This window comes from Lycium barbarum, chromosome 8 (genome assembly GCF_019175385.1).
Source record: "Lycium barbarum isolate Lr01 chromosome 8, ASM1917538v2, whole genome shotgun sequence".
NCBI classification, from domain to species: Eukaryota; Viridiplantae; Streptophyta; class Magnoliopsida; order Solanales; family Solanaceae; genus Lycium; species Lycium barbarum.
This window is the reverse complement of record NC_083344.1, coordinates 5,447,850-5,519,938: the sequence shown is the minus strand read 5'-3', so window position 1 is coordinate 5,519,938 and position 72,089 is coordinate 5,447,850. Positions and strand designations below refer to the sequence as shown.

General features: G+C 38.2%; 1 protein-coding gene, 2 non-coding genes and 1 pseudogene across 3 annotated transcripts; all 4 read right to left on the bottom strand.

Moving 5' to 3' along the window:
- Window positions 1-32,387: 32,387 nt before the first annotated feature.
- LOC132608599 (U5 spliceosomal RNA) lies at window positions 32,388-32,504 on the bottom strand. The gene has a single exon (XR_009570479.1). It is a non-coding gene; the product is annotated as a U5 spliceosomal RNA (small nuclear RNA).
- Window positions 32,505-35,938: 3,434 nt separating this feature from the next.
- On the bottom strand, window positions 35,939-36,067 carry LOC132608395 (U5 spliceosomal RNA; annotated as a pseudogene).
- A 5,110-nt stretch (window positions 36,068-41,177) lies between these two features.
- Window positions 41,178-41,294, bottom strand: LOC132608597 (U5 spliceosomal RNA). The gene has a single exon (XR_009570477.1). It is a non-coding gene; the product is annotated as a U5 spliceosomal RNA (small nuclear RNA).
- A 1,285-nt stretch (window positions 41,295-42,579) lies between these two features.
- On the bottom strand, window positions 42,580-55,403 carry LOC132605800 (internal alternative NAD(P)H-ubiquinone oxidoreductase A1, mitochondrial). The gene is made up of 8 exons (XM_060319041.1): window positions 54,735-55,403; window positions 53,456-53,669; window positions 52,510-52,670; window positions 52,339-52,404; window positions 46,052-46,212; window positions 44,671-44,785; window positions 43,727-43,906; window positions 42,580-42,993 (listed from the first exon to the last, which is right to left on the bottom strand). The coding sequence occupies exons 1-8, from the start codon at window positions 55,191-55,193 to the stop codon at window positions 42,841-42,843; spliced, it is 1,509 nt and encodes a 502-aa protein (XP_060175024.1). The 5' UTR covers window positions 55,194-55,403; the 3' UTR covers window positions 42,580-42,840.
- Between the last annotated feature and the right edge of the window lie 16,686 nt (window positions 55,404-72,089).

Sequence of the window (72,089 nt, the reverse complement as noted above, 5' to 3'; positions counted from 1 at the left end):
TGTTATCATGATTTGTCTGTGCCTAATAATGTCAAGATTTATTAATAATTAATTTATTTTCATTTAAATAGATTTTATTGTTCATAATGGTCAGACCTTGAATGATATTTATATGGTCTTAATGTGGTCAAACTGTTGGAATTAAGACAATTCAACGACAATTATGATGATGAAAGCGGACTATCAAATTGAATGTGTTATGTGGATATTAAATCAACCTGCAATCAGTTAGATGACTTATATGTGTTATAGATCTTTGCAAGTCCTTAACTTGGGTGAAGAGAGATCAAGAAAAACATTTCTATCACTTATAAAGTCTATCTTATTTCACTGGAACAGTAGAAAAGTTCTTGTTCTCCATTTTATGTTTGATATATTTTGATGTAGAAATTTGTATGTAATATACAAAATAGGATACCTTTTCAGATTGTCACCAGTAGAAAAACAAAATTGGTTGAACTAGTGCATTTAGATTTGGCTGATTTAAAGAATACAGTTAGTAGAGGTGAAAAGATATATTACATCCCTTTTGTGGATGTCACGGTGATGAAGAGTTGAAAAATTAGTGGATATCAAGATAGAAATTCTCTACAAGCTCTGTTGTGAATTGAAAATATAAAACAATTGTCTACCTGTCAAACTCAAGAGATGAAAAGGTAAAATTATTTTTTACCTAAAACGTCTTTTTAATGTGTGATACATTTTCATGCGTATAATATTTTACTAAATTCTCAAAATTATATTTTATTAAATTCTCAAAATTATATTTTATTAAATTCTCAAAATAATGGGGAATAATGAAATGGGGAAAAATGTTACACCTCGGAAAAAAGTTTTTTTTTTTTTTTTTTTGGCGTCGTTTGCATTGTAGTAAACTAACGTAAGCTCGGAGAGGTCATGGAACCCTTATAAGGCTAAGGAGTACTCATAACAAGTGTTAAGCAAGTATCTAAAGGTTCCGGGATCAAGCAAATCGAAGAAAATAAGTTTGTCGAAAATTTGAAAAAAGTTGACAGAATTTTGGGTCAACTTTGGAGGGACATATCTCCAGGTATATGAGGAGTTTTAAGGTGTTTCAAAAGCCTAAAATGAATTTCGTCGAGTCTGGTTTCCAACGCAATAAACCGATCGTCGATATGACATCGAAGTAGAGAATTATGGAGGTTACAAGTTAGGCTGACGGAGCAGAAACGCAATGCTACAGTACCTGTGCTACAGTTCCGATCCGAACCACACCTATAAATTCCCCTCTAACCCATTAATTTTCATCATTTTTCACCATTTTCTCATCCCTCACACTTCTTGAGAGTTCCATAATTTTTCATAACTTTCCATAATTTTCTATAACTTTCCATAATCCTTCCTAGCCTTCCATAATCTTCCAAAACCTTTCCATATCATCAAGAGACATCAACACCTCAAGGAAAATTTATGGAAGATAATTATTCTTGTTTCTCTTCAAGGTGGTGATGAACTTGATCTTAGAAAGGGGTGAATAGAGTGAAGTTCTTCTACTATAAGGTATGTTTTTCCTATTATTATTTACATGATTGAGATGATGTAAATGTTTAGCAATTCTTAGAAAAAGGAAAGAATCATAGGAGAAAAATCATAAAGAGTTGAATTGAAGTTGATGGCCATGAGGTGAGTTTGAAAGAGAATTTTGGATTAAATTGAATATAATTCTTTGATTTTGGTATTATGGGTGTTGCTATGGTTGGTTGAGAAATTGGGAAAACATCGTGTGGAATATTTTATGGAATATATTGGTATGGATAATGATGTTGTTGATGTTGGTATTATTGTTGTGTTGTTGGTTGCTAGATTATGATTTCGGGCTAGGCATATGAACAAGGGAGATGCTGCCTGATTTTCGGCAGAATATAGAATAATTTAATTGGAACATTTAACACTAGTATACGATAATAAGTCTAACGATAGTGCGAATCCTCTTGAATGTAGATTTACGAGTTCGGACAAATAAGCGTAGATAATAGGAGGCCGCACAGGTATGTTAAGGCTCGTCCCTTTCTTTCAAAGGCATGATTCCTATGTTATGATTTCATAAATGTTTCCATCACCTCCTTGTTTCCAAAATCTAGAAGTTCATGATTCTTAACGCTTCTCATGATGTTAAAGATGAGAATATTTTTATGATGATTATAATGAAAATGATGATTTTATGTTTAAAGGTTCCAAGTTTATGATTTCAATGTTATTGTGAGAATGTTGAGTTAGTTCATGATTTTCTCGATTTTATTCATTGTTGTTGATCTCGCCTTATGTTACTTGTTCCTTCAAGGTGAGACATCGCGATAATGATTGTTCCATAATATGAATCGGAGGTTACTGACCTTACGTCACTCCGATAGAGAAGTAACATTTAATTGGGCTCTCGTGCATGTTATATGTATTTATATATGAGTAATTTAGATACTTACCGCGCCTTAATGGCCGAACAAGTCCGAGACTTAATGGCCGGACAAGATACTATATATTTATGTATATAACACCGCGCCTTAATGGCCGGACAAGATGCTATATATATTACCGCGCCTTAACGGCCGGACAAGATATTACATATGTATATATGGAAAAGTCCTTTTTTAAAAATAAAAAAAAACTAAGCACGCACAACATTCGCCTTAAAAAGGCATTCAGAGGCACAAATTCATCTCTTTTATATTACTTTATCTTCATACTTTCATTATGTTATTTTCCATGTTCGGTATCTCTTACTATGTTACTATTCATACCTTACATACTCAGTACACTCCTCATACTGACGTCCCTTCTTGTGGATGCTACTGTAGACACTGAAATTTGTAACGACTAATCTTTCGTTCCTGAAAATAATAATCAAGACAAGAAAAATAGCGACAAAGAATAATATTTGATTTCAAGAATTTGTGCGGGGGTTACAATCTTTATGAAATCTTAAATAAAAAGATGTAATCCTCTGATTCTTCTCCTCACGATACGACTGTCAATCAAGGGCTTTGCTTGTTCTTGAATGGACAGATCACTTGTTGTTGATATTTCACTACGAATGCGGAGCCGAGCTTTAATCACAAACGTAGAGGTATGGAAACTTGCGGCTCACCACTTGGAGCGAAGACTTAGTATGCGGAAGACTTGTGGCTGAGAGCTTCTCTATGTATTTTTTTTTCCTCCCTTTTTGGCTTTGTGAAGACCCCTATTTATAGTTGCAGAGGAAAGCTAGGGTTTGTATATGATTGGTTGAACCATGTCATTTGAACACTTGGCGACATTTGATTGGTTCTTCTATTGACTTGACATGCTACATCACTTATGCACGTGGCATGATTTTATTGGTCCTTCACTTGACTTAGCGCGCCACATCATTTGACACGTGGCGTGGACCTTGGGCTAATAGAGCGGGCTCATCATGTGAAGGCCGACAAGATAGACTAGCCCAATTGAATTGGTCTTTCAATTAAATCCATACATGTTGGATTTAAGCAATAAATCCGATTATGTTAGCTCATAATATTTGTTTGGACCAACACATCTCAAATTTAGAATATGGTCCAAATTAATTTGTGGATTTAAGTCCGACTAAATTTCAGTGTCTACAAATGCCCCTGCTTCAAGGCTTGTTGAGGTGCATGACTTGTCAGGCCTTTTAGAGATGAGACTTGGAGCATTCATGAAGCAAACGTTTTTTTTTATTTACCTCCATATAGTTGATTTCCCGCAAAATATTTGAAATCTGACAGGAAATAATTGTGCTCAAGCTCTTCAATTGTGTCGCAAGCGGATTTTTACCACCGCCATAAGTAAGCCTAATCTTACTAGGAGAGAAACAGTGACTTTCCATACATAAGCACTCTGCATATTAGTAAAAAAATAGTGGCTTTCCATACATAAGTATTTTCCATATGCAAACACTTTCATATTAGGAGAAATCAGTAGCTTTCCATACGTAAGTATTTTCCATGTACTAACACTTTCCAGACGTACAAACTATGTACTTAGGAAATATATAGCCCTTTGAGAATGATACTATTAAATTTTGTAAGGAGGTGCTAGTACTGCACAGGTTACCCTCACATTCACGTGGAAAGTAGTCACTTCCATTTATAGAATTTAACCGCCACATATACTCTTAAACTTTCCATAATTTGATTCCAACTAGAACAAGGATTTCTTTGTGTAGTCCATGTAGGAACCAAATTTTTTTTTCGACCAGCTTTTGACATCTATAAATACCCACATTCTCACGGTAGTCGAACGTCAATTTGTGGCATCCTCGAGCTAGTTTGAAGTCATCTCCGTCAGGTAATTTCTTTCAATATGAATTTTCGTCACTTTCTTCACAGCCCTACATGTCTGTGGTAGAAAATTCATATCTCGATGTAGGAACGTCGAAATCACGTCCGCTTGATGTTTCGGCAACTAGACTAGTAGAGCTACATTGTACGTGGAAACTGTGACCAAATATTTCCATATTTGCTCAGATATTGATCGAGAATCAGACCTTGAATTCTGATTTGCTGGTTTATTAGTCTTGTGCGTCCTGACGAAAAATCTTATATCTTGACTTAGGAATATCACAATCACGAACGGTTTACGGCGTCGGAAAGAAGACTCATAGAGCTACGTCATATACGAAAACCACAATCAAATTGCATCTATATTGGCTCAGGTATATTTTTTTTAATCAGCCACAGAATCTGATTTTGCTTTCTTGGCTTTGGACATGTTCTACGAAACTTACCTGTCCTTTTTTTTAAATTTCTTTTGTAGGACTTTGGGCGAATCTGTACGGCTTTAACTTTAAACAAAGATGACGCACTTTCGTGGCCGCGATACGCCACATCCTCATCTAGAGATAGTGAGCGACAAACGAAATTCGAACGCCAAAGTCCTTGCCTTGGAGGTTCATCCTCCAGTGATCGGTGCCTTCTTACTTGACGGAGAGCTTTCTACGCTTCATCTTGCGGAATGGTCTAAAAAGGAGACCAAAGACGTCATGAGCCACTTCTCAGGCAAGGCCACTGTTATGGACGTCCCTCTGTTGAAGTCCGCAATTCATCGAGAAGTCACGCCCACCGAATCTTCTCATCCCAATGGATGTTTCAACAACTGGAGTGTCCCGCCTTCTGGTTTCGGCAAAGTTTGCTACACACCCGGCTACTGGGAATGGGTGGAAGATGTGCTTCCTCGCTATAAGGAAGTCTTGGAGCGTGTCAAAGTTTACGATGCCATCTACGCTTCTTTGTTTACATATGATTATGATGACAACGTACTGCATGCTTTTTGTGAGCTTTGGCGTCCGTCCACCAATACGCTTTCCACTTTCGTCGGGGAGATGTCTATCTCACTTTGGGACTTACGAACAATTGCAAGACTTCCCATTCACGGATCTTTTATGATGAAGTTGTTCCTTCGGCGAAAGAATTGACGCAAATGGGCAATCAGGGGAAACCATGGCTCCCCAAGAGCTGTTTATACTTGTTTTCAGCCTTTTACAAACTTGCCGAAGGTGGCCGTCATGAGGTGTCCATCCATGATTGGGTGAAATTTTGGTTTAGAGGACCAAGGAGGTACACGGAGCCTCCGTAAAGGCATCAAAGGGTTGTGCAACGAAGCCAAGATTGAATCACAATCCTTCCGGGCATATTGACATGAATTACTTACCACGAACCGATGAGGAGCATGCCCCCTTCGTCGAGCTAGGAGTGGAAGATTCACTTAGAGATGAGACAAATTTGTCGGCTTTCCTAACATGTTGGCTCTGCAAGTTTGTTCTCCCCTATAAAAAAAATTGACTACGTGCGTGCTAGCGTTCTTAAAGTGGCGAGCTTGATGGCTCATGGAGAGAAATTCTCTTTGGAAGTCCCAGTCCTTGCGAGCATATATCGTGGCTTGAGAGAGATCTCTACTTCTCCAGACTTGAAGTAGGGGAATATAATTTTCCCCATACACTATGTATATGGCTGGCTAGGAGAATATTTTAAGACCCATCATCGTGCCAATCACTCACATCGGAGTATACCTTTATGCAAGATTCTTGGCGAGAAGATGGCCAAATACTTCAATTTGTCTGACGCCCGAAAGTTATTTCAACAAGATGATGCCCGCCACCTCCATCATTTGGCGTTTCTACAAGGTAGGGAATTATACTTCACCGATACTAGCGATCTCTCAGATTCATGGAACGATACTATCATAAGCCTTCGTTCGAGTTATGTTACACTTAGGCATGATGCGGATCTCATCGTGGAGTCCTATAGTCCTTATAGGTTTAGCAGACAATTTGGTTTTTGTCAAGACATCCCTGGAGACCTCATGGAGCGACCATACGATGGCACATTGCTAACACTAGCACAACTTTGGAATTCTTCAATTCGCCTTGGAACCTCTTCAAAAGTCATAATTCGGGTGCGCCCATCAGAAGGTAGTTCGCCTTTAATGACTAGTGAGTACATGGAATGGTGGATAGCCAATCGGACAAATCCATCAGAAATGAGTCCTCGAATTATTTCACAAAAATCAAAGTAAGATCATACACCTATGTTGTCCAAAAGAGGTCCGACTAGAATGAAAGAAAAGTCGCATCCTTCTTCCAAGTACGAGGTGCAACTTAGTGATACTTCGCAAGCCCATGAAACTTCTTGTAAGTCCAAAACCTTGAAGGATGTTGAAATACCTATGGACAAAGGAGTTAAACGCGTCCGACTAGTCTCCATGACAAGTGCTACGACTCCTAAGGTGACCAACAATACTTCCAAAAGAAGGGAGCCTTCGAGTTCATTGGACAAGGGCGCCAAAGAAACGTCAAGTCTCGACTCTTGAGGAATTTAGGAAAATCAATATTATCGATGTTTCTGCTTTGTAGGGTCTTGTCGAGAACTTCTTCAAGGCGTATGTAGAGTATGACTCTTTGAAATCGTCGAAGATGACTAAAGAATTACACCAAGAATCACTTTCAGATGCACAACGATGCCTCGATGATGCTAAACAAGAACATGGAAAGCTAGATTGGTCCATGAAGGAGCTTCAAGCAAATCTTGTGAATGTGGAGAAAGACTTAGCAACCTTGAACTCTAAGAAGGAGAAGATTATAGCATTCCTTGACAAATACCAAGAGGAGTTGTCCAAAAATGAAGAGAAAATCACCATTACAGAGGGCGAGATTCATACTATTGAAGCTAATCATGTGTTGTCTGATGAAGAAGCAGAGAGACTATCCAAACTTGAAGAGGCGGTTGAGAAGAGTCGTCAACAAATCCTATGCTTCAAGCCTTTTCCGTGACTTAGATTCTTGCTTAGGATTTTTACTTTTTAATTGCTTATTATGATGTAGTGACATTTCTTTCTTGAAGCAATAAAAGTAGTCGCCTTTATTTAAATATGAATCATTTCGTCTTGTGATTTGGATCAATTTTCTCTCCCCCGTTTTTGAAGATAATTGAAGAATTTTTTTTTTCATTCTCGAAGAATTTCTCGAATTCTGCCTTGCTCAACCCTTCAGATTTGTGCTTTGGTAGCAGAAAATTCATAACTCAGAGTAGGAGTGTTGGAATCACAAGATTCCAATTTCAATGGAAAGAGGACTCATTGAACTACAATCTTTATAAAAGTCACAGCCAAATTCTTTCTATATTTGTACAGATAATTCTCCAAAGTTAGCTTAGATTCTGCCTTGTTCAACTTTTCAGCTTCGCGCTTCGATGGGAGAAAATTCATAACACGGAGTATGAGTGTTGAAATCACAAGATTCCAATTTATATAGAAAGAGGACTTACTGATCTAAAATATATATAAAAATCATGACCAAATTATTTCTATATTTGTACATACAATTCTTCAAATTTAGCTCAGACGCTGCCTTGTTCTATTTTTCAGCTTTGCGTTTCGGTGGAAGAAAATTCATAACTCGGGGTACGAGTGCCGAAATGATGAGATTCGAATTTTGTTGGAAAGACGACTCATTGAACTACAATATTTATAAAATTGAGCCAAATTCTTTCTACATCTGTACAGATAATTCTCCAAGTTCAGCTTAGAATCTATCTTGTTCGACTCTTCAGCTTTTTGTATGTGTGGTAAAAAAAATCTCAACTCGTCATAGGAGCGACATTCTAGCTTTGGCGAGCGACTAATTGGTGCATCCATCAGATTTTTTAGTGGCATCATTCTTTGAAGCAATAATGCCGACTTGATAGAAGCGTTTAAAACAAACTGCAATCATCTTCGGCTTCAATTGCTGTGAACTGTCTTCTTCTTTCCAGTTATGTTTGTCTCCTCGCTGAAAGAGGTCAAGCGTCGATCCCATATCGCCATGTTATATATGTGTGTGTGTGTATATATATATATATATATATATATATATATATATATATATATATATATATATATATATATATATATATATATATATATATATATATATTTACTCATGCGACTGAACTTAGAATAATACTCTAAGCGCCTACGTACCTCGGTAAAGAGGATCAAGTCATAACGTAGTTCAGAAATAAAAACAAACAAGAAGGATTTTTTTTTATGCGACTGAACTTAGAATGAAACTCTAAGCGCCTACGTACCTCGGTGAAGAGGATCAAGTCATTTCGTAGTTCCGAAAAAAGAAGAGTTTTTTTTTTTTTGGTCCTAACTTTTTCCTAGGCCGCCCCTTTCGAGGTTTTCAACCTAGAGGACTTTTTTGTTTGACCTAAATTTTGCCTAGGCCGCCTCTTTCGAGGTTTTAAACCTAGCGGACTCTTTCTTTTTTGGAGCCGTACACAGTTTAAACTCATGCGGGCCAGGAGTATCATCTTGCTTCAAGGATAGTACATCTTCAAGAATTTTCCGTTGATGGGACCGATCCGCAAGCCATCTGCATCTATAAGCTTGTAAGCACCACTTGTATAGGCTTCTTGTACAACATATGGCCCATTCCACTTTGAAGTGAACTTGCTTCCAGATATATGAGATATGATAATAGGTCTTCTTACCGCCAAGGCTTGATCACCAACTTGGAAGGACCTCAGGCGAACCTTTTTATTGAAAGCACGGGAAAGACGAGCTTGATAACATTCAAGGCTTTGCTGAGCTTCCAGCCTTTTCTCATCAAGGGCCTCTAACTCTTCAAGGCGTAGATGAGCATTTTCTTCTTCAGTGAGCCCTTCTTGGATAGCGAGCCGCAATGAAGGTATTTGGCGTTCAAGTCGAAGGACCGCTTCAGCTCCGTAAACAAGAGAATAAGGAGTTGCTTGAGTCGGTGTGCGATGAGTCGTTCGGTATGCCCAAAGGGCTTCTTCCATTCTATCATGCCAATCTCTTTTAGACTTGGAGACGACCATCTTTAACAAGTTGCACAAAGTCTTGTTAAATGATTCAGCTAGTCCATTTTCAGCAGCATAATACATAGACGAGTTTCGTTGCTTGAAGCCAAAAAGCTCGCAAATCTTAGTCATCAATTTGTTGGAGAACGGCTTGCCATTATCTGTTATGATATAACTAGGAATGCCAAAACGATAAATGATGTTTACTCGAATGAAGTTTTCCACATTCTCCTTTTTTACTTCTTTGAGGGCGACAGCCTCAGCCCATTTTGAGAAGTAATCCGTTGCAGCTAAGATGTACAAGTGGCCACCAGATGATTTCGGTAGCGGTCCAACCATGTCTAGTCCCCAAGCGTCAAATGGACAAGATGCAACAGTTTAATGTAATAGCTCAGGAGGTTGGTGTATAAAATTTGCATGAAATTGGCATGATTTGCAACTTCGCGCATACTCCAAACAATCTTTCACCATTGTTGGCCAATAATACCCCATCCTTTTTATATGAAAGTGCAGTTTTGGCCCAGATTGATGTGATCCACAAACTCCAGAGTGTGCTTCTCGCATAGCTTGAATCGCTTCTTCTTCCCTTAGACAACGCAAGAGAACTCCCTCGAACGATCTACGATACAAAGTATCTTTGTAGTAAAGGAAGCGAGGGGCACGACGGCGAATTTCGGTCTTTCTTTTTGATCTTCTGGAAGAATGCTATAACACAAGTAATCTATCATGGTTTGTCGCCAATCGACTTTCTCAGCTTCAGAAACGGCCACAAGAAGCTCGAGTTTGCTTTCTTTATCCTCATCGTCCTCCGGCGGGACTATCCATTTCTGGCAGATAGTGGTTTGCGCTTGGTCAGGCAAAGTCAATGTTGAAGCCAAAGTAGCTAAAGCATCAGCCTTCTTATTTTCCTTTCTTGGTACGTGCTGGAGGGTTACGTTGCCGAGCCACCCAATTAATTTTTGTGCATAGTGATGATAGGGACGCAATTCTGGCTTTTTGACCTCGTAGGTACCCAACAATTGATTGATTACCAATTCAGAATCTCCAAAGACTTGTAATTGTAACTGCTTCATATCAACAGCCATTTCAAACCCAAGTATGAGTGCTTGATATTCTGCAACATTATAAGAGCAACATTGTGTTAAGGTGAAGGAATACGGTAAGACCTCCTCTTGAGAAGTGACAAATATCACACCAGCGCCAGCTCCTTCGCGATGTGCAGCGCCATCAAAATACATCTTCCAAGACTGTTGAATTTCAATGACCATCGCATCCTCATCGGGTAGTTCATCAGTTAATTCCCAGTCATTGGGTATCGGATGGTCTGCTAAAAAGTCCGCCAATGCTTTCCCTTTCACAACTTTTTGAGGAACATACACAATCTCAAATTGTTGAAATTGGAGATACCACCTTACTAGTCGGTCACTAAGGACAGGTTTCGACATCACAAATTTGATGGGGTTCGCTTTGGAAGTAAGACGAACTACATGAGCTTGAAAGTAGTGTTTCATCTTCTGAATCGAGAAGACTAAGGCCAGACACAAATTTGCATCGGCGAATACTTCAACTCATTTGGCGTCATCATCCTACTCAAGTAGTAAAGGGCATTTTCTTTCCCTTCGCTATTCTCTTGGGCTAAGAGTGCTTCAACTGATCTTACTTGTGCTGATATGTATAGTATCAATGTCTTTCCAAGCACAGGAGCCGCTAGAACTGGAGGTTTCGTCAAGTAAGATTTGATGCTCTCAAAGGCGTTGGCACAAGCTTGATCCCATTCGAAAGGAGCACCTTTCTTCATGAGACGACTGAAGGGCTGACACTTCCCTGCTAGATTTGAGATGAATCTCCTAAGGTACGCCAGCTTCCCTTGCAGACTTTTCAACTCATGGATGTTTCTTGGCTCGGCCATCTTCACGATTGAATCTACTTTGGCTTGATCAATTTCTATCCGCCGATGTCGAACGACAAAGACAAGGAATTTTCCATAGGTAACCCCAAATGCACACTTCAGAGGATTCATTTTGAGTTGGTACCTTCGTAGTAGGTCAAACACCATTCTCAGGTCTTGCAAGTGATCACTCTTTTTTCTTGATTTTACCACCAGATCGTTAACATAACATTCGGCATTTTTGTGAAGGATGTTGTCGAAGATATTTTGCATAGCTCTTGGTATGTTGCTCCAGCATTCTTCAAGCCAAAAGGCATTACTTTGTAGCAATAAATACCTTTAGGAGTGCGGAATGCGGTAAGCTCTTCATCCTTAGGTGACATGCGGATCTGGTTATAGCCGGATGAGCTATCCATGAAGGACATCGCCTCGTATCCAGTAGTGGCATCAATCATAAACTCAGCAATGGGAAGTGGAAATTCGTCCTTAGGGCATGCATTGTTGAGATCCCTAAAGTCAACACATACTCGAATTTGTCCATTCTTTATCACAGGGACAATGCTCGAAATCCATGTGGGGAACTTAACTTCGCGAATGAAACCAGCCTCAATAAGCTTGTTAAATTCATTTTCAATCAAGGGAACCAATTCTGGCCTGAAACGTCGCTGTGCTTGTTTGCTAGGACGTGTGCCGTTCTTGACAGCGAGATGATGGACCGCAACTTTAGGGTCTAAGCCAGGCATCTCTTTGTAACTCTAGGCAAATACATCCTTATACTCTTTAAGTAATTCGACATAAGCACTCTCTTCATCGACTACAAGTAAAGAATTTACATAAGTGGGCCTTGGATTTTCATCAGTGCCAAGGTTGACTTCTTTCAATGCTTCGACTGTCATTTTTACCCCTTCTTCAAATTCAGGCGGAGCATCCTTAGCGTCTTCATCTTCTTGAGGTTCGCCATCGTTGACAGATATATGGTAACACCAATAAAAATCTTTCAACTCTTCATCAACCTTTATTGGATATAAAGTATCCCTTTCATCTTGTACGATAACGTGATATGAAGAGCAAACACTTTCTTCATATTCATCCCGCTCCTTGGTGTAAACCACAATATGCGACTTTGCTTTGAGTACTTCTCCACATGAGACCACAAGATCCGTTTGCCGCCTCATCCTAGAAGGGATCAGACTTCGGAAGTCTTTGGAGATATTTTGAGATTTGGGAAAAACGGATGATTTCATACACTTGTGGTTTCTCTGAATCTTGCTTCCATTCTTCATTGGTCCTAACCTCTCAAATACAGAAACTTTCGCGGTCGACTTTCCAAGTCGATCAAAGACAGACGGCTTTTTGTTAGAAGCGAGAGGTTCCTCTTCCGCAGTGATGTAGTTGTTACTTACCCTTCTTATGGAGATGCGAACTGGTGGGGGTTGTTTATATCCCAAACCTTCATGTTTTTGCCTCGCCGCAGTTTCTATTAGAAGCTTCCCCAATTTTGATGGTTCACTAGGGTTGTATCCAGCCTTTGCAAGTAGTTTGTAAGCATTTGGATCGAAACCTTCATCTGTACGCTTCGTAGGGAGTGCTTCATTTTGTGGCGAGCTGCTAGCCACAAATCTTCCAAGTAATTTCGTGGATGACTTTATTGTGTCAATCTGCTTGATAGGAAGGGTCAGTCCTCCCAACATGTTTCCCTCGTCCTTTTTTTCCTTTGGAACATAACGAAGAACAGAAGTCACTTTCTTACTCGAAGAAGCGCCATTTGTGTTAGGCAACTTACTGACATCGGAGGACCTTTGATCTTCCTTAACTGCTACCTTCTCCTTACAAGCAACCACCTTTGCATTTTTGTTCATAAACTCAGCATTATCGATTATCACAACTTCATCAACTTTTGCGGCACATTTCTTTAAGTAGAACTTGGCATCGGCGAAGTGTGCTTCAGCTTCAGTGAAGGGATTTTCATCGGCCATAATCGTCTTTTCAACTCCGTCTTCATGATACTTCAAACACTGGTGGTAGGTAGAGGGGATCACCTTGTTCTCATGTACTCAAGTCCTACCGAGTAAGATGTTATACGAAGTCCTTGCATCGATCACATGCAACCACGCACTAGATTGCAGCTCGCCGATGGTGAGGTCTACTTTGACAGCTCCTATGGCTCTTTTTCCCCCTTGGTTGAATCCTTGGATCATCAAACGACTTGCGGAAAGATCCTCCATTGCGATTCCAAGCTCCTTCATTGAGTGAATAGGAAGGATGTTAACTCCAGATCCACCATCGATTAGGATTCTGTTCACTTTTTGCGCACGTGCAAACCCAATCATTAATAAAGGGCGATTATGAGGTATGTCGCCGAGTAGAAGGTCATCATCGGTGAATGTGATTTTGGCCATGCACGCATCTATGACTTCAGGAGATGACTTTGCAGAGTCTTCTGATGATGGACATGACGAGGTCACGTTTTTCGCTTCCTTCTCGTCAACGGTAGAACATGAAGCGTTTACATCATCAATGACGAATTTGGTGTGAAACCAACTCGGCAAGTATTCTCCTAATGTTATTGGCCGACGTGGTTCTTGGTAGTAGCGCCCCTCTATTTTCTCCTTCTTTGGGTGCTCAACTGCATTTTTTGTTTCGGGTTTACTCACCTTCTTTCCCTTAGTTTGTCGTTTCACTGCTAGGTCGAAGACAAAAAATGAGCCGACCTAGGAAAAAGTTAGGACATTAAAAAAAAATCCTTCTTGTTTGTTTTTATTTCTGAACTACGTTATCACTTGATCCTCTTTACCGAGGTACGTAGGCGCTTAGAGTATTATTCTAAGTTCAGTCGCATGAGCATATATATATATATATATATATATATACACACACACATATATATAGCATGGCGATATGGGATCGACGGTTGACCTCTTTCAGCGAGGAGACAAACATAACTAGAAAGAAGAAGACAATTCACAGCAATTGAAGCCGAAGATGATTGCAGTTTGTTTTAAACGCTTCTATCAAGTCGGCATTATTTCTTCAAAGAATGATGCCACTAAAAACATCTGATGGATGCTCCAGTTAGTCGCTCGCCAAAGCTAGAATGTCGCTCCTATGACGAGTTGAGATTTTTTTTACCACACATACAAAAAGCTGAAGAGTCGAACAAGATAGATTCTAAGCTGAACTTGGAGAATTATCTGTACAGATGTAGAAAGAATTTGGCCGTAAATTTTATAAAAATTGTATTTCCATGAGTCTTCTTTCCAAAAAAATTGGAATCTCATCATTTCGGCACTCGTACCCCGAGTTATGAATTTTCTCCCACCGAAGCGCAAAGCTGAAAAATAGAACAAGGCAGCGTCTGGCTAAATTTGGAGAATTATCTGTCAAAATATAGAAATAATTTGGCCGTCATTTTTATAAATATTGTATTTAAATTAGTCCCCTTTCCAACAAAATTGGAATCTCATCATTTCGGCACTTGTACCCCGAGTTATGAATTTTCTCCCACCGAAGCGCAAAGCTGAAAAATAGAACAAGGAAGCGTCTGAGCTAAATTTGGAGAATTTTCTATACAAATATAGAAGGAATTTGGCCATGATTTTTATATACATTGTATATCAATTAGTCCTATTTCTATAGAAATTGGAATCTTGTGATTCCAACACTCGCACTCCGAGTGATGAATTTTCTCCCACCGAAGCGCGAAGCTGAAAAGTCGAACAGGGCAGAATCTAAGCTAACTTTGGAGAATTATCTGTAAAAATCTAGAAGGAATTTGGCTGTGATTTTTTATACAGATTGTAGTTCAATGAGTCCTCTTTCCATTGAAATTGGAATCGTGTGATTCTAACACTCCTACTCCGAGTTATGAATTTTCTGCTACCAAAGCACAAATCTAAAGGGTTGAGCAAGGCAGAATTCGAGAAATTCTTCGAGAATGAAAAAACAGATTCTTCAGTTATCTTCAAAAAAGGGGGAGAGAAAATTGATCCAAATCACAAGACGAAATGATTCATATTTAAATAAAGGCGACTACTTTTATTGCTTCGAGAAGGAAATGTCACTACATCATAATAAGCAATTAAAAAGTAAAAATCCTAAGCAAGAATCTAAGTCACGGAAAAGGCTTGAAGCATAGGATTTGTTGACGACTCTTCTCAACCGCCTCTTCAAGTTTGGATAGTCTCTCTACTTCTTCATCAGACAACACATGATTATCTTCAATAGTATGAATCTCGCCCTCTGTAATGGTGATTTTTGGACAACTCCTCTTGGTATTTGTCAAGGAATGCTATAATCTTCTCCTTCTTAGAGTTCAAGGCTGCTAAGTCTTTCTCCACATTCGCAAAATTGCTTGAAGCTCCTTCATGGACCCATCTAGCTTTCCATGTTCTTGTTTAGCATCATCGAGGCGTCGTTGTGAATCTGAAAGTGATTCTTGGTGTAATTCTTTAGTCATCTTCAACGATTTCAATACTCTGCATAAGCCTTGAAGAAGTTCTCGACAAAACCCTCCAAAGCAGAAACATCGATAATATTGATTTTCCTAAGTTCCTCAAGAGTCGAAGCAATACTTGCCTCCAACACCATAAAGCTGTCTAAGGAACCTAAAGAAAATTGTGTAATCCATCTGCACAATGCACCCCATATCTCAGAGACGAAGGTTGATTTGAAGCGGAAAATAGTTCCTTGTGGATCAAAGCTCGACGCGCTAGGTTGCAATGGCTGTGAGGAAGGTCTTCGGATGTGTAATCTGATCAACGACAACTTCAGCCGCATTCATCGCGTCTAGTCTCTGGAAACCCAACTACAAAAAAAAAAGTGTAAATGCAGAAAATATGGAGAGAAGAAATATTACTTGTTCTGCTACTTCTTCCAAGCGCATCATTGAGTTTGAATCCCCATCCAGATGAATATCAGATCCAATGCTAATAGCGTCCAAATCAGCGAATTCGTTATGGTGATCGTCGGACTCCTTCGATTTCCTTTCTAAACGATTCCAATGTCGATCTCCACTTGTATTACTCTCCGTCGAACTAGAGGCTGCGATGGTATTTCCAACATCGAGAGAAAGAGAGGAAGGGCGAGACTGTTTGTTGCAAGGTGATGCGAGACTTGATGTTTCTTTGGCGCCCTTGTCCAATGAACTCGAAGGCTCCGTTCTTTTGGAAGTATTGTTGGTCACCTTAGGAGCCGTAGCACTTGTCTTGGAGACTAGTCGGACGCCTTTAACTCCTTTTTCCATAGTTATTTCAACATCCTTCAAGGTTTTGGACTTAGAAGAAGTTTCATGAGCTTGCGGAGTATCACTAAGTTGCACTTCGTACTTGGAAGAAGGATGCGACTTTTCTTTCATTCTAGTCGGACCTCTTTTGGACAACATAGGTGTATGATCTTGCTTTGATTTTTCTGAAATAATTCGAGGACTCATTTCTGATGGATTTGTCTGATTGGCTATCCACCATTCCATGTACTCACGAATCATTAAAGGTGAACTACCTTCTGATGGGCGCACCGGAATTATGACTTTTGAAGAGGTTCCAAGGCGAATTGAAGAATTCCAAAGTTGTGCTAGTGTTAGCAATGTGCCATCGTATGGTCGCTCCATGAGGTCTCCAGGGATGTCTTGACAAAAACCAAATTGTCTGCTAAACCTATAAGGACTATAGGACTCCACGATGAGATCCGCATCATGCCTAAGTGTAACATAACTCGAACGAAGGCTTATAATAGTATCGTTCCATGAATCTGAGAGATCGCTAGTATCGGTGAAGTATAATTCCCTACCTTGTAGCAATGCCAAATGATGGAGGTGGTGGGCATCATCTTGTTGAAATAACTTTCGGGCGTCAGACAAATTGAAGTATATGGCCATCTTCTCGCCAGAAATCTTGCATAAAGGTATACTCCGATGTGAGTGATTGGCACGATGATGGGTCTTAAAATATTCTCCTAGCCAGCCATATACATAGTGTATGGGGAAATTTATATTCCCCTGCTTCAAGTCTGGAGAAGTAGAGATCTCTCTCAAGCCACGATATATGCTCGCAAGGACTGGGACTGCCAAAGAGAATTTCTCTCCATGAGCCATCAAGCTCGCCACTTTAAGAACGCTAGCACGCACGTAGTCAATTTTCTTATGGGGGAGAACAAACTTGCAGAGCCAACATGTTAGGAAAGCTGACAAATTTGTCTCATATCTAACTGAATCTTCCCTTCCTAACTCGACGAAGGGGGCATGCTCCTCATTGGTTCGTGGTAAGTAATTCATGTCAATATGCCCGGAAAGATTGTGATTCAATCTTGGCTTCGTTACACGACCCTTTGATGCCCTTTGCGGAGGCTCTGCGTACCTGCTTGGTCCTCTAAACCAAAATTTCACCCAATCATGGATGGACACCTCATGACGGCCACCTTCGGCAAGTTTGTAAAAGGCTGAAAACAAGTATAAACATCTCTTAGGGAGCCATGGTTTCCCCTGATTGTCCATTTGCGTCAATTCTTTCGCTGAAGGAACAACTTCATCATAAAAAGATCCGTGAATGGGAAGTCCTGCAATTGTTCGTAAGTCCCAAAGTGAGATAGACATCTCCCAGACGAAAGTGGAAAGCGTATTGGTGGACGGACGCCAAAGCTCACAAAAAGCATGCAGTACGTTGTCATCGTAATCATATGTAAACAAAGAAGCGTAGATGGCATCGTAAACTTTGACACGCTCCAAGACTTCCTTATAGCGAGGAAGCACATCTTCCACCCATTCCCAGTAGCCGGGTGTGTAGCAAACTTTGCCGAAACCAGAAGGCGGGACACTCCAGTTGTTGAAACATCCATTGGGATGAGAAGATTCGGTGGGCGCGACTTCTCGATGAATTGCGGACTTTAACAGAGGGACGTCCATAACAGTGGCCTTGCCTGAGAAGTTGCTCATGACGTCTTTGGTCTCCTTTTTAGACAATTCCGCAAGATGAAGCGTAGAAATCTCTCCGTCAAGTGAGAAGGCACCGATCACTGGAGGATGAACCTCCAAGGCAAGGACTTTGGCGTTCGAATTTCGTTTGTCGCTCACTATCTCTAGATGAGAACGTGGCGTATCGCGATCACGAAAGTGCATCATATTTGTTTAAAGTTAAAGCCGTACATATTCGCCCAAAGTCCTACAAAAGAAATTTAAAAAAAAGGACAGGTAAGTTTCGTAGAACATGTCCAAAGCCAAGAAAGCAAAATCAGATTTTGTGGCTGATTAAAAAAAATATACCTGAGCCAATATAGAAGCAATTTGACTGTGGTTTTCGTATATGACGTAGCTCTATGAGTCGTCTTTCCGACGCCGCAAACCGTTCGTGATTGCGATGTTCCTAAGTCAAGATATAAGATTTTTCGTCAGGACGCACAAGACTAATAAACCAGCAAATCAGAATTCAATGTCTGATTCTCGATCAATATCTGAGCAAATATGAAAATAATTTGGTCACGGTTTCCGCATACAATGTAGCTCTACGAGTCTAGTTGCCGAAACATCAAGCGGATCCTGATTTCGACGCTCCTACATCGAGATATGAATTTTCTACCACAAACATGTAGGGCTGTGAAGAAAGTGACGAAAATTCATATTGAAAGAAATTACCTGACGGAGATGACTTCAAACTAGCTCGACGATGCCACAAATTGACGTTCGACTACCTTGAGAATGTGGGTATTTATAGATGTCAAAAGCTGGTCCAAAAAGAAATTTGGTTCCTACATGGACTACACAAAGAAATCCTTGTTCTAGTTGGCATTAAATTATGGAAAGTTTAAGAGTATATGTGGCGGTTAAATTCTATAAATGGAAGTGACTACTTTCCACGTGAATGTGAGGGTAACCTGTGCAGTACTAGAACCTCCTTACAAAATTTAATAGTATCATTCTCAATGGCTGTATATTTCCTAAGTACATAGTCTGTACGTCTGGAAAGTGTTAGTACATGGAAAATAGTTACGTATGGAAAGCTACTAATTTCTCCTAATATGAAAGTGTTTGCATATGGAAAATACTTATGTATGGAAAGCCACTATTTTTTTACTAATATGGTGAGTGCTTATGTATGGAAAGTCACTGTTTCTCTCCTAGTAAAATTAGGCTTACTTATGGCGGTGGTAAAAATCCGCTTGCGACACAATTGAAGAGCTTGAGCACAATTATTTCCTGTCAGATTTCAAATATTTTGCGGGAAATCAACTATATGGAGGTAAATAAAAAAAAATGTTTGCTTCATGAATGCTCCAAGTCTCATCTCTAAAAGGCCTGACAAGTCATGCACCTCAACAAGCCTTGAAGCAGGGGGCATTTGTAGACACTGAAATTTAGTCGGACTTAACTCCACAAATTAATTTGGACCGTATTCTAAATTTGAGATGTGTTGGTCCAAACAAATATTATGAGCTAACATAATCGGATTTATTGCTTAAATCCAACATGTATGGATTTAATTGAAAGACCAATTCAATTGGGCTAGTCTATCTTGTCGGCCTTCACATGATGAGCCCGCTCTATTAGCCCAAGGTCCACGCCACGTGTCAAATGATGTGGTGTGCCAAGTCAAGTCAAGGACTAATAAAATCATGCCACGTGCATAAGTGACGCAGCATGTCAAGTCAATAGAAGAACCAATCAAATGTCGTCAAGTGTTCAAATGACATGGTTCAACCAATCATATACAAACCCTAGCTCTCCCCTGCAACTATAAATAGGGGTCTTCACAAAGCCAAAAAGGGAGGAAAAAAAATACATAGAGAAGCTCTCATCCGCGAGTCTTCCGCATACTAAGAAGTCTTCGCTCCAAGTGGTGAGCCGCAAGTTTCCATACCTCTACATTTGTGATTAAAGCTTGGCTCCGCATTCGTAGTGAAATATCAACAACAAGTGATATGTCCATTCAAGAACAAGCAAAGCCCTTGATTGAAGGTCGTATCGTGAGAAAAAGAATCAGAGGATTACATCTTTTTATTTAAGATTTCATAAAGATTGTAACCCCCGCACAAATTCTTGAAATCAAATATTATTCTTTGTCACTATTTTTCTTGTCTTGATTATTATTTTCAGGAACGAAAGATTAGTCGTTACAGCTGCGTTCATGCCCGCAGGTTCAGGTAGTCATTCAGATGAGCCAGACCAGTAGGATCTCCTCAGCCGCAGTCAGTGCGCTCCACTTGATCCGGAGCTGCAGCTTTTGGTATGCTATTTATGAGGTGTACAGATGTGGGTATGACATGGCCTTGTCCTGTCTTTCTACAGCTAGACTCCCCAGAGGTCTGTAGACAGTTTTGTATGTAGTGGGAATATCATGTAGCTTTGTGGTCTCCTATTTTCCGTACAGCGCATGCAGTGGCCATGTCGGACTGTGTTGTCATCCGTTGCACGTCTGCCTATATATACATATCCACGCGTATAAATTATGAGTTTTTCGAGACAGAGTTTATTGCATAAATTTTGCAGCAGATGTTATCGCTCTTATATGAGTTAGAAATGGGCCACCGGGTTATTCAGCATATGGCATGTACGAGTTTAGGGGTGCTTGGTCAGTGGTGATCGGGCACTCGTCATGGTTCATGGGTTTGGGTCGTGACAAAAGTGATATCAGAGCAGTTCGTCCTAGGGATTATCTACAGACTGTGTCCAGTAGAGTCCTGTTTATGGGTGTAAAACCGGCCACACTTATAAACAGGAGGCTGCAGGGCATTTAGGAATCATTGACATTTTCTTCTATCTTAGATCGTGCGATAGAGCCAGAGTCCAGGAAAGATTATTTCTGACCCTCTTTTCCTATAGGTAAGCACATATTGATAAAGATGAAGAGATCAGCATCTGACAGTGGGGGTGCTAAGAAGACCCCTAGAGTAGATTCAGGACCACAGGCTCCGAGACCGAGCATGAGGAGCCTTAGCTATTCCATCGAGACTGATCACTTTGAGGTCCCCGCGACGATTCCCCCAGAATTTCTGACTTCTAGAGAGGAGAATCTATCTGAGGACAGCTATGACACGGACCCGTCTGAGGGTTCAGATGGGACGCCAGAGGAGGAGATTTTCGAGACTGTACTAGAATTGACTCCCCCAGCTGCTCCTATGGCAGAGCACCATGTTAGGCCAGCTACGCCTGAGAGTGTTACTGATTATTCTAGCCCATTATCTTGGCCGTCAGTAAACCAGGAGTTGCCCGAATATTCATATCCCTCGGACTTAGATGAGAGAGATGAGGAGGGCCAGACTAGTAGATGGCGGGAGGACAATGAAGAGGACACTTCACTTTATAGCCCTCCAGACCAAGCTCATGACAGGTCGACTAGAGGTATATGAGTTCTTTATTGAAATTTCTTATGTGTGTACAATTATTGCAGGATATCATTAATAGGAGACAAATGGGAGTTTTAGAGGAACCCATAACCAAAGTACTTATGGATAACTGCGACTAAGATGTTTTGGCCACTACTAGGAATCTTAAATTTAGGAATAGAAGACAGTTATGTGTTGATCGTGGTTATTATTGAGAGTTCCGAATGCTAAACCAGCATTTGCTCGGTCAGGAAAGTAAGGGATCTTTCCAATCCGGAGGGAGATACATTACAGGAATTTTATTGGGATTCGTTATAACTTCAACTTGTTATAGGTCATGCGATGAAGGTCACGTAGCAGAGTGGATGCGATCGTACTAGCATTAACGCACCGGATCCCATCAGAACTCCAGAGTTAAGTGTGCTGGGATGAGAGTAATACTAGGATGGGTGACCCCCTGGGAAGTGTACTAAGAGTCCTACAAGTTCGGACATAAGAGAAGGATGAAAGGACTAGAATAGCTTGAGGGAAATTAGAAGCGTGTAAAACTCACGGTTGGAAACTCCAGATGATTGTGAGAGATAAGGCGGGACCGACTTGGCAAAAAGAGAGAAGACGTATTACAGCTACAGAACTAGGACGAGTTTAAAATAGTATTGGGAATATTTTGTAAGTAAGGTGTTAGGAGAGGTATATACGATATTCTATGTGTGGTCAATCAGTTTGTGTGCCCCGATAATCGATGTTGCGATGTGTTAAAGGTGATAATTGAAAAAGGTATTGAAGTTCAAGTGGTAAGTGTTACAAGGCGAGGCGACATTGGTATCTCTAAAATTAAAGTTGAATAATCCTGATGTGATCACATCAGGGAAAAGGGAGAAAGTGAGTATACAAGAGTAAGAAGATTAGGATGCCCTGCGAAAAGGAGAGGTGTAAGCAACGGAGGTATGTAGCTAAAAAGGGTTAACTCAAGCCTCAAGATGGGAATCTTGAAGGTAAGTACAGCGGCAAAGAACCATTCGGATGAATCTCGAAAGTAAGTATACGGTAAGAATGGAGTATGTAGTACGGAACGGAAGACAAATATAAAGGGTTCGAAATCAGATTTTGATAAGTGGGACTGAAGGGCAGTAATAATGAATAAGGATGTGAATTGGGAAAAAATAAGCAGGTTTTGCAAAAAAATACCAAGGGATTTCCGGCTCTTGAGGGGTAGTCGAAGAGATAAATGTACAACCATACTGACACGATTACCTCGGAAACGGGAAAGCCTTCCTAAAAGGTGATTTAGCAATAGAACGAATTTGCATTCAGAAAGGATATTTTATGAATTTTAGGGACAATACCATAAAAATAGCAAGTGGGGAAAGCGTTATTTAGAGGAAATGGATTTAATTAAGGAAGGTCCTGAGGACGAAAGTAAGAAAAGTACACTAATGGATTGATTAAAGAAAAATCTAACAATCCCCAAGGACAGGAGAAAGGAAAATAAATAAACAAGTCCGGCTAAGAGGCAAAACATTAGTAACATGGGATAAGAATCTTGATAAGTAATACAAAGAATCGATTATAAAGGAAATAGAACGATACACTGGGGATATGCATAAATATGAACCAGCTGTAGTGTCAAAAAGGAAGATTAAGACTCGAAAAAAGAAGAAAGAAAAGGGTGTATTTTGTAAGGATTTCATGATAAGAACAAGAAGCGATAGAACAATAGAAGAATTATGATGCATAGCTATAATGCAAACAAGTAGTTGAGGAGAATTACGGGACAAATGAGCTAAGCGAATGAAAGGATGACACGTGGGAATGGATGGTATGGAATATTAACTTTTAATGGTATAATATAGACATAAATTGGAATTGGGAACCCAGAGCAAGAAGAATTTCAAGGGTGTTAAGAAGATAGTCGCGGGGAAAAAGAATAGGGCTAAAGGAGCGGGGTATAGCCGGACACTTCATAAGGGGCCTGACGAATTTCAATGCCCCCTTAATTCATTAGTCTAGGGAATTATTAGTCATAAAAGGTAGAAATGAAAAGACAATAAAGAAGACATCTGGAGCGGATCGGATATGCATAAGTACTTCAGTTAAATACAAAGACTTCATCTAGCAGAAAGGAACATAAGTTAAACTATAAAATGAAAGAACTCTGATGATATGAGGAATAGAAAAGTATAAGGATCGTTAAGGTCGGCCAGGTGATTATCAAAAATGATTAATATTCAAAAGTTACTGGTGTATAAGAACATCCTTAAAGGGGGGGGGGGGGGGGGGAGGGAGAGCAGATTTAGTCCTGAAATGAATTATGACCTTCTCAAAATTCCAAAGAAAGAAATATGTTAGTTTGAAAAAGCCAAAGTTCGAGAATGTATCCGGAGAAAACAAAAACGAATTGAAAATAAGTATATTATAGGGCAGGTATAAGAAAGAAAAGTATGATAGGAAGATAAGGGGAATTAACGGGTCAAAGAAAATGATGTGCGATATGATGTTTTTAGACCATGGGTTGAAATCGCTCGTATCAGAGAAATTTTGATCGTATTTAAATATGCAGTAACATACCCCGAAAGATAACAAAGAGAATAGGAAAGGTTTTCAAGCCACCCAGAAATGAATGGATACAAAGAACAATTGAGTCACAGCAAAAAGGAATCTTAGTGCCAGAAGAAATGGAAATTTTAACAAAAAGGATAATTATAGGGAGTTGGCAATCTCCAAAGAAAAGGAAGGCGGTGCGCTTATAGATAGCAAGATAGCAGTACCGCCAGGAATCAGAAAGTATCTCATAGGTCGCCGGTTATACTGAATATCAGAGCATTTGTAATAGAACTATACGAACAATCATCGTGAGGAAATACCCAACAACATGGTGTAAGAACAACGATGGAAAGCTAGAGAAGAAAAAAGGCTAAGCGAATGGTCACCAGTACAAGAGAACCGAGGATGAGCATCCTCGTGTTGAAAGGGAGTTATGACAAATTGAGGTGTTACCTCAGTTCTATGCCTGTAAAATTTACATTGCAAGATTTGAGGAGAAGAAATTAAAGGAAAAGTTCAAATATGAGTTCGAAGATATTTTGACCTATGGATTAGTTTGAACGATGATTATTAGTTTATCATAAGTATAACCCTGCTGCGAGGAATAATAAAGATGGTGAGAAAGCATTACGTATGTACGTACTTAAGAGATTGTGTTGAGGATATTGTTATAGCTGATCTTGGAAAAGAATTGGGATGGATAGCTTGAGAAACATAACCGTTAAAAGTAGGGACTTATTAGTAATAAAGTACAGTGTAAATGGAATTACAATGAAGTTGTAAGAGATCAGAGAGCCTAACCAATGAATTACAAGGAGACAATATAGTGCGTATAAGAGATCAATGAGTATAAGAGGGGATAGCTCGAGGAAGCATTGAAGGAGTAAACAAGGTAATTGCCCACTAATAGGGAAATAAAGAGCGAGAAAAAGAGAGTATTCGCAGGATGGCGAGTAGCCGTGACATAATAAGGAAAGATTACTGTAACGGGGATAGAACGAGACCGTGATACTAGTTGATTTCTGATTATGTACATGAGAACAAAAGAACTCCAGCCAGAGACACTATTATCCTCAGGTATGTATGCTTCTTTGAATGATTTCTTGGTCGTGTGTGGCCAATATGGGTATCGATGTTGTAGCCCTATGAGGCATTGCATATTATAGGTTGTTGTGACAGGATGGTAGTGGTACAATTACAGGGAAAACTCTGGCAAAATTTTTGTAAACATCCCTAAGAGCATAACATTCGAGGACGAATGTTCCTAAAGGGGGGGGGGGGGGGGGGGGGGGGGGAATGTTACACCTCGAAAAAAGAAAAAAAAGATTTGCGTTGTAAGTAAACTAACATAAGCTCGGAGAGGTCATCGAACCCTTATAAGGCTAAGGAGTACTCTTAACAAGTATTAAGCAAATATCTAAAGGTTCCGGGATCAAGCAAATCGCGAAAATAAGTTTGTCGAAAATTTGGAAAACGTTGACACAATTTTGGGTCAACTTTGGAGGGGTATATCTCCAGGTATATGAGGAGTTTTAAGGTGTTTCAAAAGCCTAAAATGAATTTCTTCGAGTCTAGTTTCCAACGCAACAAACCGCTCGTCGATACGACATCGAAGTAGAGAATTATGGACGTTACAAGTTAGGCTAACGGAGCAGAAATGCACTGCTACAATACCTGGATTGCTACAGTATCCGATCCGAACCACACCTATAAATACCCCTCTAACCCATTAATTTTCATCATTTTTCGTCATTTTCTCATCCCTCACACTTCTTGAGAGTCTATAATTTTCCATAATCCTCCATAATCCTTCCTAACCTTCCATAATCTTCCAAAACTTTTTCATATCATCAAGAGACATCAAAACCTCAAGGAAAATTTATAGAAGATAATTGTTCTTGTTTCTCTTCAAGGTGATGATGACCTTGATCTTGGAAAGGGGTGAATAGAGTGAAGTTCTTCTACTATAAGGTATGTTTTTCCTATTATTATTTACATGATTGAGATGATGTAAAGGTTTAGCAATTCTTAGAAAGAAAAGAATCATAGGAGAAAAATCATAAAGAGTTGAATTGAAGTTGATAGCCTGAGGTGAGTTTGAAAGAGAATTTTGGATTAAATTGAATATAATTCTTTGATTTTGGTATTATGGATGTTGTTATGGTTGGTTGAGAAATTGGGAAAACATCGTGTGGAATATTTTATGGAATATATTGGTATGGATAATGATGTTGTTGATGTTGGTATTGTTGTTGTGTTGTTGGTTGCTAGATTATGATTTCGGGCTAGGCATATAAACAAGGGAGATGTTGTCCGATTTTCGGCAGAATATAGAATAATTTAATTGGAACATTTAACACAAGTATACAACGATGAGTCTAACGATAGTGCGAATCCTCTTGAATGTAGATTTACGAGTTCGGACGGATAAGCGTAGACAATAGGAGGCCGCACAGGTATGTTAAGGCTCGTCCCTTTCTTTCAAAGGCATGATTTCTATGTTATGATTCCATAAATGTTTCCATCACCTCCTTGTTTCCAAAATCTAGAAGTTCATGATTCTTTAGGCTTCTCATGATGTTAAAAATGAGAATGTTTCTATGATGATTATAATGAAAATGATGATTTTATGTTTAAAGGTTCCAAGTTTATGATTTCAATGTTATTGTGAGAATGTTGAGTTAGTTCATGATTTTCTCGATTTTATTCATTATTGTTTATCTCGCCTTATGTTACTTGTTCCTTCAAGGTGAGACAGAGTGATAATGATTGTTCCATAATACAAATCTGAGATTACCGACCTTACGTCACTCCGATAGAGAAGTAACATTTAATTGGGCTCTCGGGCATGTTATATGTATTTATACATGAGTAATTTAGATACTTACCGCGCCTTAATGGCTGGACAAGACCGAGCCTTGATAGCCGGACAAGATACTATATATATTTTACCGCGCCTTAATGGCTGGATAAGATACTATATATCTATCTATCTATCTATCTATCTATATATATATATATATATATATATATATATATATATATATATATATATATATATAACACCGCGCCTACATGGTCGAACAAGACTGCGCCTTAATGGCCGGATAAGATGCTATATATATTACCGCGCCTTAACGGCCGGACAAGATATTATATATGTATATATGGAAAAGTCCTTTTTTTTTTAAAAAAAAAAAAAAACTAAGCATGCACGGCATCCGCCTTAAAAAGGCATTCAGAGGCACAGGTTGATCTTTTTTATATTACTTTATCTTCGTACTTTCATTATGTTATTTTCCATGCTTGGTATCTCTTACTATGTTACTATTCATACCTTACATACTCAGTACACTGCTCATACTGACGTCCCTTCTTGTGGATGTTGCGTTCATGCTCGCAGGTTCAGGTAGTCATTCAGATGAGCCAGACCAGTAGGATCTCCTCAGCCGCAGTCAGTGCGCTCCACTTGATCCGGAGCTGCAGCTTTTGGTATGCTATTTATGAGGTGTACAGATGTGGGTATGACATGGCCTTGTCCGGTCTTTCTACAGCTAGACTCCCTAGAGGTCTGTAGACAGTTGTATGTAGTGGGAATATCATGTAGCTTTGTGGTCTCCTATTTTCCGTACAGCGCATGCAGTGGCCATGTCGGACTATGTTGTCATCTGTTGCACGTCTGCCTATGTATCCATATCCACGTGTATAAATTATGAGTTTTTCGAGACAGAGTTTATTGCATAAATTTTGCAGCAGATGTTATCGCTCATATATGAGCTAGAAATGGGCCACCAGGTTATTCAGCATATAGCAAGTACGAGTTTAGGGGTGCTTGGTCAGCGGTGATCGGGCACTCATCACGGTTCATGGGTTTGGGTCGTGACAAAAAAAATATTGATCATGAAAAATGTGATTTGTATATTTGAGAATGCTTTAAAAATAGTATTACAAGTGCATATATTAGTCTTGAAATAACTCACATGTTATTTTTTATATGTGATGATTTTTAGCTCTAATTGACAGATGCGTCATTGTGGGGGGAACAAGCTAAACCAGTTTCTTTACATTGTGACTCACAGGAGTCAATTGAAATTGCTAAGAGTAGTGTGTACAATGAAAAATAAGGACACATTTGCGTTCGGGATGATGTTGTCAAGCAATTGTTGGAGCTTGGAATTTGTAAGGTCCAAGAGAAATTTTGCGGATCCTTTAACCAAAAACTTGGAAAAGAGGGTAATTTTAAAACATCAAACGGGATAGGGCTAAAGCCCATGGATTGAGGTAATATGGTGGATACCCGTTTGTAGTCAAACGAAGCCATATAGATCGTCAATATACACTACATATCCTAACCCTATGACGGATGGTAGTGTTTTTTAAGGTTGAGTTTTACTCTTAATTCTTAGCCAGTTGTGGGAGTGCATTTGAGATGCACTTGACAGATTTCTTAATATTTCCATAACTCATTGTGGTGGTGCTATTGAGAAGCACTTAATGGATTCAACGTTTGATATGAGAAGGTTGAGCTTATTCTGCTCTTAATGGTTCCATAGCCTTAAGGTGGTTTATTTGAGATGGACTTGATGGAATCACATACGTGAGTGTAAAGGTGTGGTCGCCTTTTATGAAAGACTTGGGCCGTCTTTCTAGAGCGCTCATAAGACCCGAGGTGTGTGCATGACCATAAAAGCACTTTGTTAGTATCGCAGAGATTGCATAAAAATTAAAGATATCGTATGTGTTGTGGGGGTCTCAACTTATGTCCTAGTTCAAGAGTACCTCACTTTGTGGATATTAGTTGTTGCCTCATTTCACTATGTGTTAATTCAAATCGAAAGATATTGACACTTAAGTACATGATCCTTCCTTTTGCCCAGAAATTATTTCTTATTATTTTTTTGAGATATGTGGGGGATTGTAAAATATATATACTTATATTATTAATATCTCAAATAAAGAATAAGAAACATCGTTGAAATTTATATAATATCTACTATTAATTTTGGTCAAAAGAAGAATTGATTATATGTTTTATGAGTCTTAATGGTAGCCCTCATAATGAAGGACAATGTTTTGAATTGTCTTTATGGGCATTGTCTTTATGGCCTTCATTACAATTGTCTTTATGACCTTAATTACTCTTATAATTTTATGAAAAATATTTTCAGAAAAAGAAAAATACTTTCCTACATATATGATCTCATGGGATCATATTTGGATATAGCAAAAAAGATAAAGTAAAATCTTTTCTTCTTCTTCTTCTTCTTCTTCTTCTTCTTCTTCTTCTTCACTTTTTGGGCAATTGTGTTTGTGCAAACTCCAAACTTTCGGCCACTAGTGCAAGTGTTTGGAAGTGTTGTGGAACCTTGGGGAGCGAGCGAGCTAAACAATTTGCACTACAATCGGTCCGAAATCGCTTTCAAGGCAGTGGCTTGCCACGACGCAACATTCATCCGATAAGTTGATTCTATCATTTTGTTCATTTTACTGATTAATATTATTAATATTCCAACAATTTGCACCCGTGTTAGATTCAAAATTTAGATGTTGTGAATTTCTGTGTGCAAGAATTTAATTCTGAAAGGAATATCTAACCTTTTTTTTATATATGTGCTTTTCACGCGTGCACACATATGTGAAAACTCACACACATGTAATCTTTACACAAATAGCCAATCGAATTTACTGTTTACTTTTCCTAACCGGTATACATTAATTATAATATATTATACATAAAGTATACACATATTATACATCCTTTAGCTATTTTTAATTTGAGTGTTTGGATGGACGGCTATTTAAGTTATTCTTTTATATAATTGGATCGCAGAAGACAGACTTCTGCCTAACCTGCATAATAGTTGAATTTCTATTAATTTGCACCTGTGTAAATGTTGAATATACATGCCAATTTCATTCATTCATGTACCTAACTTCCTGGCAAAGGCATTTAAAGGTGATTTACAACAGCATTGGTGATTTAGTATTGTCCTTAGATTCCTTTTTCTTTTTTTTTTTTTTTTACCCCAACTTGCTAGAATTGATGTCCCTACAGCTACAAACCATAAATATAGACTCTGTTTTCTTACACATTACTGAGAGTGCAGATAAGATTTAAAATCATTTGCCCCATCAATCATTTATTACGTAGGTACGACAAATGGATCTCTTCCTATGATTTTGTCTCAAATTCTTTGGTCTTGTTTTAGACTTTTAAGTCTTTCAGTTCGCGGTCTAATTATGCAAGGATTAGAATGTGAAAAATGTTACATTGTATAAAAATGTCAAAGAATCATTATTTGGAGAATAATAATACATGAATTATTATACGATATATGAACAATAATAACAAAAAATGTTATGTCGAAAGACTCTGCCATCAGTGATAATTCATATTGCATGGCTAGTACTTAGGTACGAGAAACAGATTTCTTCCTATGATTTTGTCCCAAATTCTTTGGCCTTGTTTTAGACTTTTAAGTCATTTGGTTCACGGTCTAATTATGCAAGGACTATAATGTAAAATATGTTACATTGAATAAAAATGTCAAAAAATTGTAATGTGGTGAATAATAATACATGAATTATTATACGATATATAAACAATAATAACAAAAATTGTTATGTCGCAATGACTCAACCATAAGTGATAATTCATATAGCTCGGTTAGTACTTAATTAGGTACGAGAAACGGATCTGTTCCTATGATTTTGTCCCAAATTCTTTGGCCTTGTTTTAGACTTTTAAGTCATTCGGTTCGCGATCTAATTATACAAGGATTAGAATGTAAAAATTGTTACATTGTATAAAAATGTCAAAGAATAGTTATTTGGTGAATAATAATACATTAATTATTATATGATACATGAACAATAATAACAAAAATTGTTATGTCGCAATGACTCTGCCATCAGTGATAATTCATATAGCCCGGTTAGGACTTAGGTACGAGAAACATATCTCTTCCTATGATTTTGTCCCAAATTCTTTGTCCTTACTTTTAAGTCATTTTGTTCACGGTCTAATTATGCAAGGCTTATAATGTAAAAAAATGTTACATTGAATGAAAATGTCAAAAGAATCGTAATGTGGTGAATAATAATACATGAATAATTATACGATATATGAACAATAATAACCAAAATTGTTATGTAATGATTGCGTACTTTAGGTGTATTTTGTCTTTAAAAACTACTATTATCTACGCATATTGCTAATACACGCATTGTTATCCTTATTATATCCTAAAAAGTAGATGTCAACACAAGTTAAACAAGTAATAGTAGTACGTTTGGTCTTCGATAATTGAAGTCTGCATTAGTTATGTGGAGATTATATTAGTAATTGTATATTTATTTACCTATCTCGTAGCATAGGCAAATGACTTAAGTAGGCTTTTAGGTAAGCGATGTTGATCTTATTTTAACGACTCGATTTGTATGCTGGTTTGATTTTGGGACTATGGAAGGTTGTAAGACTTTATTTCCAATAATGAAATTAGTGAACTTAACATTAATTTGAAGCATTTGCAGCCTATTAATTTAATACATGTATGTGTGTATTTAGTAGATATTTTTACCGAAGCAATGTTAGATGACCTCCCTTGTAGCAATGTGTATCCGTCGCTGAGAATAAGACAATTAATAACTATATAAAGTTTAATCATAAAATAAAAATAATATACATACTAAAGAACCATGTGATAATACTTATTAATTAGTAGCAAATAGGTTAACTGCAAAATAACTTCAGGATGTGATGAACATTTATCGTCTCAAACTGTTAATGAAGTGTAGGAATAAAGTTGATTCTTGTCCATTAGTTTTAAGTAGTTATTAAGTAATCTCTACCATGTTAAAATTAGCTATTCTATAGCGTAAAAACATACACAGAACCTAAAAGCCTTGCACTTACAAATCTTATATTTATATCTCTATTGAAATATCAGGCTAAAACATTGAAACTAGAAAAAATTCATAGTGAAATGGTTGGAAAAGTCCAACAAAACCTCCAACCCAACTTTAAGTGAGAAGATATAGTAAATAGCTCATAAGAGAGCCTAATACAATGTGCATTCTTTTTAACTCAAAGCTAAGAGATCCACTTTACACATTCTCACCAACAACAAAAAATTACCTCAGCTAGCAACATGCCTAAGGTAAAACGAGTCCAATTCAATATACAAAAATTAACTCGAGTTCGGATATTTGATAGATACAACCATTAATTGAAGAGTTTACAAGTTGAAATCAAGCAGAGTTTGAGAGACATCTATAAGTTTGACCACTTATTTACATGATGACATTAAATAGTTGAAACTTGAATTGTAGGGGGCACTCAAAAATGAGAACCCCTCCAAAAATAGACGTATGCCACTATTTGCAGAACGCACACGGTATTCTTTAGTAAAAGGCGAAAGAATAATTCGCTTTGTGCTCACTGCGTGGCTGCGTGAGTTATGCTAATCTTCTATTACAATTTTATATTAAAAACAAGTTGGTGCTTTCTCTTTCTGTTTCAATGTGGGAGTCTCTCCGTCCTTTTCCTCAACTTTTTAAGGCATAAAAAAGTATATAACTCTGCTTCTTCTTTTCTTCATCATTTCCTTCACTTATGATATGGGGAGGAACTAGAAGAAAGATTCTATATAGGAGATAATAAAATACAAGAAATGGGAATTTTTGGCAGGAAGATATATGAGATTATATAGATAAAAAATATTAAATTCTAAGTGTTTTTTGATATTTTTTCCTGTGAAAGTTCTTGTCTTAATTCTGATTTTGTGAAAGTTCTTGTCTTAATTCTGATTTGTATACAAGATGAATAAAATTACTTGACTACAGCAAGGCGAGAAACTACATAATAAATTAACAGTTCTGAGCTCCTTTGGAAGGGATATGGCAAATGATTATGAGGAGCAATTGAGTTCATTTAATTTTATATTTGCTCGCTATTTTAGTTTTTTTTTTTTTTTGTTAGATAGGGGCTCGAAAAAGGAAATAGGGAGAGGATAGTGGAGAATTGAACTCACAACACCAATTATTATGTGAAAACACTCTCACTGATAGCGCTAGCTAAACTATAAACTTGCGATATCTATCAGGTGAAACTCACCTATACCACTAAATTATACTCCCTCCGGATCAAAAAAGAAATTCACTTAGCCTTTTTTTTGGATAAAAAAAAGAGTCAACTTAGCAAATCAAGAAAGAATTAACCTTGTTTTTTCATATTTGCCCCTCTTAAGTGTTATATGATCAAATTCCAATGTCTATTTATTAGGGGTAATTTAGTCAAATTACCTATTTTTGTTTAGGAGTTAGTATTTTCTTAAGGGATATACAAATGGCTAAGTGGACTCTTTTTTTTATCCGGGGGGAGTATCTATCTAGGGGTGACAAAACTAGCTCATAAAATGAAAGTGATGAATTTACTTTGACTACATAATCATGTATGTCTATTGGAGTGAAATAAATGATACTTGGGATCAGCTGTCATGCTTCATAATACTCGGAGCTAAGATCCACTTTACAATTCTCGCACTAATAAATACAATAAAATGTAAACGTTGTAAAATACCATAATCTAGGTATCACATAGCAAGCAGCTAATCTAGAGATGTAAATTAGTACAATTTAGCACCGCTGTTGATGTTGTTCAATAGATACTAAGTGTCTACATAAACGGGCCTTAAAATTTGGCCTGTCCTCCATCTTCGGGTGTGCACAAATAGGCACCTTAACTTGTCTCAACTTTATCAGTTGAACATTTAACTGAAATGATTATCTAAATTTATATGCACAAGTAGACAACTTACCTCCATCTTTGGGTGTGCACAAATAGGCACATTAACTTGTCTCAACTGATTGAACATTTAACTGAAATGATTATCTAAATTTATATGTATGCACAAGACACCTTATCTAGATTTATACAAGCTGGAAAGTTAGTGGGCATACTTGTCCAACGTTGGCCTGGAAAGTTGGTGGGAATACTTGTCCAGTGTTGGCCTGTTTATGTATTATGCCATTAAAAAAATCAAAATAAGAGAGTCATCCAAAAAGTTTCAGCTGTTGCTGGTGGGTCGGAGATGATGGATTTCTTTTGGTTAGTAGGTGGTTTAATGGATGGGTCGGGCTAAATAATTTAAATTGTAATCGGATTTAAATTGGGAGAAAAAAATCCATATAGACACCACGTAGGAAAATAAAAGTGGGGCATGTGGATTTAACAGATTAGTAGGGTAAATATAACCCTAAAGTTGGATGGTAAGGACAAATATATCAAAAAAAGTATAACAAACAGCAAATATAACTTTATTTGCTCTGAGCTTTTTTCATTAAAAAAAAAATTAGCAGTAAACGGTTGTAGAAGTCCAACAAACACACACACATTCCACCCCATTCCTGATTCCACCCCCTTCTTATTTGAGAAGATTTAAACTCAAAAGAGAGCACAATGAGTTAAATATATCAAGTCCATTTAACGGACACAAATTAACTCTAAGTTCAAGTGTTCAATAAAATTATTTGGTATCAAAATAAAATAACTGGAGAAATTTGAGGACATCTATGAATGTCAATATCAAACATGACATTTAAAACATGGCAAAAGACATAGATTGACCCTTAAACTATACCCCAAAAGTCATTTTCACACTTAAACTTTAGTAGTGACCTATTACACACCTAATATATGAAAAAGTGATATTATTTGCTCCCTGAGAGCTGATGTGGCATAAAATGTAAAAATAATTAAAAAATAGGCGCGTTTTAATTAAAATTAATTCATTTTCCTTTTTTTTAATACCAAATTTATATTTTTTTAATCCCACCCCCACCCCCACCCGTCCCTTTCTTCTTCATTTCCCCACCCTCCCACCTTTCTTCTCCATACTCAACCACCCACACCTTTCTTCTACACTCCCTTTTTCTTTCCTATCTTCCCCCCCCCCCCCCCCCCCTCCTCCTCCTCATTTCCTCCATTTTTCTTATCATATTCATTATCTCCTTCACTGTAATTTTTCAGAGGATAAGAAAATCAAAATTAGTATTTCTTGGTGTTCATTGACGAAAATCATAATTCAAGAATTCTTTAGGGACCAAAATAACTGAAAAGAAAAATTAAAAAATAAAAGTGCAAATGAAAAGTGAATGCCTTTGCTCTCAAAACAGTGGTGACTTTCTATTGTGATTTATGGTGATGAGTTGGTGGGGAATGGTAAAGAGAAATTGATAGTGGTATTTTGATTTTGGTGGTGGCTATTGAAATCATTGGAGGTGATGGTAGATGAAATTAATAGTAATGATATCGTGACTTTTTCTGGTGTTGGTGGTGGTCTAAAATTGCAGTGGTGGGGGCGGCGTGACGGTGGTGCTGGTGGCATGAAGGATTTGGGGGGTGGGGGCGGCGTGAAGGATCTGGGGGGGTGGGGGCGGCATGAAGCATTTAGGGGGTGAGGGCGGCATGACGGTGGTGACTGGTGGCGTGAAGGAGTTAGGGAGTGGGGGTGGCGTGAAGGTGGAGAAGAAAGGGGGGGTGGGGGTGGGGGTGAAATGATGAAGAAGGTGGAAAATCAATTTTTTAGTTAAAATTTAAAAATCGTTGTTTACTTTAATTTTATGAATAAAATAAAATAAAATGTGAAAGAATAAATAAAATAAAATAAAAAATCGTGAAAGAATAAATGACGTGTCGCTAACGTGTGGAGCACTTCCACATCTGAGACTGATTATATGTGCGTCATAAATAATATCATTTTTTCATATATGTGGTGTGTAATAGATCACTACTACAATTTAAGTGTGAAAATAACTTTTAAAATATAGTTTAAGGGTCAATTTATATCTTTTGCCTTAAAACATTAAAAGTAGAATTGTAAGGGGCGCTCAATAAAGAAAACCCCTCCAAAAATAGGCGTAATTGGAGGCATATGTCACTAAGTGCAGCGCACACACAGTATTCTTTAGTAAAAGGCGAAAGAATAATTAGCTTTGTGCTCACTGCGTGGCTGCGTGTGTTTTGTTCTTCGCTTGCGCTGCCGTTTGATATGCAACAAGTAGTTCAGACTTTCTTTATGTTTCGATATGGGACTTAATCATTCCTTTTCCCTCAAATTTTTAAAGGCAAAAAAAGTGAGCTTCAAACATAAAGGACTTATGTGTTTCTGTCTCATTCCTTTTTTTAATACATTTAAGATGTGATCCCAATCTTGTGAGGTCATTTAATTTTGAGGCCTATTACATTTTCTTTTTAGTTTTAAGTCAAATGTCTCAAAAGATATTTAGTTTTAAAAGTAAAAGATGTTAAAATATATTACAAAAGATAAACTCCCCTGATGAAAATTTCAATCTAAAAATTTGAATCTTCACATCTCAATCCTGTGCACCATCTTCTTGAAAGTTGCAGTTGGTAGAGACTTGGTGAATAAATCAGTCATATTATCGATTAAACAAATCTCTTGCACGTTGATATCACCATTCTTCTAGAGCTCGTGTGTGAAGAACAACTTTGGTGAAATATGCTTTGTCCTTTTATAAATTCACTCTTTAGTTGGGCTATGTATGCTGCTACACCTTCAGTCTTTGAATAGAGTTGTATTATTGAAATCACTCCAAGTGCATTCCTGACTTGCTTTATAAACAGATGTTATCTTTATATGATTTGACTATCATATAGAACAACATCGTATGACTGTAACATAAAGATATGACACTTCAAGACCAAAGAATTCTTCAAGTTTCTCATTTCAACTTCTTTCAACATATAATATACTGCTTTTGAGAACTCTTCAGGAGTTAATATTATTCAAGTCATCAACTTGCACCAACAATATGACATATTTTGATTTCCACAAAGACGTAAGGATACCCTTAGTTAATGAATATTCATTAAGGTAATTAAATTGCATTCACCTTGCTTCATTTAATTCATATAAGAATTATGAACAAAATTCTAGAACTTGTATATGCTTCAGACATTTAAAATTCTTCAAAAAATTTCATATGAATTTTGTAAAGTAATTCATATAGGTTGTGACAACATCCATATCTATTTAAATGATGTGGCATATTATGGTGTCTGGACAGCAGGTCCAATAAGCATTACGCTTACCAAGATGTGTCATTTCACTTGATAGTAATTTCTACGTTAGCATACTTTTAGGTACCGAAACCTCTCATGAGATTTCTTGAAGTGTTGTGTCATATGCTCTTCAATAGCACATTGCCTCCTTATTATGACCATTTTGATCATTTGCTCCTCTCCCTTTTCAAGGATTATTTCATTTGGAATCGATTGATCTACCATGCTTCATGCATGTTGTATACTTTGTCCTTCAGGGACATTTATATTAATAGGAGCATTTTGCAGCTGAAATATGAAACTACTTTTGGGTCAGCAAATGCTTCTAGCATTTAACTTGAATTACCTTTTGAATTAGGATCATACTAATGATAATTCACAACATATTTCCTAGCTACTTCTCCCCCCCCCCCCCCCCCCCTCTTATGTTAGATCAACTAACATATATCCCATCTTCTTTGGGGAAATTCATCTTTGTGCATCATGGTAGATTAATTAATCATACACCACACATAAAAAATTGTTACATGGAAATATATGGCTCCTAACCCTGAACCAATTGTGAGGGGAGAATTCATCATAATCTATTGGTCTGAAGCATACAAGTGATGTTGTATATAATATATCATATCTCAGACCAGCACATGAAGCTTTCTTCTCATAAGCAATGATTTGGTTATTTAATGGAGGCATTTAACGCCAAACCAGCTTGGATATAAACCAGCATTATCAAGATAGATTGTCTTGATTACATAATCTGAAAATTGTGCTCTTAACTCAATTATTTTGAGCAAGTAATATTGTAAACATCAAACTATAGGTTGACAATAAATGCACATGTGACCATCTCATTGATACATCTATTTAAGATATCACATAATAGGTGAACGGGCCTATATTCACCTTTTATAATTTTTCAGAATTTAGGGAATTCAGTTCCAACATTAGCTAGTATAATCAACTTATAATGAGAACAAGAAATAAAAATAAATTCTTGAAGAATCTTCCAGTTCTTCAATATATCTCAAATACTTAATTTGCAGATCATATTTGAATCGGGATGGCCAAATCGCTCATGTTGACTGATAAAATTATTTATACTAGTAAATTTCAAGTTTACCATGCCATGTGCTATTTGTTTTAGTAAAACTTCTGATTTACTATGACATGAATTCTTTTCGCATCGATAAACTTCTGGTTATCGTGACATGTGATTTCATCATGATTATATCTATAGTACAATTTGGAGAATAAGGTGTGTAACCTTTCACATAGATATTTCTTACCAACTATGATTTTGAAGATATTTAATCCTCCAATCATTTATAGCTTCAATATGATAGCCATTTACTTTAGTAAAGTTCAGGTTTGCCACAACTAGTGTTTCGATCATAACAACTTTATATGGAGTACAATCTAGAACAAATGACATAATAGTATATAAGATCTTCATGAGCTTTTAATTTATTCTCAATAATCACATATCGTTTGGACACTACAAGTGTCATGATCTTCTAGATAAATAGTTAGCTCTTCTGGAGTCCTTGATCATTAACTCTGTAAACATTGTTTAGATATTGCATGTATCATAAAAGAAATTATAATTAGATACTACTGGTGTCATGATTAGTACTGTGAGAATATACAAAGTGAAAACTAAGCATATAACAGACTCCATCATATATTTAAAACTGATTAGTTTTGACGAGTCCTATTAAGTATAACAACTCACTAAATTGATAAGTCCTATTAGGATACAACAATTTACTTGTGACTTATATGGTCAACATGATAATTTAATAACACATAATGATAAAGTGTGAACACTATGATTAAATGTATGTGCGTTGTGCTAGTAAAACTTAACCATCTACAATACGAATGTGATCAGAATGTGACAAGTCCAGATAATATATAACGATCAAATAACAACTGTAACCATATTACGCAAAAACTAATCACAAATAATGGAACACAACGCCATATATAATCATCAAGTATATATGTAATTTGCTATTAAATGATAAGATCAAGTTAAACTAAAATATTCCAGTGGGTACCCATATCTTTGGTCATAAAATACGTCATCTGCCTTAGAAAAGTTTTCATCATTTTAATTAGTATTTTACCCATGCATATGGTGGTTTTATGCTCAAAACGTGAGCAACTTTACTCTTTTATTCAGTGAATAAGTAAACTAACACTAATATTCAAACATTTTATAAGATATGTTTCAATTTGCCTTAAGATGATGCTTAATATTAAAAAAAAAAATTAACCAATATGCTTTTACGTACTACAGGCACGTGTTGCAATAACTTTTATACCATAGGAATAGTATATATGTCCTTTATTATTCCGTCTCTCTAGGAGATAAGTTGTGGTCTTTCTTTCATTCACTCACTTCGGGGAATCAAGTCTGGTCATTTAGATACACTTTATAATAGCTCATTATTTTTCTCAAGTACAAGAAAACATTTCTTCAAAATATTGTCTCCGATATACTACCAATTCTTTCTGCTTCAGGAGTAATTTTTTAGAGTTTTACTACTTCAGGAGTAAAATTTAAAGGTTGACCACTTCGAAAGTAAATTTCAAAGTTCTACTAATTCACGAGTAAATTTCAGAATATTTACTACTTCAAGAGTAAACTTCTTCGGGAGTAGATTTCAGGATCCTACTACTTCGGGAGTAGATTTCAAGGTCCTACTAATTCGGAAGTAGAATTCAGAGTCTTAATACTTCGGGAGTAGAGCTCAAAGTTTACTATTTCGGAAATAGAGTTCAAAGTTTGCTACTTCATGAGCAAATTTCAAAGTTTACTACTTCAGGAGTAAAGCATAAAATATTTAGAATATTTTTTTTCTTCAATTATTCTATCTTTTCTGGAGGTGACTCGTGATAACTTCACAACTAATCTCATGTCCTTATTTATAATCTTTACTATATATCATCACATTCACTTCTGGGAATGAATCTGTATTTGAAACATTTATCAAAAGTTCTCATCTTCAGGAATGTAATAGAATCATCTCTACGTGTTCTGAGCATATCAAATTATGATAGCTTATAATCTCTTTTAAGATATTACTACTTTAGGAGCAAATCGAGGCATACATATACTATAAGCTTGTAAAATTATTATCACTTCTAGTCTTCTAGTGATTAACGAAGACATGAAATATGTTACCACTTCTGGTGGTTGTACATGAACTCTGCCGAAGTTCAAGCCAATGTGGCGTTAATGTCATAATATTTCTCGATATCTCATCACGTATTGCTCTTCAGGAGCAATTTTATTTCAAATATTAAAATCTGCATTAGTCATAGGAAATAAATTATTTTTTTCTACAAATTTATTGCAATATGGACATTTAAAAGCACACAGATGCAATAGTCCAACAAATGCTTCTATATGCTCTTGAAAATCAAATGCTTACACATGTATGTTCAATACGATAAGCTTATGCTGTGGAAAAACTAGATATGCATAAGTGATGCTTATTCATAGATCCCAGTGATATGAAAACATAATAGTCCAATGGATTCAAATTGATTAAAATAAAACAGTCCATACCTTTTCGAAGGCAAGGTGAATACTCATAGTGGCTATTGGTACATTTGTTAAACCTCCAATTTCTTAGACCGATGATAACTATAGGTTACCTTTCTCCAAATCTCAAGATCTTTTTTAAGTAAGTGCTCAAGGCAGAGTCTTATGCCGATAACGTGTTATAAAATAAATAAAATTAGAACAAAAACATTGCAGAGAAAGAGAGGAGAGGAGAATTTCGAGATGTGTTTACAATGAAGAAAAACCTCTATATTTATAGAAAAAAACTGACTTAATCTCAAAGTCACTAACCCTAAAGTTTCTATCTTTAGAGTTTCTCCTAAGAACTATTCATAACAACTCCTAAGTTCGAGTGTTCAATAAAATTATTTGGTATCAAAATGAAATAACTGGAGAAATTTGAAGACATCTATGAATGTCAATAATCAAACAAGACATTTAAAACATTGAAACTAGAATTGTAGGGGTACTCAATAAAGAAAACCCCTCCAAAAATAAGCGTATGCCACTAAATGCAGCGCACACACGGTATTCTTTAGTAAAAGGCGAAAGAATAGTTCGCTTTGTGCTCACTGCGTGGCTGCGTGACTTTTGCTCTTAGCTTGCGTTGCCATTTGATATGCAACAAGTAGTTCAGACTTTCTTTATGTTTCGATATGGGATTTAATCATTCCTTTTCCCTCAAATTTCTAAAGGCACAAAAAAAGTATAGCTCTGCTTCAAACAGAAAGGACTTGTGTGTTTCTGTCTCATTCATTTTTTTAATACACTTAAGATGTGACCCCAATCTTGTGAGGTCATTTAATTTTGTGGCTTATTACATTTTGTTTTTAGTTTTAAGTCGAATGTCTCAAAAGGTATTTAGTTTTAAAAGTAAAAGCTATTAATAAATAATACAAAAGATTATTATAGGTTCATTTTTTTCTATTGAAATTGTTAAGTATGTTGAATCATTTCCTTATATCTTGGTGATCTCTAAAATATATGCTCACTAACGGATAATAGATGAAACAATGCAGAGACTATGTTGGATTAATTAAACATCTTGAACCAAGTTAAAATCAACGATTTTCTATTATTTTGAAGGAAATGTTCCAAAAGTGCTTTTGGAATATAAGTTTTCTTTTCCAAACTTCTGAAAACAGTCTCTGCTAGTACTAATCAAAAGGACTTTTTTTTTTGGGAAAAGGGCCAAAATTACCCCTCTACTTTGGGAAAAAAGCTAAAAATATCTTTCATTATAAATTTGGGTCAAAAATACTCATTCCGTCATTAAAGTTTTCAAATATACCCCTGTCTTAATGAAAATTTCCAAAATAACTTGATTTCATTTTTAAATCTGCTCAATTTTCACCCGAACCAACTAAATAAAAAACTCATATGGGTTACCCGCTCCTGTGCCTAGTGGCTCCAGATGTAGGACTCGAGAACAAGTTGGTCGTATATGAATTTTTTATGTAGTTGGCTCGGGTTTAAATGGAGCTGGTTTAAAAATGAAATCGGATTATTTTGGGGATTTCCGTTAAGACAGGGGTATATTTGAAAACTTTAATGACGAGAGGGGTATTTTTGACCCAAATTTGTAATGGAGGATATTTTTAGCTCTTTTCTCAAAGTAGAGGGGCATTTTTTACCCTTTTTCCAAAAAAAATTTAAAAACTTGGTCAAACGCCTCAACTTTTTAAAATACGCATTTAAAAAAAAAACATGTTTGGCTTCTCAGTGCTTCGGAGTTTACTTATGTATCCTTGTCGATGTTTGTGTTTCCTGATTACTAACATAAACTAATGAGAAAACAACCACAACAATAACAAGGTTGTCATTCGACACCATTTCATCAAAAAAAAAAAAAAAATCATTCCATATACGATAAATATGTGAATACTTTTCCTTTTTCTAAAATTAAACTTAATGTGTATATATACACAATATGTTGACATCATACGAAAATAACGCTAAGTACAAACATTATGGACATGATTACATGAAGTAAATTCCTGTGATCTCTACAACCCCAAATCCGAAACTTACACGAGTTGAATTGTGATAATAGATTGACACTGTCCGACACAAGAAGCAAGAGTAGTTCCTTATGGTGAAACTGAAAGAACCATTTTTCTTTTTCCGTCTATATCCTACTTATATCACGGCCAAAGATTAAGGTTGTCAACCAGTTGACTAAAACATATAACTTATTCCTCCGGCTCACTACACGAGTCAGATACGCTGAACGCCAAACAAAAAAACTCGTGAATCCTGCAAGAGATACACCTTTTGATTCCTGTACCATATGAACATAGTTAAAAAATGTTAAAGTAGATTCAGAATTAAGGTGAGGAATGAGAAACATGAAAACTGAACAACCTGAGACATAAACAACTACATGGATAATCAAACTCGCCAGAGAAGGCAATGTACAAATAAAGAATTTGTTTTGACATGGAATGAATATGTCCATATATCTCTAACTCATACTTACAAAATGATGAAATATGTAATAGTCAATGAAATGGATAAAAGTCACAAATCTTGCTATCAAATTTCAAATAGGTAAGCTAACACGTTAATTAGATAAGGAACATAGGTAAAACATTATGGCCCAACGGTCAATATAACGGGAAAAATTGCAGCAATTTGCACCGTATGTCCTTTTGGAGACCACTCCTTATTTTTATTTTTCCTATTAGCCTAGTGGGCTAAATATTGTCTTTAGAGATAATTGGATGATTTTTCTTCTTGCGGACGAATTTAACTCACTAGGCTAATGGAGATGGAATTTAATAGTAGCCTAAAAAGGCCATTTGTGTAAATCCCTAAAACCCATGAGAGTTCAGAGTTTAAATTCTAGCAGAATAAAAAAATATTGAACTAGTTTCTTTCCATGTATTTAAGTCTTGATGGATAGAGTTACTCGATATTTATGCTGGTGGAAGATAACAAGTACTCTAGTATAGTCAAGGTACGCTCAAACTCACTCAGACACCACTATAATATAGATAGAAAAATGAGGAAACCTTGCTCTCCCTGAGGTCCACAAGGGCCTTGTATCTGCCAATAGTAGCCATGCTTCCCAAATGTTTATACACAAATGGATCTCCTAAGTCCATGTTTTGTGCAGAATTGGCATGCCCTCCACTTTCTTTACCCACCCTGTTCAACAAACTTGCCAGATATTTTCCTTGCCTCTCTGCAACCTGATCAAACACACCAAACATCCCGGCATTATTTAGAGACATTTACCTTAAAAAGTTGTGACTCAAACACACAGGAGCGAAGCCACCATTGTGGTTTCGGGTTGATGGAACCTAGTAGCTTGGGCTCAAAACCTTATATTTGTGTTAAATATTTATTTAATATGTATAATTAATCTATTTAGAACTCAATAAGTAAAATAAATTGTGATTCAGAACCAATAAATTGAAAACCTTGGCTCCGCCTCCACAAACACAAGTATGACAAAACAATGAAAAGATATTCAACATCAATCACAAATACCCAAAAGAACAATTACACAAAGAGCTAAACTACATAAGTTGTTAGTACTTATTTGACAGCCATTGTCATTCATACGTTGTTCGGATCCAATGCCTTTTTTTTTTTTTGGGTCCTCCAAATATTATGCATATTTTGGAAGACACGACAAAGGATTGACGGCATTTTTGGAGGATCCGAGCAACATAGCTTCATTGCATCGCACAATTAAAATGTAGGACATGACATGTTCCCCCATGAATACTAATTGTATAAACAAATGACATAGAATCTTTAATATCTAATGCTGCTAGCCTGAGGAGAATTTGATATTATTGGTGAATATATGGTGCAGAGAACTAGAAGATAACAGCATCACATTCGAAACCAGTTTTTTGAATTTAGAACATTGCCCCAATGTTTAGAGTTTAAAGCGAAACATCATATGAATACTATGTCAAATTCTTGCATTATCCTTGTAACTTACTTGGGCCAAAGCTGGAAGAACTTGTCTGCCTGTGCTTTCAAGAAAACCACTGCAATCACCAATTGAGTATACATCTTGTACTGATGGGACGCGCAACCATTCATCAATCCCAATCCTATAATTTATGGAGAGTCATCAGTAAATCACCAAAGCTAATGATTGAAACAATAGACACAAGCTAAGATCGGCTGTCGTGCAGTTGTTGTGCCCTTGCTTTGATATACGAAATTAGCACTTCAGTCACAAAGTTAGTTGATTAGCCTTTCATTCACAAAGTTAGTTAATTAGTTAGGAAAAATGCCAAGTCAGCAGTTGGTTAGAAATTAGTTAGAGGTTAGCTGTCCATTAGTTGGCAACAGTTATGCAACTTGACTGAATTGTAATGCATATATACATTGTAATCGTTTCTACAAAGATCATCTATTGAAATATACATTTACAGTTTCTATACAATTCTATCTCATCTTCTTCTCTCATCCATACACCATAGCTAAGAAACTCGAGCTTCCTCTGTTGAGCTCCTGTCTTGGCCTTGAATTGTTCGAGTCATCCTTAGATTCCTACAATTCTCCTAACATGCTTCTTGTAGTATAGTATCAAAGTGATTCTTTTTCTGTTCCTATATTATGATCAATTAGTAGAAAAAAGTATTTGTGCCTCTTATCGTTAGCTCGGGTAGTCCCAATTTCTGGTGTTCTGGTCACCTATCAATGGCTCCATAAATACGAGGAATTGACTATTGAATAATAGGAAGCGGGTTAGTCCACTAAAATTCCCCGCCTGTATGTTTGTTTTTCGTTGGGGAAAAAGGTATCCTTTTCAATAAATTAATAAGCTCCGGGCGAAGCCCCCTTCTGATAAGGTAATAAATGAAACTAATATCATGAATATCCTTCGTCATTATGTTAGAGCTTCAGTATCTTTATCTATTATTCAATAACTAGTACTAGAACCAGCAGATATATTAAAGAATATTAATGATATCGAATTGTGATGTAGTTTGTTTAAGCACCATTAGATCATATTACTTTAACACAATTTCAATCTATTCTATTGCCCTTTTTCAGACACAACACCTTGTCATCAAAGGGGCATTCTTCAAAGCAGGACCATATTACTTGGAGAAACCATTTATTATACAGTCAGACCTCTGTATAACAAATGGCCAAGTTTTGGAATCGGTTTTTCATGTTATGTTATGTTATATGATCTCGCTATAGCAGCAAAAAACAACCCGGACAAATTACGCCGTTATAGAGAGATTTGACTATATTTATTCATGATCACAGTGTGAACATTATGTTTATTCTAGTTCATTCTCATAAGGCCAATGAATCTTAAGAAGTTAATTAAGAAATTGTGGAGTGAAATCTCTACTTACCTCCCTTTAGCTTTAGGTATATCCAGTGAGTTAACGAAAGGTGAAGGGCCAACACCAGTAGACCAAACTAACAGACCATAGGGTACATCTGTGCCATCACTAAGAATTATCTTCTCAGGTTGCACATCTTGGACGAGCCCTCGTACAAGACGAACTCCTGACTGAAAACTGACAAATTAATAACAATAGGATCCAAAAGTTCAATGAGGATAAGATATAGAATACACTGACAAATTATGAAATAAGACGACCAAAGGTGGATTAAAGGATACACAGACCAAAAAAAGTACTCAGTAGCCAGATACTTCAAAATGAGAATTTACAAGTTCCAAACCATCTTATGGTGATCACTCTGCAACTTACAAAATTTATGGCAGTAGTCCACATTTTTGCTGTTGCAATGGTGCTACTAATTACTACCGGGAGGCTCAGACAAAAAAACCAGTAATTTTGAACAATGCTTCTTTGCTAATTATGAGGTTTGAGGACCAATATCTCATGTTCTGAAATACAGTGGAAAAATGATTAGGCCGCAATCATCACAAGAAACTTATATGGACATGAAGATTCCTTTCTCTTCCCCGACACTAAACAAATGGAACTCTGGCTTCACTTGTCATAGCAAGACCACACCTCTATATGCTTTCCCTATAGCTTAGATGAACCTCTTTCCGCATGTTCTCTAGAGTTCAAGAACAGATTCTTGCCTATGGCTTATTTGTCCATTAAGTCAGTTTTCTGCTAAAGGCTGCATGAGAAGCATCTATATTGTGATACAAAAGAGGAAGAACAATGTTACATCTCGAAAATTCTCGCGTCGTTTGCGTTGTGAGTAAACTAACGTAAGCTCGGAGAGGTCATGGAACCCTTATAAGGTTAAGGAATACTCTTAACAAGTGTTAAACAAGTGTCTAAAGGTTCCGGGATCAAGCAAATCGAAGAAAATAAGTTTGTCAAAAATTTGAGAAAATTTGGCAGAATTTTGGACAGAAATTTTGGGTCAACTTTAGAGAGGTATATCTCCTAGAAGACGAAGAGTTACGGAATTCATAACCGATGTAAACTGAAGTTCAGCGAGTCTTCTTTCTAATGCAACAAACCATTCGTCGATATCACATCGGAGTAGAAAGTTATGGACGTTTCAAAATTGGCTGGCAGAGGCTCTTCGCGAACGCGAATGCCAAATTTGGAGTCGGTTCCACTGACTTTCAAGGGGTATAAATACCCCCATCAACCCTATTTTTTCATCATTCAACATCCTCATGAGTTCTAGAAACCTCCTAACACATCCCCTAAGCACTTATAGCCCTATTGATCAAGAATTCAACAAGATTACGCTAAACTAGTTCTTGAAAAGCGTTTGTTCTTGCTTCTACGTGATGTTGTGATGAGTTTGGTCTTGAAGCAAGTTGTGTGAGTTGAATTTCTTCAAGTACAAGGTATTTTTTTCATCTTGTCTCTTATGTTAAGTTAATTTGAAGGTTTAGCAAGTCTTAGAATTGAAAATAGTTATGGAGAAAAGGTCATAAAGGGTTGTGTTGTAGTTGTTGAGTTTATGGACTGTTTTGAGCATGTTATGGCTGTGTTGTTGAGCCAATTCCCATGTATATGGATAATATCTAATGTTGTTGATGTTGATGAGATTGTGCTCATTAATTTGGAAGAAAGGAAGTGTATATAGTTGTACATTGGTATACTTTGGGTTGTTTGGTGTATATTCTTTGTATGGGCAGTGAAAGGAGTATTTAAGGACTTTTGTAAACTTGATATTGTTATTGTGGGTTGTTGTATATGTTGAGGTGATTGGAGAGTAAGGGGAAATGCTGCCCAAATTTCGTTAGCTTACTTAATAGCTTGGTTTGACCTCATAAGCATTTCACCGAATTAACCTTGGTGCGAATTATCTTGAATGTAGATTTGCAAATTCGGAAGGATAAGCATTAAGTAGTGTAACACCCCGCATTTTAGGACTGAGTTTAAGCTCATATCATTAGAGTTCTAGTGGAAACATGGAAGGTTTGAACGTTTTGCGAAAATGGTTGATAGGCCTATTTCGGGCAGCGATAACTCCTTGATCGGTTTGGAATTTTGGAAGGTACTATCAATGAAGTTGTAGTATGTAGAAATACCTTTCTAACGATATAAGGATCAAGCCAATCAGAGATCGGAACAAGGAGATATGATCGTCTCAATATGGCTAATAGTAAGGCACTTGAAATCCTATAGAATCGGCTATGTTTTTGATACGTCTGACTTCCAGTAAAATTTCATGAAAATCCGTTGGGAATTTGAGAAAACTTCCTTGATGAAAGTTGTAGCCCTTTGAAATAGATGTCCAACGGTATCTTACGGGGGCCAAACGGACATCTGTGCAAAGAGTTATGCCCATTTTACTGAAGCATGTTCGCTGGAAACTCTGCCAGCGTAACGGCGACGTTACGGGCCGTATTTCGTGTTACGGTCCGTAACAGTGGACCGTAACGTCCCGAAAATTTCCAGAACCTCACTGGAAATTTTCACCAAGTTACGGTACCAAGTTACGGTCCGTATCTCGTGTTACGGGACCGTAACAGTGACCGTATCTTGGTCCGTATATACGTTTCGGGTCACCTGACTTCGGGAGGCCATAACCCTATCATAACTTGGGAATTTGGGAAAACTCAAAGAACGAAAGTTGTAGATAATTGAAAAACCTTTCCAACCATAGGTTGTGGGTTCACAGGAGACGTCGGGATAAGGAGATATGGATGTTTTAAGACAGCAAGGTCCCAACCCGTTTTCAAGTTGGGTCAACCCATTTTCCCCTTGGTATATAAAGAAAATATTACCCTAACAACCCATTTTTCCTCCAAAACTCAGATTTTAGAGAGAGGAAGTGAGAGAGAAGGGAAATTAGAGAGAGAAAGTAGAAAATCAACCAAGTTTAAGGCCCCGAATCCCAAAGCTCGTGAAGGAAAAAGTGTAGTACAAGTCGTTGTCGTCATTTTAAGCCCAAGATCGGACTTGGGGGTGTTGATTTCGTGATTACTACTCTTGAAAGGTAATATTTCTACTCCCTAATCCTTTATGGTTTTGAATTGATGAATTCTTGGGAGAATAATAATTGGGTTGTTGAAGAGAATTATATGAACTATGCTAGGATTGTTGGATTGTTGATGTGGGATTGTTGGATTCATATGTGTGATGAAGAATGATGTTAATTACACCTAATTGAGATTGTAGATTTGGCTAGAAGTAAAAGAATGGGGGATTTGGTGAAGAAAACACCATTAATGAGGGTCATAGAGCTTCATGCCCACTAAGTGTTTGATAAAATGCTTAGATGAACAAAACATGGATATTGTTGCTAATATAGAATCCCTATGACTTGTATGCTATAGATTGAAGTTGAAGGGGGTGAAGGACATTGTGATACGCCCAAAAGCGGAAGGTTAAGGTATGTAGAACATCCATCCACATGTGGGAACTTCTATGTTCTTCCCCATGATCCGTTTAGTAAATTCTATGAAGTTCAACTCCTAGGGCATTAAACCCAATGTATTGGTAGCCCGTAATTATGTATGTATGTATGTACATGAATTCCATATATATGTTCGTTATTGTGTTCCTAAACCTCCATTTCGGACATTAGGAATCCTAGCTTAATCCATGAATCATGAATTCTCCCTCATGTGTTCTCATGATGTTTATATGAAATTGTAAAATGTTATTTTACAAATTACAAGCATGTTTTCAAGTCAGCTACAAACGTATGATTATGCATTATGGTATTTCTCATGATCAAGTTTACAAGTTATTTCATGAAAATAAGTTTACAAGTCCTTTCGTGAAATCATGATTTCAAGACAAGTACAAGTTAATTCACGAAAGTCATGGGCTTCTTAGCCAACTATATTATTTTCATGTTCGGGAGTTGTAATAATACCGAGAAGGCTCAGATAGCCTGAAACTACGTATGCCAACGTAGGATAAGAATCGCTCCGCCCAGTAGGACGATTCCTTTATATGTTCCCCATTGAGGGATTTGGATCCATTCATGTTATGTTCATGTCTCGTGCCCCGGCAAGGTACGAGATGGCTTAGCTGATCGGGCAGAGATCAGACTCCACGCTCCTCCCCGTGGTGGTTTATGTCGGTATTACAGATTATTACAGATTATTACAGATTACTACAGACTATCTCATGCTTCCAGTACTCAGTTTCAGTTTTAAATTTCATGATTTTGTACTCATGCTCATGCTCATGTTCATGTCCAAGTTTTCAGTTTCAGTTCTTACTATGTTATTCCATGTTCCATGTTGTTTCTTCCGGTTGCTTTACATACCAGTACATTCAATGTGCTGACGTCCCCTTTTTATTGCCCGGGGGCCTGCATTTCACGATGCAGGTACTGATATACAGGACGACACATCTGCTCAGTAGGACAACATTCGTATCAGCTTATTTGTGAGCCCCATCTCATTCGGGGTTTAGTCAACTTTTATCTTATGATTAGTTATGCATCTAAAGGTATGCTGGGGGCCTTGTCCCAGTAAGTATGTTTTTCAGTCAGACTCATGATAGAGGTTTCATAGACTAGAACAGACAGTTATGTCATGTCAGATAATCGAAGTCGCATAGCCATTTTGGCTCACTCATGTTTAAACAAGTACTTTATTAAGTATTATGACTTATTATGTTTTATAAAGGCTCATCATGCATTCACGTTATATTCCGCTTATGTTATGCATCATGATGATTCAACAAGTCATGTGGTTCGCTCGGTCACATGTAGTCAGGCACCGAGTGCCGTGTTACGTCCAGGCCATGGTTCGGGGCGTGACAAGTAGCTAAGGAGACGACAAGGTATGTTAAGGCTAACCCTTTTTTTTCTTAAGGCATGATTCCTTTGTAGTGAACCGACACGCAATATCCATAATATTCTTATTCCTAAAAATATGCTAGAAACTCATGATTCTCAAGGTTCTAATGATATTATTGATAAGTGTTCTCCATGATGATGATGATTCCATTTCTAGAGATACCAAAGCTTAAAGTTTTTGATGTCATTATGATATTATTGAGCTTGTTTCATGATTATTGATTTTATTCATTGTTGTTGATCTTACCTTATGGTAATTGTTCTTTCAAGGTGAGATATAGCGATGATGATGATTCCATAATGATAATCGGAGGTTACCGACCTTACGTCACTCCGATAGAGTTATAGCTTTTACTGGCCTCTCATACATGCTTTATATATATGTATGTATTTTCTCACACCGAGCCGTGCTATAGTCGGCTGGGTACGACACCTATTGTGCACACCACAACAGTGGGCAGGTTATGATGATACCCGGGATACGGGATGCCCCGGACGCGGGATGATATATGGATTGGGCTGCACGCTCCGCAGCACTAACATTTATGGATCGGGTTGCACGTTCCGCAGCACTAACACTTATATTATATATGTATGAAAATATTTTTTTTAAAAGTTAAGCATGCATGACATCCGCCTTAAGAGGCATTCAGAGGTACAGGTTGATCTTTCTTATCTTATGTTATCTCCATATTTTCATTATGTTGTTATCCGCGTCTTACATACTCAGTACATTATTCGTACTGATCTCCTTTTGTTTGGGGACGCTGCGTTCATGCCCGCAGGCAGACAGGGAGACGGTTCAGACTCATAGGCTGCCTTTTCAGCGGATGTACTGAGGCACTCCACTTGTTCCGGAGTTGCAGCCCAGTTGGTATGATCCTTTGTGTACAAATGGGTACGGAGGGATCCTGTCCCGTCCTTATTATGTTGTGTACTCCAGTATAGGCTCGTAGACAGATATGCACAGTTGGATGTCCTAGGGTCATTTCGGTTTATATCTCAATCGTATCATTATTAGGGATAGTCTTGCCGGCATATATACTTGGTTTCAGCTTGATGATGTTTATGTATATCTTTTGGGATGGTGTCCCTTATCGTTGATGATATTTATAAGTTAGCAAGATGGCCCACTCAGGTATGATTATATGATGAGATGCATGTATGTTCTGTGGTGCTCGGTAGGCTAGCTCCGAGCGCCGTCATGGCCCTCTGGTTGGGTCGTGACAGACAATTAAGCATTCATGCTACTATTGGCACCCAAAACTAATACAACTGTAAATCCAACTTTAGCTGGTTATTATGATCTGATTACAAAAGCATCTCAATCCGACTACTAGAGTGTGCACTCTGTGGCAAAGCACCTATGTAGTTATATATCCTTTAACATATATAGCACAATAACAGATTTTGATCAGTATCTCACCTTAGTCAACTGTTTGGTTGCATATACGCGTAAACGATCATCAAAGGAGGACAATATCTCATTTGCCTATCAATTAAGGACACAGAGCTTAATCAGATATAAGTGGAACTCTTTTCTATCAAAAAACAATTCATGTAGAAGTTTCTTTTATAGAAACTGAGACAAGCTTGCCTCAATCAACGTGACGCGAATATAGTCTTTGACATGAGAATATCTTTGATGAACATCCTTCAGGATAAAGTCACTAAGTTCACCACTGAACTCAACTCCTGTAGGACCACCTCCAACTACAACACAGTGTAAGAGTCGACGCTTTTCTTCCTCGCTAACTCCTGCCTCATCCATGACCAAAAGAAAGAAGAAATCAGTGCATAATATATGTCAGGTGCCACATTGTTCAGATTAATTCTCACTTAAATTCATTCAATATAACATTAAAGTCACAAAACTACTTTTTGTCACAACAAAGTAACCAAACTGAATTGCTCCGAAAAATACAAATGACCGGAATTTACTAATGCAAAGCCTCATGTGGCAAGCGAAAGTGAGAATTCAGTCCAGAATATACTTTAGATATCACATTGTTTGGGTTAATTTTCATGTCTGATCACTTTACTTCATCCAATATAACAGTAAAGTCACAAAACTACTTTTTGTCACAGTAAAATAACCAAACTATGTTTGAATTGCTCAGGAAATACAAATAACAGGAATTTACTAATTCAAAGCCTCACGTGGCAAGTGAAAATTAGAAATCAGTTCAGAATATACGTTAATATCACATTGTTCGTATTAATTTTCACATCATCACTTAAATTCGTCCGCTATAATAGTAAAGTCACAAAACTACTTTTTGTCACAATAAAGTGACCAAAAATATGTGTGAATTGCTCAAAAATACAAATGCCACGTCACTTGCCACATGAGGCATGCATTGCATCTGTAAATTCCGATTATTTGCATTTTTTGAGCAATTCAAACATAGTTTGGTTACTTTACTGTGATCAACAAATAGTTAGTATGAGTTTACTGTTATAACATGTGAAGTTCAGTGATCATACATGACATTAACCTTATATTGTTCTTATAAGAATCTCTAAATGAAAACCACATATACCGGGGACATCAGACAACATGAGATTCAGAAGTAGTTTCCTCCGTATTTCCTGAGCATGGTAAACTTCGCGAAGGAAAGTAGCGTGCTCGTTTACACCCTTAATTCCAAATGTCAAAGCTTGTGCTCCAGAAGCAATGACTAACTTGTCATATGAAACATTGAAGTTCCATGGCTCCAAGGTTTCAACTCCCTCTGTCACAGTTTGGCATTGTACCTACAAATACCCACAAATTGCTAAAGAAACAGTGCGGAAGAATCTAAAGTGTAAAATTGAATTTAGGCCCACAAGCCGTATTAGGACATTTCGAAATGTTTGACACAATTCCACTTGTAAATTTATTTGATACAACTTTTACAACTTTCAAGAATTCAAATTCATTTAACTATTCAAAATTTAAACTGCAACACAATCTCCTTAAACTAACTTTGCAACTAGTACTATTTTAACTTTTTTTCTTCACTCGCCAATACAGTAAGTAAGTTAAATTATTTTTTTTAAGTTCCATAGTCATAAAATCTAATAAGACTCATTCTAATACTTGAGTTCAAGTAGCTCCTAGTTCTAAGTAATACTATGGATCGTCTTGAAGCTCAGTAGCTAAAGCGTATTTGCGTGTTAAAGGGGTATGTAAATTTAGGCTACCAAGCGGAACCACCCCTTTCAACTCGCAATTTGTGCTCTCCTATGGTGCGTGCAATTGTAGGAAGCTTTATTAGCTGCGAATGCAGTTCCCCGTCGGTAAGACTGATAATGCCCTGCTGATTTCATCAGCCATTATAGGTGGAACAATCCAAACTCTCGACATATTATAGAAAATGATACAAGCCTTTATGAACAACTCAAGGAACTCATAAATACCGACATATATAGTCAAAACTCTCTATGACAACATCATTTGTCCCAATATTGTTTGGCTGCTATATCAAAATGTTGTTACAGACTACCAGGGGCGGAGCTAGCATAGTACTCGGGGGTTCGGCCGAACCTAGTAACTTTAGTCTAAATCCTGCATTTGTCTAGATTTTTTTTTTTTTTGAATATGTATAAATTATCTATTTAGAACCCAGTAACTTAAACGAATTAGAATCTCGAACCCACAAACTTCTAATCCTGGCTCCGCCTCTGCAGACTACATATACTATAACATAACATGAAAGACCGGTTCCACAAAAAACATAATTTTATATTGAAATGTTGTTATAGAGGATGACTGTTATACAGAGGTCTGACTTAACGTAAAAAGAGGGACACAAATAAATAAGAGCAAAATAGGCATACCATATGATTATCAAAATCAATGCCATTGCAATTAGCAAGGAAGAAATAAGAACTTGGTTCTCTTGAAATAGCAGGTTGAATCCTCCCAATAGGTTCAGCAACAGACCTAAACTCAAGAGTGCCAACACAAGTAGAAGCCAATAATGGAGTGAACACCATATGGTTCCTAGGTGACACACACACAACATCATAAATGTTGGTGTCAATGTCCTTCATAAGCCTACAACCAGCCCATCCAGAGCCTAGCACAACCACTCTTGGTTTTTGGTCATTTTTTGTTGGTTCCAAACCAGCAACAGCATGATGATTAGTACCATTATTATTAGTAGAGTAGTCTTTAGTGAATTGTAGAAATTGGATAAGTGAAGATGAGGCTAATGGGGTTATAAATTTGTAATTAGATGATGATTGGTTTGAAAGGGTAGTGGAGATTTTGATGAGGTTCTTGAACCATGGCATAGTGTTAAGAATCTGTGTAGTTTTACTTGCTCACTCCAATGTATGGAAGTGTTATGTTAACCTGCTCATGAAATGAATAATAGTGTTTCAGTATTTCCAAATACTAATTTAGCTATATCAGTATTCGTAAATACTATATATCTTTGCGAGAAACAAGTTTAGCCTCTATATATTGATAATATCAGATCACGTAAATAGTAATACAAGTAACCGTTCATAAAAAGAGAGATTAGTACGTAATCTAAAATGCAAAACAGGCTAGCTGCTCCAAAAAATAAAATACAATGTGAGTTTAAAAAAAATATATTATTAAATGTATATAAGTTAAATCCTCAAATATTATTGAAATATTAAGAAAATTGTGAGAGGAGCACTTCAAGTTCAAGTGAAATAACAATAGTTCTCATTCTCAAATTCAACCTTTTTCAAGCTAAATTTTATGTCCAAACCTATCTTCAACTTTCAAACATGGGCGCATCTAGATAGGAAGGGGGTTCAACTAAATTCCCTTCATTAAAAATTTACACTACAAAAATAAAGTAAAAATAATTACTATATAAACTGTTGAATCACTTTAACATTAGGGAGAATTCAAGTGAAGTGGTAAAGGGGGTTCAAAATTTGCTTTTGATCGCATGTCCAAATTCTACGTGAGACATACTGACATTATAAAAAAAAATTGGATCCCCTTACATAAATAATTTACGAAACAATAAACTTATCACTTGGGGTGTTCATAAACTTTTATAATTAATATGTTTACTAGTACTAGCTTTAATTGGTGACTTCTGATTTTGAAGTTCAAATTTAGTACAAAGTAAATTCTAGTAAGGGATAGAGAATAGGTGGCTAAGTTCAGTCAGCATATATACCGCAAGTGGAAGATCAGGTGGGGGCCATGAACATATCAGCTTGTCCCAACATTTTAGATAAGGAGTACAATTGTGCATGAGGTGTGGTACCTTTGTGGATTGAATTTTTTTCAATAATTTAACATTACGAAACATTTTAACTGAGATGATTTTTTTGTAATGTAAGGCTGGTCTAGAGGTATGTATACAGATTGCAGGAATTCAGTAGCTTTTATGTATATTCTGTATTTACTATAAAAATCTTTTAAATATCTATAAATATTTAACTGTGATGAACTCATTATTATAATATCAACTTAAAAGAAACTTCGAAGTAAACATGCAAATTCAGCAGCGAATTTAGTAATTATTCGACTAAATTCGTTTGTGGAGTAATACCTTTTTAGTAATTATTCGACCCAAATCCGTTAGTATATTAGTAACAAATTACTAACGAATTTGTAACTGCTTTGTTATTCAAAATTTAGCAACAGATTTCTAACGGAATACCAACTAAAATTTTACTAACTAAATAATTTAGTTGGTAAATATGGCGAGAAAAAATGGCGCCTAATCTAGCAACTTTTTACCAACAGATTACCAACTGAAAAATTACCAACAAACACCTTGCGTTGGTAATATTACCAACGGAATATATATTGGTAGGTAAATATGGCAGAAAAATGGGGAATATAGTTTATTAACAATTTACCAACGAATTACTAACTAAGTAATTACCAACGATTATTAATCCATTGATAAAATTTACCAACCAATCCATCTTTGGTTGGTGATTTTACATACAAATGTCAAATCAATTAATAATTACTACCACCTGAGATCAAATTTGTTGGTAAATTACAAACTGATATTGAAACAGTTGGTAAATTAACAATTGGAGCTAAAACAGTTGGTAAATCGAGAAATGCTAAATCAATTGATATTTTTGACAAATTTAGCATTTGGTGATAACTTTAATGATGGATTCTAAATCAATTGATGTTCGACCGATAAAGAATTTAGTGGTTAATTTATATTTACTTATCTAGTTTTTATTGTACAATACGTTCACGAATATTATTACTAATTCGTCAAATCGAATGGTACTTACCATGATTCGTTCTTTAATTCTTTTATTAAAGAAAAAAATAATACCTAGATACCAGTAATTTATTTCTTTTGCAACATGCCAATATTGACACTAATGATATGTAAATATTTCAAAACAACTATTCAGTCTAGAGTTTCTAAAGCTCATCGTAAGGCTCATTAGAAAACCCGTTATCAAAATTTCAAATAATTTATTTTAGCTATGTTAATAGTTCTACATTATTGATTAATAGAGAAGAAAATTGATTTACCAATGAATCGCTAAATGCTATGGTTCTTACATATAATTTCTGAATTTATTCAGAAGTAATATACAAAAACATGCACCTCTCTTTTCTAGTTATTATGGAAAAGGAAACAACTGATTGGTTCAGCCTATGCTTGAAATAAACAACTTGCACACACTCCTTTGTAAAGAAAAAACACAAAGCACTAACACTTAAATTTATTGTTAAAATTACCGGTATTAAAGTCCTGGAATTTTGATAGACAGTCAACGGCCCACAGAAATGAAAGAATTGATTGCGTTTTTCATGTGACATCATCTTATAAATAGCTAAAAATTCGAGTTGAGTTCTTTTTATAGCATCTCACCCCTCTTTTTATTTTTTATTTTTGAAATTGGGTCAAAAAATTTAAAGATATTCCGGTAAATCAGTTATATATTATGAACTAATGACTAGCTCTTTTATTGGTTATTGGACCATTAAAAAGAGTTTTCCTTGGAATATAAATGGAAATGATAGAAGTGAGTCTGTATACTAATTCATCATCCACAAATAAGCCCTTCATGTAGGTTCTTTTCTCAAATAACAATTACTTGAAGAGGAAATCATAATAGAATTTGAAAAAGCAAATGACAATAAGTCGAAGACAGTAAAATATAAAAAATATATTTATTTTCATATTTCTAAGCTAAGATTAAACAAAAGTCTTCGAAAATAAAAGTAGTAATACTACAATCAGTTCATAAATTGTTAAAGCTTCCATAAAACTAGACTAAGCAATAGAGTACCTCATATTTTTCCCGTTGCCTCAGGTTGTCTCGCGATACCCTCTACTGCTTAACCTTCAACAGTCCATTGATCAACTCTAGGTCCAATAGAAGCAAGTATAAATCAGTGGATTCATTAAAAGTTCCTTGTACAAAAAGAAATAGTTAATTGATGATAACAATCGACCAACGAAGACTTAACTATTTCCTCGCTAGGATTCATGAATGAAGAACTTCAGATTGAAGTCTGAATTGTTAGAGCTACTTCGATATATATATAACTTTTTAGCCACATAGTCGTCGTGAACCCATATGTATTTCGTTCTTCTATTCTTTGGTTTGAATTGTTAGTTAAATTATTTGATTGATTTCATGTATTTATTCATTCAATTCACATGTGTAAGGGGTCGAAAGGACTTCTAGTTCATTTGAATCCCCTAGGATAGTAGGAAAAAAGAAATATATTTTTATTTCATTTCGTATATAACTAGAACTAGTCGATATCTAATGTCACACTCAAACATTACAAGTGAACAAATATGAATCCTTTTTTTTACAAACTACATTTAATTTTTTTGAGTCACAGTCTCAAGGCTTGTTCGAGTATAGACATGCTGAAATATGAAGACGAGACTTCAATTTGTAGATTGATTTTATTGCACCAAGTTCTTTTGACCAATAGTCTAAATACCAAAGTGGTCCCTTAATAATAGCTTCTAATGTAAAATCAAGAGATCCTTTCACGTCGAACGAGCATCTTGTTCCTGATTTTGTGCCCTTTTTCTGTTATCCCAAAATCTTTCGACTTTGCGTGTCTGGAATGGAGAATTCACATCTCATCAAATGAGTTTCCAAAATGACGAGGTGCTTGATTCTTTCGAAACTAGACTCAGAGGACTACATCATGTCAAAAGTAAAAGCAAAACTCTTTCTAGATCAGCTAGAATTAAGTTTTGATGTTTATCTACACGTTTGGCCCGTCAAGCTCACAACTTTGCATACTCTCGACCGAAAAATCATATCTCAATATAGGAGCCTTAAATCAAGAGCGATTGATTTTTGTAGAAACTAGACATCCGGGACTGCAACATATCAAAACAAAATTCAAAATCCTTCTATATTGGCTGAAATTAATTGTTGAAGTTGATCTACACGTCTGCCATGTTGATTTCACAGCTCTGCACTCTCGTAAAAATAAATTATTTTGTTTGCTATGAGAAATAAATTAAATAGTTGACCCATTCAATGTGAAAATTAAAATACGTAGTGTAGTGTTTTTACATGGTTGATTTAATAATACTAAGTATTTTAATTAGGTGTTCGTCTTTGCATATTCAGACGACAACCAATGATTATAATTTTTTGTATTAATATTAATTTCATCGTACATCCCAACTTTAAAAAATTAGCTATAGACTTTTTTTTGGACTTAATTTTCATTTTTAGTTCAAAAATATAATTTAGTGCAGTTAAAATACTAAGTGCAATTAAAATTTTACTATTCTTGTATAATAATTTAATAACCAAGAATCCATGTATAAGTCATTTTACTAGTTACCAGTAATATAATATGAGAATCAAAAAAAAAAAATTACAAAAAAGAGCTCCAAATCAGAAACGAAAGAAGTCAAAGTGTCCACAGGAAAAGGGAAAATTAAGAAGAAGCAGAGAAAAAAAAATGCCGCCTAAACTCTCCACCTCCAAAATTATAGAGACCCTCGCGCCATTATTTCAGTTTCTGCCCATGTTCACGATGCCAGCAGTGGCAGAGCCACATTATGCCGAGGGTGTTCATCCGAACTCCCTCGGTGGAAAAAAATACTTTTTTTACAAGGTTAAAATTATTTTTTATGTATATATAGTAGATGTTGAACCCCTTAGGCTTCTTCGTATGTTTACTTTTTTTATATTTTGAACCCCTCGGCGGAAATCCTGGCTCTGCCACTGGATTCCAGTACCTTTATGTAAATCCTCAAGCTATACTATCCCACAATCTACCTGTCACTCTTGGATTCTCAGCATGGGCGGAGCCAGCCCTCTGGGTGGGGGTTCGGCCGAACCCAATAACTTTTGTCCGAATCATATATTTGTATTAGAATTTTTGTCAAATATGTATAAATTATTAATTAAAAATCCAGTAACATTTAATAATTAGAATCCCGAACCCACAAGCTCTGAATCCTGGCTCCGCCTCTGATTCTCAGTTCCACATTCCTTTCGTAGTCTTTATCAATCTTATTTTCCTCTTTTTTGTTTGAATCCATCCGTCCATAGTGTATCTTCGGATGTGCTTTATTTGTTTGGTTAATATTTAGGATTTATTTAATTTGTGTTGATGGTTCTAGATTAAAAAAGATAGAATATATGGCCCCTTGATAAGGAGAATCATCTAAGACGGTTGTTAAGTAGGTTCGGGAGTTCTGTTACCTGTTACATAAAACTTAATTTCTCGTTTTTTTTTCCCCCTAGTTCCTTGTTTAAAAACACAAAGACCATTTTCCGAAAAGCAGAGGAACATTAGACCTTTTTTGGGTGGAAACATTTGTCTTACTGCTTAATTGTATATTGCACCCTTTTTTTACTATCCAAAGATTTCATAAATTACTCTTCTCCAATCATCAGAAAAGAAGTTTTAAAAAGAAAATGAGTTCAAATCGTCAATGGATGTACAAAAGGTTAACTAAAGGTCTGGATAATCCAAAATTCATACGGGGCGCAGAGCAATTTATTGAGTTCAAAATAAATCACCCGCAATATAAAGTTGTAGATATCAACAATAGAAGGAAATTTAAAAAGTATAAACTTAAGAGACCGGGATGATGATTCAGACGATGAGGTAGAATTTCATGACAATTCTAGATTAAATATGGATGAAGATGATGATAATGAGGATGAAGAGGCATATTATGCAAGTGCAGTAGAGTTAAAGTGCTCTAATCTCTTCAAATAGAAGAGTTAAAATTACTTAAACATAGTCTATAAGTTGTTTTAACTATTGAATTTTATATTTCTTACTGACAAAGTTCTATTTTAGATCTCGTCGATTTTACATTTCTTTGTGACCAATTTAAGTATTTGTATTTAATAGTTTGTTTGTTTGAACGATTATCCCTTGCTCTTATTTTTATGAGAGAAGTAGCTGATTCTGGAACTACATGAAGGGCAAACATATCCCGGTATCTATTTGGGAAAGCTAGAAGCCTCACTGGGAGACGGAGAAATTTAAAGCCAAATCCGCACAATGTTCAAAAAATTGACTAAGCGAGAAAGGTGGCGAAGGATCTGGCCCCTCATGCCATACGGGAGGCTCTAAAACTCACCGAGAACATGCAAAACTACTGGTATATTGATTTTTATTTAGCTAAATCATAATTTCTTTAAAGCTACTCCTTGTGTATTAAACGTGGTAAATGTGATTTCAATTTTAGGCCAAACAACTAGGAAGACCACCTCATCCACATGAGCTTCTAAAGAAGACACATCTCAAGGCTAACAATGAGTTTGTGGACCAGAAGTCTACAAGCACATATGTAAGTGACGTAAGCATTGCTCATTATATTTCTAGATTTGTGTTTAGTTTTTTCGCGTATATCATCCCTCATGTTTACTCCAAGTCTGATCAGGAAACTACAAAAAATGAAATGAAATGTATGATAATGAATTCAGTTACCAAAAGGGACTTAGGTTACCATATTTTGAAGAATTGTCAATTCTTTTACCAACAACTTTCATAAATCAAACAAGGAATACTTAAATCTAGGCATGCACTCAAACCAGGGCGGATGCAGTAAGAGGCCAGGGGCGGATGCAGTAAGAGGCCAGGGTATTCCGAACACCTTGGACAAAAAATTACAGTGTATATTTAGGGTAAATTTTTTGTGTTCATGTACATATATTAACTTTTGAACACCCTGAATATATATTATAATGTATATTTAGGTCCAGTTATTTTTCCGAACACCCTGAGTGAAAATCCTGAATCCGCCACTGCTCAAGACACCAACCGTTGCCACTTTATCAGGAACAAATACCTCTTGTTTCGTCAAACAGAAAAGATCCAGTGTCTTATTTCCAAGTATATACTCCTTTCAATTGACTCATGCAATTTTTTATCCAAAACAAAAATATCAGGAAGCTAGAATAGTAAAAAAAAAGTATCAAAATCAACTTTTTTAATGGATTATCAACATCTAGGGTTAGACGGTCCTCTTCCATACAAATTTACAACTCAGTTACCTCCTTTACAAGTCCCTTCTCAGCACATCATGTTATAACTTTCTTCCATGAGACCAGATTCTTAGGAGGCATTTATCGACCAACATCCACACCATATCATAGCCTCTGCCTTGTAGTAACTTGAGATCATCAAAGCTTTAATCTTAGCTGCACAACCATTTAATCTACCACCATGCCCTTAAAATTATAATTCTGGCATAAGAAATGAATTCAATAGGAAATAGCAGATACTTTTTTCTTAATATTTAGAAGACATTCTATTTTAGTTAAAATGCAATAGAAAATTACCACCTTCCAAGTACATACTTAACTGCACCAGATAAGTGCTTGCACTTTATAATTCATTTCGTCACTAATTAAAAGAAACAACAATATCTCAAGAAAAGGTGACAAGAAAAACAATCAATAATTATGCAGGACAAAAGCCGAACAGTTTGGATGGATTCATATTTACTGGTGGAAGCACTTTCGGCTGACAAGACCAAGCTCTTTGGCAATATAATTAGACTAAGAAAATAATACTATTTGTATCCATATCCTGCTGAAAACTTGGCACATTTTTGTACAGTGTTTATTTTTTAAAACTGTTCGAACGTTTCATTTTTATTGTTTCATTATTTTCTTCAATAGTTCTTGAATCCTGACTAAGATTAGTGGTGACTCTTATTTTTGTTGAGTAAAATACTGTCTGCTACTTGATTCAGTGTTTGTTCTTAATAATGTGAAACAAGATAATGTATACGGTAAAAACCGGATGAGAGGCAAACCGGTGGAGCGAGGGGACCGACTGATCTGCCTTCTTCGTCATTGGACGACCAAGCCCGGTGACCCGAGCATTCGTGGCAGTTAGTCCGTACAGCTGTTGTCCGAGTAGCCGTTGGTCTGTGTGGCCGTTACACGCGAGCCACGTGCCAGTAGCGTCCTGTCATAGTCAACTACCCACTATGCGTGTTTCAGACGGCGCCGTCAGTCTAATCCCACCAAATCCGTGCAGAGTTGTCCTTATTACTCTTATTTTATTAATTCATATTGTATGAAACCCATGGAGGTCACACTATAAATGGGGCATATCCCACTCCTTTGTAAGGGTTGACTCCTTTACTTTCCAAGAACATTTATAATAAAAGAGTTCATGCATACAATCTCTCTTTCAATATCTGATTCGGCCGAGGCCATTTGTTTACATTTATATTGTGTTTATTCCATCAATTATCCCACATTGTTTATAAACGTTTGTATTCATAGCAAATCGTCATCATTAGCCATTTTATTGAGGAACTCTCACATATACATTTTCCCTATCTAACATACATCAAGATCCAAGCACATATCCTATACCCACTTATAAATTTAATTGATTATCCGATTTCGGGGTAAACAGTTTGGCGCCCACCGTGGGGCTAGGATAATAGTGGTTTTTTAATCTTGATTTCTGTCATATTCATCAAAATCAAAAGCATCCCCCGTCCGTTCCCGCAAAAACAGACCAAATGGCTGGCATCGAACAATCTGGTCACGTCAACAACGCCGAGATTGTGGCAGAAAATGAAGGCAGCGAACCACGGGCATTGCCGAACCCCGCTGATCCGAACCCCGTTGATTCGAGGGAGAGCCTCAATCGGCAAAATACCGTGGAGCAGGAGAATGCCGCCCTACCGGCCACTGACCCTCTAAATACTCACAATTCTGTTACTTTGTCCCGAAACCAGGGCCGGAAAGAACCGGACACACCGGGTGACAATGTTAACTTACGTCTAATTTTCGAAATGCTGCAGGAACAAAGAGCGACAATAGCCGAGCAAGGACTCGCGATCGCCCGGTTGCAAAGCGGAAAGGAGGGAACAGAGCCGGAGAGGACAAAGGGTACTACCGAAAACAGAAGGGATGAGGCACGAGTGGTCGAGAGCAACGGCTCCGGAGCTGGTTCTTCCACCGAGGTTCTGAAGATGCTCGAGACTTTGGTAAAACGGGTAGACTCGACCGAAAAAAGGGTCGAGACATACAATTCCCGAGTGGACCAGATCCCGGGGGCTCCGCCATTGCTGAAGGGGCCAAACTCGAAAAGGTACATCCAAAGGCCTTTTCCTCCGAGCGCGGCTCCGAAACTGATCCCAAAAAGGTTCAGAATGCTGGACATACGGAAATATGACGGCACAACGGACCCACACGAGCACGTGACCTCATATACTTGTGCCGTAAAAGGCAATGACATGGAGGAAGATGAAATCGAGTCAGTGTTGAAAGGAGCGTTGACATGGTACGATCATCTGCCCGAGCATTCGATCACTTCCTTCGAAATGCTCGCCGATGCCTTCGTGAAAGCTCATGCCGGTGCCAGAAAGGTACAGGCCCGAAAGGCGGAAATTTTCCGCATAGCCCAAAGGGACAACGAGTTGCTCCGAGAATTTGTGAACCGGTTCCAAAGAGAACGAATGGAGCTCCCTCCGGTACCCGAAGAATGGGCCGCACAGGCTTTCACGAAGGGGCTCAATGTTCGAAGCTCGACGGCTTCGTTCAAGTTAAAAGCGAACCTGTTGGAGTACGAGGCCGTGACATGGGCTGATGTCCACAACAGATATGAGTCGAAGATTCGGGTGGAAGATGATCAATTTGAGTTTCCCCCGGGGTCGGTTAGTACAAGGAGGAATTTTGAAAGACCAAAAAAGAGGAATGAAATGAAGACCGAATCGTCGAAGGAAAGAGATCAGCCATATTCCCATTATGAGAAGCTAAATCTTAGGACGGAGAAATCGAGGGATAGCCCGAGCCACTTCTCCGGACGGGGAAACAAGCGGACCGAGCGCCCGTCGAACAGTCGGGGTCTCTCGTTCAGGAGCGATGCCGGAAGCTCCGCTGGCACCAAGGACTTACCGAAGATATCAGAATACAACTTCAACGTCAACACGTCAGGCCTAGTCTCGGCCATTGGTCGTGTTCCGGACGTGAGATGGCCAAAACCTCTAAGGTCGGACCCGGGCCAGCGGGACCCGAGAATGGTGTGTGAATATCACGGAACCCATGGTCATAAAACCGAGGACTATTGCGAGTTGAGAGAAGAGGTAGCCCGGTTACTAACGAACGGTCATCTCCGAGATCTGCTGAGCGAGCGGGCCAAAAGTCATTACAAGGAAAGGGAGGCGCATCGAAGGACCGAGCCGGTGGAACCCCAGCATACAATCAACATGATAGTTGGGAGTGTCGATGCCCCTCGGGGGCCGGTAATGAAACGGACAAAGATTTCTATTGTTCGGGAAAAATGCACCCGAGATCACTTATCCGGGGGCTCTATTTCCTTCGGTGATGAGGACGCAGAGGGCATCCTTCAGTCGCACAATGATGCGTTGGTAATTTCTATACTTATCTTTAAAACTAAGGTTAAACGAGTTTTGATTGACCCAGGTAGCTCGGCCAACATCATCCGGTGGAGAGTGGTCGAACAGCTAGGGCTGCTTGATCAGGTCGTACCGGCAACCCGGGTACTCAGCAGGTTCAACATGGCAAGCGAAACCACAAAATGGGAGATCTCATTGCCCGTAAATGTCGATGGCACCATTCAACAAACTCTGTTCTACGTGATCGAAGGGGACATGAAGTATAATGCATTACTGGGCAGACCCTGGATACATAGCATGAGGGCAGTACCTTCAACGCTGCATCAGTTGCTGAAATTCCCCACCCCGGAGGGGGTGAAAACCATCCGAGGTGAGCAGCCCGCAGCAAAGGAAATGTTCGCATTAAAGGAGGCGGTGCCCTGGCCCAAGGAGCCGGCTCAGGAAGAAAAAGGTATAACCGGGGGGGGGGAGGTCCCCCAATAGCAATCAAAGAATACCGGGCCAGATTCAGTGCATGAAGAGGATGATTTCGGGGTACCCAGATCTTTTGTCATGCCGGATGACTCGGACGCGACCAAGTCGACCGTAGAGGAGCTGGAGCAGGTCATCCTGTTCGAGTACTTACCGGACAAAAAGGTATACCTGGGCACGGGGCTTACCCCGGAGCTCAGGCGCAAATTAATTGAGTTTCTTTGAGCTAACGCCAATTGCTTTGCATGGTCGCATATAGATATGACAGGTATATCACCGGAAATGGCATCTCACAAGCTCAGCTTGGACGGGAATTTTCCCCCGGTTAAGTAAAAAAAAAGGCCCATGGTGGAGCCAAAACACGCCTTCGTAAAAGACGAGGTAACAAATCTTTTAAAAATAGGTTCATCCGGGAGGTGAAGTACCCGGATTGGCTTGCCAACGTAGTGGTGGTGCCCAAAAAAGGTAATAAATTTCGAATGTGTATTGATTATAAGGATTTAAACAAGGCATGCCCGAAGGATTCATTTCCATTACCTCACATCGATAGAATGATCGATGCGACGGCCGGGCATGAAATGTTAAGTTTTCTCGATGCTTACTCCGGGTATAACCAAATTCGGATGCACCCGGAGGATCAAGAGAAAACATCCTTCATCACCCGTTATGGGACTTATTGTTATAACGTCATGCCTTTCGGATTAAAAAATGCCGGTGCAACTTACCAACGCCTAGTTAATGGAATTTTCAAAGAACAAATAGGGAAAATGATGGAAGTTTACGTTGACGATATGGTCGTTAAGTCCCTGGAAACAGACGACCATTTAAAGCATTTGCAGGAAACTTTTGATATGCTCCGCAGATACAACATGAAGCTCAACCCGGATAAATGTACCTTCGGGGTAAGGTCCGGTAAATTTCTGGGTTTCATGGTGTCAAACCGGGGGATTGAAATCAATTCGGACAAGATCAAGGCCATCGAGGACATCGAGGTTGTGAACAACATAAAAGGGGTGCAAAAGCTCACCGGAAGAATAGCGGCGCTGAGTCGCTTCATATCGAGGTCCTCGGACAAGAGCCTCCATTTCTTCTCTCTGCTCAGGAAGAAGAACCGGAGTGCCAAGAAGCTCTACGAGAGTTGAAGAGGTACTTGTCTAGCCCCCCGTTGCTGCATACACCGAAGGCCGACGAGCCGCTCTTCCTCTATCTAGCTGTCTCCAAAGTGGCGGTAAGTGGCGTTTTGGTCCGAGAAGAATCAGGTACGCAATTCCCTGTCTATTACGTGAGTAGAACTTTGGGGGATGCGGAGACCCGATACCCCCATTTGGAAAAATTGGCATTAGCACTGGTAAGCGCTTCCAGAAAGCTCAAGCCTTATTTTCAATGCCACCCTATATATGTAGTAACCACTTACCCTTTGAAAAACATCATGCATAAACCGGAGTTGTCAGGTAGGTTAACAAAATGGGCTATAGAAATTAGCGGTTACGATATCGAGTATAAACCTCGAACGACCATCAAATCCCAAATCTTGGCCGATTTCGTGGCAGACTTTGCCCCAGCTATGGTCCCCGAGGTCGAAAAGGAACTTTTGCTGACCTCGGGAGAGACCACGGGAATTTGGTCTCTACACACGGATGGAGCCTCGAACCTTAAAGGTTCCGGGCTGGGGATCGTCCTTAGAACCCCAGCCGGGGATGTCATTCGACAGTCCATTAAAACTGCTAAATTGACTAACAATGAAGCCGAGTATGAGGCTATGATTGCAGGTTTGGAGTTAGCTCGAAGTATGGGAGCCGAAGTCATCGAAGCACAATGCGATTCGCTCTTGGTCGCAAACCAGGTGAACGGCGTCGTCGAGGTCAAGGATGAACGGATGCAGAGGTACCTCGAGAAAACCCAAGTGGTACTTCATCAATTTAGAGAATGGACCATACAGCACATACCGAGGGAGCGGAACAGCGAAGCCGATGCATTGGCAAATTTGGGATCCTCAGTCGACGGGGATGAAATCAACCCCGGGACAACGGTGCACCTGTCAAACACGGCCATAGAAAACGGACACGCCGAGATAAACACAATGGGTCTAACTTGGGATTGGCGCAATGGGTACATTGACTACTTGCGTGATGGTAAGCTCCCAAAACGACCCAAAGGAATCGCGGTCACTAAGGACAAAGGCAGCCCGTTTTTTCTTAATAGACGGTCAATTGTATCGACGATCTTTCCTCCGCCCCCTGGCTAAATGTTTGGGCCCCGGTGAAGCGGAATATGTGATGAGAGAGGTGCACGAAGGAACTTGTGGCAACCACTCCGGTGCCGAGGCTCTGGCCCGAAAGATCGTCAGGGCTGGTTATTATTGGAACCGGGTGGACGAGGACTCTAAAAATTTCGTCCGAAAATGTGACGGGTGTCAGAAACATGCCCCGATGATTCACCAGCCCGGAGAGCTATTGCACTCGGTGGTCTCACCCTGGCCTTTCATGAAAAGGGGAATGGACATCGTGGGCCCGTTACCATGGGCACTAGGTAAGGCCCATTACATTTTGTTTATGACTGATTATTTCTCTAAGTGGGTTGAAGCGCAGGCCTTTGAAAAAATCAGAGAAAAGGAAGTCATCGACTTCATATGGGATCACATCATCTGCCGTTTCGGCATCCCTGCCGAGATAACTTGTGATAACGGTCCTCAATTCGTAGGTGGCAAGGTCAACAATTTCCTCGAGGGATTTTAATGAGGCAACAAGTAAAACGTGTTACTCGACAAAGATATGGGACCGACGCCCAGAATTTCGAGGCCACTCCCTTCGATTGGGGACTTAATAGCACTCACCCGACCTAGCAGCTCGGATAAGTGCTAGGGGAATACATTACTGTGCCCTCAATCGAAGAAACCCCCGTCGATGAAAACGGAGAAAGTCCAAATTTGCTACGGCAAAACTAGGGCCCGGCCACCGGCCATAGCCTTCGATGTAAGGACCAAACGATCATAATGAATCATGTCCCATTTAGCATTTGCTACGGCAAAACCATGGCCCGGTCACCGGCCATAGCCTTCGATGTAAGGACCAAACGATCATAATGAATCGTGTCCCATTAGCATTTTCTACTGCAAAACTAAGGCCCGGTCACTGGCCATAGCCTTCGATGTAAGGACCAAACGATCATAATGAATCGTGTCCCATTTAGCATTTGCTACGGGAAAACTAAGGCCCGGTCACCGGCCATAGCCTTCGATGTAAGGATCAAACGATCATAATGAATCGTGTCCCATTTAGCATTTGCTACGGCAAAACTAAGGCCCGGTCACCGGCCATAGCCTTCGATGAAAGGACCAAGCGATCATAACGAATCGTGTCCCGTTGTATATTTGCTACAGCAAAGGTAGAAGGAATTAAAATTCTCATATGTACAAACATTTTGCAAACGCAAAGTTATCAAAAGCTAGTATAACAAAATCTTGGGTGTCTTTCTGGTAAAAGGACTTCGCCCCGATGGTAATCGTCGTATTCCGGCACTGCCCCACTCACATACTCTATATCAAGGATTGTGCTCGAAATTCGACAAAGGCGACAAGGTCACAATGACCCAAGCCAAAGCTCGACAAATTCCCCCAAAACGAGGACTGCTACATCAAAAACTTTGCCAAGGTTGAAACATTACCGACCCTAAAGAAAATGTCTATCGTAATTCGGAGACATCTGAACTTATGAAGCATCGGATAAATCCCACGGGCATGATGAATTAACGACTATGAGTCGACCTGTCCTAAAACGGACCAACGATCATGGCAAAAATAATGGCAAACATTCAAAACGAAGAAATAAGAAGAAGACGTTATTTATATATACAAGGGATGCTCTTTACATCAAAAACCAAAATCCTACAAAAGGCAAAGGCAAAAAATGAAGCACAAGCCCTATGCTATCCGGCATGGCTAGAAGAGGATGAGTGGTCGGACTCGGTCCGCTCGGAATCATCTGACTCGGACCCGAGAGCACGGTTGGCCTCCTCCTCTATCCTTTTGGCTTAAAGTATCAGGGCCGGAAGATCCGAAAAGCCGTGCTCAGCTTGCTCGAGGGTGATTCACCGAGACTTCCACTTCTCATACTCGGCGACAATAGTTGTATGATCCTCGGCCGCCTCCACACTTTTCCAGGTTTCTTCCAAATCGACCTCAGCTTTGGCCAGTTTGGCTTCCAGATCAACTCGGTTCTTCTCGAGGACACTTCTCGTACGGGTGGCCGCCTTAAGCTCGGCCTTAAGGCCGTCATTGGCAATAATCGCCCCCTCGAGCTCGGCCATTAGGCCTTCACATATCCGAGACCGCTCCTCGGATTTCTCCTCGAACACCCTCCTGCGTTCGTTGAACAAAGCAGCCTCGGACTCAAGCTGTCGGTTCCTCTCGGCCAAGCCCGTAGCATCAGCCTTCATCGAGTCCAGTTCCTCCCGGAGGCGGGAAACCGTGGTCTAAAGCTCATCTAGCCTCAAGGAAAAGTGGGCTTTATTCCGGCTAAGGCCGATCTTGTCAGCCTCAAGGATCCGGTTATAGTCGGTCATGGCGACCATTTCACTCTTGAAATGGCAGTTTTCGTCTTTAGCGGCATCGAGCTCAGGACGGAGGTTGGCCAATACGACCGCCCGGTTTAACTCTTCCTCCTTCTCCCGAAGAAGATGCTGGTATTTCTCCGTTTCTCGGCCCTGGGCATCCAGTTGGCCTCGCAGATCGTCCACCTCGTGTTGGGCACGGATGAAGGCTTCGTTAACCAGCACCACACTCTGCAGGTAAAAACAAGTTAGAGACTTAGGCAAAGTAAGGACAAAATCCTCGGATAAACTATACAAGGATGGCTAAGAATCTTACCCGGTTGCCCGCATGCATACCCTCGTTAATAAGGCACTGCCAAGTGACCCCAGTCATTTTGCTCCTGTCCGAATCAGAAATAAGGGGTCGCAAATAGCTCGCTACACCCACCGGACGCGATAGAAAGCTGCAGTCCTCGGGGACGGTGACTACGACCGATCTGGTCCTCCTTGGCTCCACGCTCGGGGCCGGGAAGATATTCACCAAGCCATCCCTGGCACCAGATTCGGAGGCCCGGTTTGCCAGCCTTGTGGCTCGAGGAATAGGGAGATGGCCAAAGCCCGCAGCCTCGCCGGTAGCAGGGGGAGTGCCCGAGAACAGATCATCAAAATCATCCACCCGCGGAGCCGGGGTAGATGAACTTGGAGCATCCTCAATATTTTCAGCAAAGGTCGGGGGCACCGCAGTAGTAGCATGCTCGTGCTCGGGAGACGGACGAGCATCTATGGGGGCTTCGCTCTTCTGTACCGGGACGGTTCTTTGATCGGCTTCAGCAGTAGCCGCTTCCCTGGACCCCGTTTTCCTTTGCAGGGGAGTATCTTCCGAAGAAGTTTCACCTGAAATGTCGACAAAGTCAATCGACCGAAGAGGAGCCGGGGAAAGTATTTCTTCCGCACCTGAACGTGGAGCAGGAACCAAGAGACCTTCACCGATAGAAGGGAGGGGTGGAACGGAGACCGCCTCCTCAGGTATTGGAGCCACGGAGGGAACCGAGCCGACCCTCCGAACAATGATATCGGGCTCCGTTTCTTCCCTTGAAGGCCGAGCAACGCTTCTTGCTTTCTTCATTTTGGGCGCGTGCCCCTTTTCGGAGGGCCGTTTTCTTTTTGCAACATCGGCTAGAATACGGGAAGAACCCGCCGTATCAAACTCGGACGCCGGTGCTGAGAGAGCGATCCCCGACTCCGATCGAGGTGCTACCGAGCCCTTAGGCAAACCTGAAAAGATAAGATGTTAGCGAAGGTCGAAGGACGGAACGAACAAAGAAGGATACAGTAGAATAGAAGTAGAAGACTACCGTGATTCTAGGCGACCCAT

Coding starts and splice junctions, on each gene's coding strand:
- LOC132605800 (XM_060319041.1), bottom strand. CDS start 55,193: ATGCCATGGTTCAAGAACCTCATCAAAATCTCCACTACCCTTTCAAAC. Junction 46,213..52,338: donor CAACCAAACAGTTGACTAAG/GTGAGATACTGA, acceptor GTCAGTTTTCAG/TCAGGAGTTCGTCTTGTACG. Junction 42,994..43,726: donor TGGACCTCAGGGAGAGCAAG/GTTTCCTCATTT, acceptor CATATGGTACAG/GAATCAAAAGGTGTATCTCT.